General features: G+C 35.2%; 3 protein-coding genes and 1 pseudogene across 3 annotated transcripts; all 4 read left to right on the top strand.

Annotated features, from left to right (window-relative positions):
- Positions 1-22,717: 22,717 nt before the first annotated feature.
- LOC125420253 (uncharacterized) lies at positions 22,718-23,455 on the top strand. Its single transcript, XM_060818679.1, has one exon. It carries the CDS (start codon positions 22,718-22,720, stop codon positions 23,453-23,455), a length of 738 nt encoding a protein of 245 aa, XP_060674662.1.
- A 19,998-nt stretch (positions 23,456-43,453) lies between these two features.
- LOC132804387 (uncharacterized) lies at positions 43,454-44,921 on the top strand. Its single transcript, XM_060818677.1, has 2 exons — positions 43,454-43,686; positions 43,892-44,921. The coding sequence occupies exons 1-2, from the start codon at positions 43,454-43,456 to the stop codon at positions 44,919-44,921; spliced, it is 1,263 nt and encodes a 420-aa protein (XP_060674660.1).
- A 12,746-nt stretch (positions 44,922-57,667) lies between these two features.
- Positions 57,668-58,459, top strand: LOC132804386 (uncharacterized). Its single transcript, XM_060818676.1, has 2 exons — positions 57,668-57,941; positions 58,023-58,459. The coding sequence occupies exons 1-2, from the start codon at positions 57,668-57,670 to the stop codon at positions 58,457-58,459; spliced, it is 711 nt and encodes a 236-aa protein (XP_060674659.1).
- Positions 58,460-58,982: 523 nt separating this feature from the next.
- LOC132804385 (UPF0481 protein At3g47200-like) lies at positions 58,983-62,001 on the top strand (annotated as a pseudogene).
- Positions 62,002-72,089: the final 10,088 nt, after the last annotated feature.

Genomic DNA, 72,089 nt, shown 5'->3' with positions numbered 1-72,089 from the left:
GGAGTTTGTGCTCCATGTCCTGTTGCTCGATCATTTCCAAAAATATTAGCAAGTCTCTCATATATCGGAAATGGTTTACCTCTCCATGCCTTTGCACTTGGATTACTATAAAATAAAAACACAAGCTTTTAATTGTAAACAATAGAAAAACATAACTTCATATATCAAGTTAAAAAATTCAATGAAAGAAGATGTCCAAAGTTTCAAAACCTACACATATGTTTTCCAAACTTCGTCACTATCAACTTCCACATATTTCAAAGAGTCATTCCATCCGAAGCCACTTTTGTTTAGCATATTGTATATTATACCGTATTGTTTCTTCCACTTTTTCAGCTTTGACTCAATGTGTGGATTTCCTCGCAACCTCGAATTAGGACATATCTCAGCCAATCGCCTCTCAATCATAGTAGTTGTGCTAGGCTTGAATGATCCTATGTCACACCGCTGCCCACTAGCTACAACCTCATCTAAAAGAAGTAGTAAAGCATCTTCCTCCCCTTTACTCCATGTACATCTAGATTCAACCCCTGGATATCGTGATTGCTACCTCCAACTTCCATTTCTATCGAAATACAAATTTTTATGATTGCAACAATATAATAATAGCAAGCAAATAAGAAAAAATCAATCATGGATGACAGCAATGGGACTTAATATAAATTGGTTTTCATACAAATGATCTAAGATGTTTAACAAACAGTATAAAATAAAACAATTATAGGAGCATTAAGGACAACAATCAACTACTAATGTCCACGACGACATCTCCACTCATCAAACATTTGCTTAGCTAAATCATCTCTCCAGTTAGTCCATTGGTCCGAGGAAGAAATCAATCCTATAATGTCATCCTCGGTACTAGCATCAACATCTTCACTCCTATCAAACTCAACTTCCCCAGGATCAATTATCATTTCTCTTCTAATAAGATTATGTATAAGGCAATATGCGGTAATGATCTTGATTTATGCTGCAATAGGATAGAAATATGGATTTCTTAAAATTGCCCACCGCTTTTTAGGAACCTTAAAGCATCTTTCTATGACATTCCTAGTAGATGCATGCTTCATGTTGAAATATTCTTTGTGATTTATGGGTGCACAACTATCTCTCCACTCAGAAAGGTGATATCTTATTCCTCTATATGGTGAAAGAAATCCTTCACCATTTGTGTAACTAGCATCCACTAAGTAATAACAACCTAAAAAAGCAAATACATATCTCTTATTAGTGTATGCAATGTTGGCTACTACAATGTAAATTTTGAGAATTAGTCTTATCGGTTAGTACTCTTAACCCATTTGGCCTACTTAATGCATCTCGGAATACTCTTGAATCCGAAGCGAAACCTTCCCAACCAGGTAATACAAATATAAATTCCATACTCGAATTACATACACCTAAAATATTTATGGCTATCTCATCCTTTCTTGTTCGATATCTTAGCTTATCGATTTCTAGTATATTCACCTTAATATAAGTTCCATCTAAAACTCCCAAACAATTCTACGTCATTAACAAAGTTAATAACATCAGATAATGTTCCAAATAATTGAACTATAATATTAATAACCAAGTTATTCCTCAAACGTACCTTAAATACTTTCCATTTGTCATCCAAACAATTATCTGATACAGGTTCTGGATGGCTCAACAAAATCTTATGTAAGCGTAGTACTCCATGCAATATAGAATTGAAATATCGACTTATCGTCTCTCCTGATCTAAAAAATCTAGTGATAATTGTACGGTTCTTTGTATGATGAGCAATTATGTGCAGAAATATACAAATTTGCTCTTGCAATGTAACAATGCCATCACTTTTAACATATCCATCCTCGTCTAATAACTGACACAAAGTATCAAATATTCTCCAATCCATCCTAAGCTGACTAATACAATTAACATCATTGTCTAATAGACTATTTAGAAAAGACATACGCAATTATGCATTCCTAGGTAATTGATTCTTGTAACCTCTAACAGTTCACCTTATATATGCCCAACACATATACATAAGCAAAAGCAACATAGAAGTTGTACAAAAAGACTCTAATTGTGAATCATTTGGAAGCAAAAAGAATGCAGTGACTTTTCTTCGATCCATATGTACTACAAAAAAAAAAAAAAAAAAACAAAAAAACAAAAAAAATAAATAAATAAAACAAATAAATAGAAAGCATATTAAATTTGAGATACATAAATTACTTTGGATGAAATAGAAAAAATCATCTCTGTGAATAAAAGATAAAGAAGCATTATTGAAATACTTTTTTGTTTAATTGATTATGGCAATGAATTAGAATTAAAGATTAACAATTTAATATTTCATGTTTAATATTTATTTATATTTATGTGGTTAAAATCCAAGAATGAAAATGCATGAATATCAATAGATTGTCCAAGATACATCTATTTGTATGAAACAACACAAACCAATTCCTTCCATTTGCCATAGAATGAGTATGACTAATCAAAATTTAATTCCGCTTGTCATATATCAACTATGAAGCAAACTAGGATTTTCATTTACCATTTTTCAAGTATGAGCAAGCATATTCTTAATAGCATGTGTCATTTAACAAGCTGACTAATCCAATAATTCATGTTCGTGTCAAGCATTTGTCAACTTCGAAAGCAATTCTCATTCCATTTGTCATCAACCAAAGCACATACCGTGTTTAAGGAATTATAACTTAATAAATTTTATGTATAAAACACTAAAATAAATGTAGGGTTAAAACACATAGGTTAAACTAGGATATCACATGTAATAATGCTCCAAAACTAGTCCGATATTTATGGTTGAAAGACCAAAATGCCTGTAATTTTTTTAAAACCCAAATCATCTATCAGAGAACAACCTGGTTGCCCTTAAAACCTGTGTTTTAAATTTTTCCATCTCACAAGGTTAAAACCAAAAAAAAAAAAAAAAAAAAGAAATATTAAAAGAACAACGAATTATCTATTTTTTATTTAGTTTAGAGGCCATGTAAATTCAGTTGATTAGGCAAGTTGCAATAATTGGTAATGACATTTACAAATAATCTTTATAAATTAAATCTTTTAATTTTTCAATCTTAAGCAAAAAATTATATTCAATAATGTAATTTAAAAGCCTTTATTGTTAAAAAAAACAAAATTAGCTGAATAAATCTCAAAATAAAGTTTGAAAGCCTATTCACGTTTTTAAGTGCGTACTTAATATAAAGTTGATTTTCTTTTTGGTTTTGGAACAGATATTTATTGGCATGCCAATGGAAAACACCAAATGAGCAAACATGAGAGATTTTCCAAACATCATTCCCAAACTTAAACTGTTGCCAAACATCATCAATAAAAAGCTTCAAGATGGATTTTAAGAACATGAGATAGATTTTCTTCAAAGAAATACAACGAAAAAAGACTTAGCAAGAAAACCAACAAAGAAAATCTAAAACATTTGATCAACACCACTATTAAGAAGCACTGTTCGTCTAACCAAGCTTTTTTGGCTGTCAGGGACCGAAGTTTCTCAATCACAGATAATCTCTGAACTACATAAAAAAAAGGCATTATGCATAAAAGATAAGCTCTAAACTACACAAAAAAGAAAGGTATTATGCATAAAAGATAAGCATATGCAGAATAACTGGATTATAATTATCTTTTCCTTCCATCTTACTTTCCACCCCTCTTATCTAACCAATCATCCGTTTAATATTTTCTTCCTAAATATGTAGGTATTAACTAAAAATCAGGGCATCTAACTTAAAGCTGCACATGCAGAACAACTGCACGGGGATAAACAAAAAAATCAAATGCCAAACTAATAGCATTCATAGCTAGAGTTTTGCACAATGCAATGGAAACACAATAATATAGTCATAAACTAGTTAGCACCCACAATTCAGTTCACCAACTCACTATTTTGAAAACCAAGTCCTAACTTCAATAAATAGTATCATTCATAGCCGATACAATTTTATGCTAAAAAGAGTGACATTGTAAAAATTATATTTAGAGATATTGCAAAGGAAATAGAAATTTAAGTTTAAACTATGTCATTGAGTTACAGTAGAAGGATTTCACATACGTGTCCTGTCATCCTTTCAAGCACCACCAACTGTACTAAATATTTGAAAAAATTTGCAAAACTCACTATAAAAGAACTAAATAATGAAACTAACAGCTAACTTAAAAGCCAAAACCATCTTCAAACTAGAAAACAAAGCCAGCATGTCATAAGAACAAACTAATGAAAGCAACAACTATAAAACCCAAAACTATCTTCACACTATAAAACAAAGCCCATGTCAGGACCTATCCAAGATCCCTTATCAGAACCCTAAATAAGCCCTAATCCCAAGGAAATCCTACCGGACCCTCCAATGGAAAATCCAACAGAATCTTCCCTAAGGGTTAGACTTATCACAAATTCCCTTCATTGAAAACACACTTCTATATACACCACCTTATTCCTCCTACCTTACTACAATTTAATTCCACAATAATCAGCACTTCCATAAATTAAACAAGGAACTAATCCAGTATTTAATAAAATAGATCCAATATAGTATACAGAGCATCATAAGGTACAATTAAGTATGACAGTTATACAACATAGGATGGAAAAAAATACTACAAATAGCGATAAATGAAAAGAAAGAGAACTCCTCGAAATACGACAGCAACGAACGTCAAGCTCACTCCGGACGAACGTCTACCAATCCTTACACCTAGAGGAACAGATTTAAAAATACAAGATGCTAATCATCTCAGTGAGTGATCCTATCTATTATACAACTATAATAGTAACGATAGTCATAGTACACTTGAATAATTAAGAATAAATAAGTAAATAAGTAATAATTAATTGAAAATAATATTTTCTCTCAAAACCCTCACCATTCACTCCGTTGGAAAAGTTCCCATTTTAAAACATTTTTGCAAAACCCAATCTTTTATGCCCCAAAAATCAAGGAATAATTAATTTAATAAATAATTAAATAATCCAAATACAAAGAAAACACAATAAAATAATTTAAAATACTTGCTTTAAATAAATATAACATAAAAGTGAAATTCAATATATAATTCATAAAATTTGATTTAATAAATTAAAATAAACAGTGTCAAAAATATAATTTAAATAATTACATTTTAGAAAATACTAATTAGAAATAGGTGATAAAACAAATTAAATACATTTACTTTAAATACAACTTTAAAACTTTGGGATTTGAAATTTATATCTGAAAAATAATACTTGATGCACCACACTATATACCAGTGATGCCCTATGATACCCAGCGTCCCGAGCACAGTCCGGCGGGAGGTTAAAGAGAGAAATTTGCATACGGTCGCTTCAGCATCCCGACAGCGCCGCTGCTTAAACCGTCATCCAGTTGGCTCGGATAGACATGAGTTAGTTTGGATAGACATAAGTTAGCTCCGACATCAGGAAGACATAAGTTAGCTCGGTTGAAGATATAACTCAGCCTAGATGTCAAAGTCAACTCGTTACCTAATTTGCGATTGACTTTTATTTCTTTTTGGGTTTTTATTTATTTATTTTCTGGACAAATAACTTTAGGAAGGTTTTTATTTTATTGTAAATTAATTAATTCCTCATTTAATATAAAGGAATTAATTAATCAAACTTAGATTAGGAAAGGAAGTATAGTTGAGGCCAACTAGGTTTCTTTATGTGTGTGGCCGGTTTTTCCTAGGTTTTTTTTTTTTTTTTTTGGGTTTATTTTGTTTCTTTCAAAGCCTATTTAAAGGCTTATTTTTCAACAAGAATACAACTTTGATTTGATTAAGAAAATACTTGTGAGATTAATTATCTCTTTGTTCTTTGAGAACACCTAAAACACCATTAGAGAATTGGTTGTTTTAGCTTGACTTATCAATAGGTTTTCCATCCCCTATTGTGGTGCCTACATTATACCAAGGTTTCTATCCACAGGTTGGTTAGGGGTTGAGGTCCATTCCATTAGAACTTGAACTTAATTGAGATCCGGGCTAATATAATACGGGTTTAGGAGCAGGTCGTCCTAGGTTCGTATCATTTGGTATCAGAGCTAAATTTTGTTCAGGTTTGATCTATCTTTATTTGCTTTATTTGTTTTTGTGTTATTCTACAATTTTAGCATTAGGTTAAGGTTGCTTCTATCACCATACACGTTCTGCATCTTAAAATATATATATATATATATATATATATATATATATATTCATTCCTAGTTGAATTAGGATTTCCTAGTTTTATCGTATTTTTTTTGTTTCCTAGTTTGTTGGTTGTTTTTCATCATTGTTCTTGTTAATTTTGGGTTATTTTGATTTTCTTTTGCTTTTTTAGTCTTAAATATTTGCATTCATATATTCAAAAAAAAAAAAAAAAAAACAGATTGCGGCAACAGTTAAAAAAAAAAAAAAACTGTACATTTGTGTTTATTTGGAGGTCACGGGTTTGGTGAATTTTTGGAGTTGGAATTGCAAATTTGTTGTTTATTCTTGCTCCTGCAGTTGTGCCTGATATTCAGTGAGTGAAAAAAAAAAAAAAAGAGAAAAAAAAAAGGAAGCCGAATATAAAAAAAAAAAAAAGAAAGTTATATATATCGGTTTGTTGAAAATTGGTGTTGAAGTTTGTTGCTGGAAATGTTTTTGTAACTGCTGCTTGGCTAATTATTTATTCAATATTTGAGTTACTGGGAAATTATTTTTGCTACTGGATATTTCGATTTTGGGTGCTTAAATTATTTGGATTAAAATCAGTTATAGGATTTAATACAAAACTTGAATTACAAGAACAACAACCAACACTTTTCTATATTTTTGTTCTCTTTGATTCTTGTTCGTATTTGAATTTCTTTTCCTGGAATTTTAATTCTTGAACTCATAATCTACTACCATCTGGTGCAGTTTTCAAAAATTCCAACGTTTTTCCATTATTTTATGTGTCTTCTTGTCTAGAAAGCGAAAAAAATTAGGCTTTGTTGGATTCTTTCGGTATTGCCTACCTTTGCTTGCTGTTTGTTGATAAGTTTAATTAAAGCATACTAGTGATCTAATTGCTATTTGTGGGTGTTTTAATTAGAACTTTGAGATAATTCATTGAGTGGAAAAAGGCAAGAGTGTGTGAGCTTAAAAAAGGGTAAAAAGCCGAAACAAGTGTGCAAACACGAGTGTCGAGTCCTCATTTGAGTGAAACACGTAAGGGAGTGAAATTGTAAGGTCCTATTTTATTTCTATTGCATTATTATACTAACATGACAGAATCAAGAGTGAGGAGAGGAGATCCACCCTTCAGGATCAATGAGGAGGAGTCCGTAGCATTCCATGGCGATGCCCGAGCTACCGGGAGTGGAGAGCAAATGGACATGAGAGCTGTTTTGGAGTCAATACAGCGGGTTAGTGCTCAAGTTGAGCATATGAATCAAAGAATGGGAAGGCTAGAAGCCTCACAAGGAATGCCGAATACAAGAAATAGGCAAGAATTCCATGGAGGGCAAGGCCTAGGACGAGGAGGTCGCGAGAGACCGAGAGAGCAATTTGATGAGGAGCCATTCGATGGAGACTTTGAAGAAGGTATGGATGAAACTTTTGCTGTTCAAGATAGAGCTTGCCATGGAAGATATAGGAGGGAAGATACAGATGATGATTTGGGAAATATCAAGGTTAATATCCCACCTTTTATGGGTAAAAGTGATCTCGAAGCTTATTTGGAGTGGGAAGAAAAAATGGAGATGATTTTTGACTGCCACAACTATTCGGAAGGTAAGAAGGTGAAGTTGGCAGCAATGGAGTTTGGCAATTATGCACTCCAATGGTGGACAAATGAGCAAAGTACCCGAAGGAGAGTTGGTGATGACTTGATTACAACATGGCGACAAATGAAAGGAGCCATGAGAAAGTGGTTTGTGCCATCCCATTACCATAGATTGCTACATCAAAGGCTTCAATCTTTGACTCAAGGAAGTAGGTCCATGGAGGATTATTACAAAGAGATGGAGATGTTAATGATGAGGCTGAATATGAATGAGGATAGGGAGGCAACAATGGCAAGATTTCTTGGTGGTTTGAACCATGACATTGCCAACCAACTTGAATTACAACAATACTTGGAATTGGAGGAGATGTTGCATGTAGCAATTAAGCTTGAGAACCAATTCAAGAGGAGGGGTGTTAGAACACGGTTTGGAGGAGTTTCTAGCAGTGGAATGACAAGTTCAAGTGGCTGGAAAAACAATTCTACTTATGAAAGCAAGCTGAAGCCGAAGCTTGGTGAAGAAGCTACTAACCGGCCAAGAAGGGAACTTAAAGCCAAATCTGTCCAAGCCATTAAATGTGAGGTAAAATCTGAACCTAAACCTCAAAAGTTAAGAGAAATTATTTGTTTCAAGTGCCAAGGAAGAGGACATATAGCCAGCCAATGCCCGAATAGAAGAATAATGGTAATTAAAGGTAATGGAGAAGTGGAATCCGAGAGGGAGGCTAGTAGGGCTGAAACCGGGCAAGAGGAGGATTGTAATGAAGATGAAGCCGAACCTATAGATACATCTAATGTTGAGTTGAGCTTGGTTTCAAGGAGAGTACTTGCTGTTTACAAAGATGAAGAGCAGATACAAAGAGAAAACATCTTCCACACTCGCTGCGAAATACAAGGTAAAATTTGTAGCTTGATTATAGATAGTGGGAGTTGTACCAATGTGATAAGTAACCTTGTAGTTGATAAATTAGGCTTGAAAACAATTAAACATCCAGAACCCTATAGGTTACAATGGTTAAATGATAGTGGTGAGATAAGGGTAAATAAACAAGCCAAAGTATAATTTAGTATAGGTAGATATGAGGATGTAGTTTTATGTGATATTGTTCCCATGATAGCTGGACATATACTACTAGATAGACCATGGCAATTTGATAAAGATGCTACTCATTTTGGTCAAGAAAATAGTATTACAAATGCAACAACGAAGAGAAGCTGAAAAGCTCAAGGAAAAAGCAAGTATGGCACCAACGGCTTCACCATCCTTTCAAGAAGGTAAGATTGAGGTTGCTGACCAAGGTGATGTGATTCCGCCCGAGCCCGCTCCATCGATAACCCGCTGTGGTGCTGACTCGACACGGATGAAGACCAGGCCAATCATAAGAGCTCAAATTAAGCAATTTAAGGAAAAATTAGGAGTATTTATACAGGGGGTAATCAATCTCAATAGAGCTTGCCCATACTTGAAGATACAAAGCCTATTCTAAGTATCCAAGTAGTGGAAGCCGATACGGACCCGAGTGACGATTTTGGTACATTTTTGGAGTCCGAGAAGCATGAAATGGTTCCAATGATTTATGGGTTCAATACATATGCCTAAGAGGTCATGGAATCAAGTTAAAGCAGCCTCAAATGCAATCAAAAAGGGCTTGTACGGACAGCATCAACAATTTGGCCGAATTTGCTGAATTGCTTGCTGGCTTTACTGTATTTTACTGTATTAGCCTTTTCTTATTTTTCGAAGCATGGGCAACGTGTGGGACTCCAGATTCAGCTTATTTGGCATCCTAAAAAGCATCTAGAAGTTGATTTGGAGCTCAAAGAGGTCAAAGATTGATCAAAGTCAACTTGATCAAAAGGCTAGCATTTTTAGTTGCCTAATTTGTTTTTACTTTTTGTTTTAGGAAACTACCATTACTTTTTGGCTTTTATTTATTTATTTTGGACAAATAACTTTAGGAAGGTTTTTATTTTATTATTTCTATTGTAAATTAATTAATTCCTAATTTAATATAAAGGAATTAATTAATCAAACTTAGATTAGGAAAGGAAGTATAGTTTCGACCAACTAGGATTCTTTATGTGTGGTGGTCGGTTTTCTTTATTTTTAGGGTTTTATTTCATGGCTTTGTAGCTTATTTAAAGGCTTATTTTTCAATATGAATATAACTTTGATTTGATTAAGAAAATACTTGTGAGATTAATTATCTCTTTGTTCTTTGAGAACACCTAAAACACCATTAGAGAATTGGTTGTTTTAGCTTGACTTCTCAATAGGTTTTCCATCCCCTATTGTGGCGTCTACATTATACCAAGGTTTCTAACCACAGGTTGGTTAGGGGTTGAGGTCCATTCCATTAGAACTTGAACTTAATTGAGATCCGGGCTAATATAATACAGGTTTAGGAGCAGGTTGTCCTAGGTTCGTATCATTTGGTATCAGAGCTAAATTTTGTTCAGGTTTGATCTATCTTTATTTGCATTATTTGTTTTTGTGTTATTCTGTAATTTTAGCATTAGGTTAAGGTTGCATCCATCCCATACACATTCTGCATCATAAAAAAAAAAAAAAAAAATTTCATTCCTAGTTGAATTAGGATTTCCTAGTTTAACCGTATTTTTTGTTTCCTAGTTTGTTGGTTGTTTTTCATTATTGTTCTTTTAATTTGGTTATTGTTGATTTTTCTTTGCTGTTTTAGTCTTAAATATTTGCATTCATCTATTCAAAAAAAAAAAAAAAAAAAAGAGTTTGCGGCAACATTTAAAAATAAAAAAATTAAAAAAAAAAACTGCACATTTGTGTTTATTTGGAGGTCACGGGTTTGGTGTTTGTTTTGGAGTTGGAATTGCAATTTTGGTAATTACTCTTGCTACTGCAATTTTTTATGTTCTGTGAGTGAAAAAAGAAAAAAAAGAAAAAAAGAGAAGAGGTAAAACTGAATATAAAAAAAAAAAAAGGAAAATATTTCGGTTTGTTGGAGTTTGATTTGTATGCTGGAAATTTGTTGGAGCTGCTGGGTTTTTTTTTTTGATTATTTATTTGAGTTGCTGGGAAATTATTTTTTGCTGCTGGATATTTGGATTTTGGATGCTTAAATTATTTGGATTAAAATCAGTTAAAAGATTTGATACAAGAATTGAATTACAAAGAACAACAACCAACAACTATTCTATATTTTTGTTCAATTTGATTCTTGTTCGTATTTGAATTTCTTCTTCTAGAATTTTATTCTTGAACTCATAATCTACTACTATCTGGTGCAGTTTTAAAAAATTCCAACGTTTTCCCATTATTTTGTGTTTTCTTGTCTAGAAAGCCGAAAAATTAGGATTTGTTGGATTCTTTCGGTATTGCCTACTTTTTGCTTCTGTTTTGTTGATAAGTTTAATTAAAACATACTAGTGATCTAATTTCTGTTTGTGGGTGTTTTAATTAGAACTTTGAGATAATTCATTGAGTGGAAAAAGGCAAGAGTGTGTGAGCTTAAAAGAGGGTAAAAAGCCGAAACAAGTGTGCAAACACGAGTGACGGGTCCTCATTTGAGTGAAACACGTAAGGGAGTGAAATTGTAAGGTCCTATTTTATTTCTATTGCATTACTATACTAACATGACAGAATCAAGAATGAGCAGAGGAGATCCACCCTTCAGGATCAATGAGGAGGAGTCCGTAGCATTCCATGGCGATGCCCGAGCTACCGGGAGCGGAGACCAAGTGGACATGAGAGCTGTTTTGGAGTCAATACAGCGGGTTAGTACTCAAGTTGAGCATGTGAATAAAAGAGTGGGAAGACTAGAAGCCTCACAAGGAATGCCAAATACAAGAAATAGGCAAGAATTCCATGGAGGGCGAGGCCGAGGACGAGGAGGTCGTGAGAGACCGAGAGAGGAATTTAATGAGGATCCATTCGGTGGAGACTTTGAGGAAGGTATGGACAAACGTTTGCTGTCCAAGATAGAGCTGGCCGTGCAAGATATAGGAGGGAAGATACAGATGATGATTTGGGAAATATCAAGGTTAACATCCCACCTTTTATGGGTAAAAGTGATCCCGAAGCTTATTTGGAGTGGGAAGAAAAAATAGAGATGATTTTTTACTGCCACAACTATTCGGAAGGTAAGAAGGTGAAGTTGGCAGCAATGGAGTTTGGACATTATGCACTCCAATGGTGGACCAATGACCAAAATACCCGAAGGAGAGTTGGTGATGATTTAATCTCAACATGGCATCAAATGAAATGAGCCATGAGGAAACGATTTGTGCCATCCCATTACCATAGGTTGCTACGTCAAAGACTTCAATCTTTATCTCAAGGACATGGATCCGTGGAGGATTATTACAAGGAGATGGAGATGCTTATGATGAGATTGAACTTGAATGAAGATAGGGAAGCAACCATGGCAAGGTTTCTTGGTGGTTTGAATTGTGAAATAGCCAATAAACTAGAATTGTAACAATATGTGGAATTGGAGGAGATGTTGCATGTGGCTATTAAATTAGAGCATCAATTCAAGAGGAGGCGTGTAAAATCATGGTTTGGAGGTGTTTCCAATAGTGGAAGGTCCAATTCAAGTGGCTGGAGGAACAATCCCATCTATGAAAGCAAGCCAAAGCCGAAAGTCAAAGAAGAAAGTTCAAACTGGCCAAGGAAGGAGACTAGAATCAAATCTGTCCAAGCACCAAAGAATGAGGTAAAATTAGATCCTAAACCTTCTAGAACTCATGATGTTATGTGTTTTAAGTGCCAGGGAGGAGGACACATTGCTAGCCAATGCCCGAATAGAAGAATCATGGTGTTAATGGGCAATGACGAACTAGAATCGGAAAGTGAAGAAAGTGAGGATGAAGCCAAGCAAGAGCAGGAGGACTTGGAGAATGAACCCAAAACCTTGCAAGCATCCAATGCTGAATTAAACTTGCTTTCTAGGAGAGTACTTGCTGCATACAAAGATGAGGATGAAATTCAAAGAGAGAACATCTTCCACACCCGATGTGAAATTCAAGGTAAGATTTGTAGTATGATTATTGATTGTGGAAGTTGTACAAATGTAATTAGTAACATTGTAGTTGATAAATTAGGCTTACTAACTATTAAACATCCAGAACCTTATAGATTACAATGGCTTAATGATAGTAGTGAAATAAAAGTGAATAAACAAGCCAAAGTAAAATTTAATATAGGTAGATATGAGGATGTAGTTTTATGTGATATTGTACCCATGATTGCTGGACATATACTATTAGGTAGACCATGGCAATTTGATAAAGATGCTACTCATTTTGGTTGAGAAAATATTATTGTTTTTAGGTTTAAAGGGAAGAAGGTCAAGCTGGAACCATTATTTCCTAAAGAGGTTTACAAAGACCAATTACAAATGCAACAAAGGAGAGAAGCCGAAAAGCTCAAGGAAAAAGCAAGTATGGCACCAACGGCTTCACCATCCTTTCAAGAAGGTAAGAATGAGGTTGCTGATCAAGGTAAGGTTTCTAAGACTCATATTGAGTGGAAAGATCAAAGAAAAATCAAATGAGAGGGGAAAGAAAGTGGCAAACCCGAGAGCTTGGAGAAGGAAGGGAAATCCGAAGGTTTGCGCCAATCCGAGAGAGAAAAAGAAAAAGAAAGAAAACAAAGGCCAAATAGCAACTTTTATTTGAGTTTAGGGGATATTAATAAGGTTATTGAGGGTAAAAAACCTTTGCTAGTCATGATTTATAAAGAAAATTATTTTAATGATCAAACTAACTTTGAAGAACTTGAATTGCCAAGTTCAATGATTTCTCTTTTGAAGGAATTTGGAGATGTCTTCCCAAATGAAATTCCAAGTGGACTACCATCCAATCAAGAGGGAAAAGGTGAGCTTGCTGTCCAAGGTATGTCTTCTAATACTCAGGTTGTGTGAAAAAATTTTAATAAAACCAAAAGTGAAAAATTTGGTGCAAAAGCCGAGAGTGAGGAAGGTGAGATGGCCATGAGTGAGAAAGGAAAAGGAAGACAAGAAAGGAAAAATATAAATTTTATCTTAGCTTTGGTGATGTTAATAAAGTAATTATGAATAAGAAATCATTGCTGACCATGAATTTTAAAGATACTTATTTAAAGATGTCTTTATTGCATGGAACTTTATCTGCATTGCTGAGAGCTTTACTTAGCGGCAATTTGAAAATTTGGGAAATATTGTTTGCTAACTTTAAAAAGTGTAATTTTTACCATAATGAGCATGTATTTCTAGATTTTGTTGTAATAGTGTTTGACCCAGGAGAATTGGTTTGGTTGCACTTACGAAAGGAAAGATTTCCCAAACAAAAAAAGTCAAAGCTTATGCCGCCTATGGATGGACTTTTTCAAGTTTTAAAGCCGAATAACAAGAATGTCTACAAGCTTGATTTACTGGGTGAGTATAACATGAGTGCTGCATTTAATGTTGCTGATTTAACTCCTTTTGCTACAGGTGATGATCTAGACTTGAGGACAAATCCTTTTCAAGAGGAGGGGAATGATGTGATTCCGCCCGAGCCCGCTCCATCGATAACCCACTGTGGTGCTGACTCGACACTGATGAAGACTAGGCCAATCACAAGAGCTCAAATTAAGAGATTTGAGGACAAATTAGGAGTATTTATACAGGGGGTAATCAATCTCAACAGCACTTGTCCATACTTGAAGATACAAAGCCTATTCTAAGCATCCAAGTAGTGGAAGCCGATATGGACCCGAGTGACGGTTTTGGTACATTTTTGGAGTCCGGGAAGCATGAAATGGTTCCAATGATTTATGGGTTCAATACATATGCCTAAGAGGTCATGGAATCAAGTTAAAGCAGCCTCAAATGCAATCAAAAAGGGCTTGTACGGACAGCATCAACAATTTGGCCGAATTTGCTGTATTGCTTGCTGGCTTTACTGTATTTTACTGTATTAGCCTTTTCTTATTTTTCCAAGCATGGGCAACGTGTGGGACTTCATATTCAGCTTATTTGGCATCCTACAAAGCATCTAGAAGTTGATTTGGAGCTCAAAGAGGTCAAAGATTGATCAAAGTCAACTTGATCAAAAGGCTAGCATTTTTAGTTTCCTAATTTGTTTTTACTTTTTGTTTTAGGAAACTACCATTACTTTTTGGCTTTTATTTATTTATTTTTTGGAAAAATAACTTTAGGAAGGTTTTTATTTTACTCTTTCTATTGTAAATTAATTAATTCCTAATTTAATATAAAGGTAATCAAACTTAGATTATTCTTTCTTTCTTTATTTTTAGGGTTTTATTTCATGGCTTTGTACCCTATTTAAAGGCTTATTTTTCAATATGAATATAACTTTGATTTAATTAAGAAAATACTTGTGAGATTAATTATCTCTTTGTTCTTTGAGAACACCTAAAACACCATTAGAGAATTGGTTGTTTTAGCTTGACTTATCAATAGGTTTTTCATCCCTTATTGTGGCGTCTACATTATACCAAGGGTTCTAACCATAGGTTGGTTAGGGGTTGAGGTCCATTCCATTAGAACTTGAACTTAATTGAGATCTGGGCTAATATAATACAGGTTTAGGAGCAGGTCGTCCTAGGTTCGTATCACAAGGTAAGGTTTCTAAGGTTCATATTGAGTGGAAAGATCAAGGGAAAACCGAAAGAGAGGGAAAAGGAAGTGGCAAACCCGAGAGCATGGAGAAGGAAGAAAAATCCGAAGGTGTGCACCAATCCAAGGGAAAAAAAGAAAAAGAAAGAAAAGAAAGGTTAAGTAGTAACTTTTATTTAAGTTTAGGGGATATTAATAAGGTTATTAAGTGTAAGAAACCTTTGCTGGTCATGATTTATAAAGAAAATTATTTTAATGATCAAACTGACTTTGAAGAACTTGAATTGCCAAGTTCAATGATTTCTCTTTTGAAGGAATTTGGAGATGTCTTCCCAAATGAAATTCCAAGTGGACTACCACCTATTCGAAGGATAGAACATCAAATTGACTTTGTTCCAGGAGCTGCCATACCAAATAGACCAGCTTATAGGAGCAATCCTGAGGAAATGAAGGAGCTGCAAAAACAGGTAAGTGATTTGCTTGATAAAGGGTACATTCGTGAGAGTTTAAGTCCATGTGCTGTTCCTGTTTTGTAGGTACCTAAAAACGATGGTTCTTGGAGAATGTGTGTTGATTGTAGGGCTATAAATAACATTACCATCAAATATAGGCATCCCATTCCTAGATTAGATGATATGCTTGATGAGTTGCATGGTGCTTGCATGTTTACAAAAATTGATTTTAGGAGTGGTTATCATCAAATTAGGATGAAAGAAGGTGATGAATGGAAAACCGCATTCAAAACTAAATATGGGCTGTATGAATGGTTAGTTATGCCTTTTGGATTATCCAATGCACCTAGTACTTTCATGAGGCTTATGAATCATGTAATGCGTCCATTTATTGGTAAATTTGTGGTTGTTTATTTTGATGACATTCTAATATATAGCCGAAATTTGGATGACCATGTGGATCAACTTAGGCAAGTTTTGCAAGTTCTTAGGAAAGAAAGATGTTTACTAACATTAAAAAATGTGAATTTTGCAAAGATGAGCTTGTGTTTCTAGGGTTTGTAGTAAGTGCTGCAGGAATCAAAGTTGACCAAGCTATAGTGAAGGCAATTCAAGAGTGGCCGGTTCCTACTTCTATCACCCAAGTGAGGAGCTTTCATGGCTTGGCAAGCTTTTATAGAAGATTTGTCAAGGATTTTAGTACCATAGCAGCACCATTGAATGAAGTTGTCAAGAAGAATGTCAGCTTTAAATGGGGGGAAGTACAAGAAAAATCTTTTAATTTGTTGAAAGAAAAATTGTGTAATGCACCTTTGTTAGTTTTGCCAAATTTTTCTAAGACTTTTGAAATTGAGTGTGATGCTTCGGGTGCAGGTATTGGAGCTGTCTTAATGCAAGAAGGGAGACCCATAGCCTACTTTAGTGGAAATTAAATGGAGCTGCCCTAAACTACCCAACTTATGATAAGAAGATGTATGCTTTGGTGAGGGCTTTGGAGACGTGGCAGTATTATCTCATGCCAAAGGAGTTTGTGATTCATACGGATCATGAGTCTTTGAAGCATATCAAGGGTCAAGGAAAGCTTAACCGAAGGCATGCCAAGTGGATTGAATTTATTGAAACCTTTCCCTATGTGATCCGCTACAAAAAAGGTAAAGAAAATGTGGTTGCCGTTGGATTATTCCGAAGGTATGTACTCTTTTCTACCTTAGATGCTAGATTGCTTGGATTTGAACAATTGAAAGAACTTTATGAGCATGATAGTGACTTTGGAGAAATTTTTAAAACCTGTTTGAAACATGGATTTAATAAATTTTTCATATTTGAGGGATATTTGTTTAAGGAGAACAAACTTTGTGTGCCTAATTGTAGTATTAGGGAATTATTGATTCGGGAAGGACATGGGGGTGGTTTAATGGGTCATTTTGGTGTTTTAAAAACTTTATCCTTGCTGCAAGAACATTTTTATTGGCCTAACATGAGGAGAGATGTTGAGAGAATTTGTGAATGATGTTTAAAGTGCCGAAAAACAAAATCAACATTGAAGCCGCATGGATTGTATAAGCCTTTGCCGATTCCTACCTATCCTTGGGTAGATTTGTTTATGGATATTATTCTTGGGTTGCCTAGGTCATGGACAGGTAAGGATTCAATTTTTGTTGTAGTAGATAGGTTTTCTAAGATGGCACATTTTATTGCATGTAACAAAACTGATGATGCATCCAATATTGCTAATTTATTTTTCAAGGAAATTGTGAGATTGCATGGAATGCCAAGAACTATTGTTTCGGATAGGGATGCTAATTTCTTAAGCTATTTTTGGAAAACTTTGTGGGCTAAATTAGGTACTAAGCTATTATTTTCAACTACTTGTCATCCACAAACTGATGGACAAACTGAAGTAGTAAATAGAACCTTATCTGCATTGTTAAGAGCATTAATTAGTAGAAATTTAAGAACTTGGGAAGAATGTTTGCCACATGTTGAATTTACATATAATAGGTCTTTACATTCAGCAACTAAATTTACTCCATTTGAAATTGTTTATGGTTTTAATCCTTTGACTCCATTAGATTTAGCACCTTTACCTTTAAGTGTGCATGCTAATCTAGATGGAAAACAAAAAACTGAATTTGTAAAGCAGATTCATGAGAAAACACGAGCAAATATTGAGAGGAGGACCGAGCAATATGCAAAGGTGGCTAATTAAGGCCGAAAATCAATGGTGTTTGAACCTGGAGATTGGGTGTGGCTGCATTTAAGGAAAGAAAGGTTTCCTGAACAAAGGAAATTCAAACTAGTGCCGAGGGGCGATGGACCTTTTCAAGTTTTGGAGAGGATAAACGACAATGACACCTTTAATGTTGCTGATTTATCTCCTTTTGCTGCAGGTGATGACTTCGATTTGAGGACAAATCCTTTTCAAGAGGAGGGGAATGATGCAAACCTGTCCGAGCTAGCACCACCGACAACTCGCTGGGGTACTGATCCGATACAGATGAAGACTGGACCGATCACTAGGGCTTAAGCTAAGGGGTTTAAGGACAACCTTGCTGCCTTTATCCAGAAAGTAATTCATTCTCAAAAGGGCTTGTCCATACCTGAAGATAAAAGACCTGTTTTAAGTATTCAAGTGGTGGAGGCTGATACATCGGACATCCATACATCGGATATTTTGTATCGGACACCCATGTCTCGGACATCTGATCTCGGACGAGTCTTGCCTCGGACATTTGATCGCGGACTTCGGGCATCGGATGTAACTTAGCTCGGCCAGACACAACTTAGCTCGGACAGACATCCGTTAGCTCGGCCAGACACAACTTAGTTTGGACAGACATCAGTTAGCTCGGCCAGACACAACTTAGCTCGGATAGATATCAGTTAGCTCGGTCAGACACAAGTTGGCTCGGACAGACGTGAGTTAGTTCAGATAGACATAAGTTAGCTCGGACATCAGGAAGACATAAGTTAGCTCGGTTGAAGACATAACTCAGCCTAGATGTCAAAGTCAACTCGTTACCTAATTTGCGATTGACTTTTATTTCTTTTTGGATTTTTATTTATTTATTTTCTGGACAAATAACTTTAGAAAGGTTTTTATTTTATTGTAAATTAATTAATTCCTAATTTAATATAAAGGAATTAATTAATCAAACTTAGATTAGGAAAGGAAGTATAGTTGCGGCCAACTAGGTTTCTTTATGTGTGTTGCCGGTTTTTCCTAGGGTTTTTTTTTTAGGGTTTATTTTGTTTCTTTCAAAGCCTATTTAAAGGCTTATTTTTCAATAAGAATACAACTTTGATTTGATTAAGAAAATACTTGTGAGATTAATTATCTCTTTGTTCTTTGAGAACACCTAAAACACCATTAGAGAATTGGTTGTTTTAGCTTGACTTATCAATCGGTTTTCCATCCCCTATTGTGGCGTCTACATTATACCAAGGTTTCTAACCATAGGTTGGTTAGGGGTTGAGGTCCATTCCATTAGAACTTGAACTTAATTGAGATCCGGGCTAATATAATACGGGTTTAGGAGCAGGTCGTCCTAGGTTCGTATCACCGGGGGCTCTCTAAAACCCTGCAGTTTTCTCTCTGAGTCGCCTCTTCATCATTTCCTTCAAAACGCAGAGTCTCCAAGCTTACAATCTGGACGATGTGAAAGGAAACAGAGGGCTCCTAATGGGCTGGATATTGATTATAAGGAGAAGAGAAAAGTCGGGTGAAGAATAGAAAGAAAAAATAGAAAAAAAAAAGTAAAAATATTTAAGTTGGATATAAGGATATTTTGGAATTATTAAAAATTGAAATGGTAGAAAAACAAAATACCAAAGGAAGGGTAAAAACCATTAAACTCATCCTATGAGAGTATTGAACCAAATTCCCCAAAAAATTAAAAAAAAAAATTCGGTGTTGATTTTATAGTGTTAACACTTTTTTTTTTCTTTTTTTTTGGGATAATAATAAAGTGTTAATACTTATTATAAGCTTTTTTTCTAAAACCATGAAAATTGAAAACAACAGACTCAACTTTTCTCAATCTCTTTTACGTTACAAATTGGGCGGAAGGCGCGATTGTAGGGGTTTAGTTTCATCACCACCATTGAACCCAGAACTAATCCCCAAGTAATCATTACCAAATAAAAAAAAGTGTTATTTTGAAGTTCCATTTGGAGTCAGCTCATCTATTTATAAAATACTTACTAATTCATCAGCCTTACCGGATAAAGCCAATATTGGAAAAGAACATATTTTTACATAATTTTATGTATATGTGGCCAATATTAAGTTGAATCTTAGATCATAATTTTACCTAAACCACTAGCTAATTGCGTCCTTACAATTAACCATATATTAAGAAAATGCAACCTTCTTAAATGACCTCTATTATTTGTAGCTCGGTTTGTTTCTTTGTTGAGTACCCCATCAAAGGAGATTTGCAGCATCAAGGAGTAGCCAATTTTTATCCATCGGTTTGTCTGTTAACTTTCTGCCATAATTAAATTTTTTTTTTTTTTAATTCAAGAACTTTGTTGCTTCCATCCATAGGTTGATATGCTAATTTGATTTTCTTCCCTTTGTAATTAGTTTTAATGTTTCAATATGGTTTAATGAAAACGGTTTCAAAAGACCGTTTATATTCCAAGCATTTAAGGTTCTTGTACACTTTCTTTGTTTCTTTCCCTTTTTTTTTTTTTTTAAAATTTCACAAGAAACTTATATCTGTATATATATGGTTCATTATTTAAGCTTCAATAATTAAGCTGGTCGTGTTTGGAATATTAGTTTATAGGGAGTGGACGGTTAATATATGATTGGATCCTTAGAATTGGTGATTAAACTTCATAGGAATAGCCTTAAGCTATGAAGGAAGGCACAATATATCAAAAATTTTCTTACGAATTGATTACACTATACATGTTTCAATTTTTCTTACTAATTGATTTGTTGTTTGTTCTTCTGTAGTTCTAAAGAGGAAAAAGACATTTGACAATTTGAAATATATGGGAATAAAGGAGGCCTGCACTGATGAAAATCAGCATATCATAATTGACATTCCGGAGGGTTTGGAACCCGACCTCAATTCTTCATGTTGGATCCACTGAGTTCCAAGGAAGATCCGGGAGCTACAGGAAGAAGCCTATACTCCACAGTTAATATCTATAGGGCCTTTTCACTACGGCAACCCAAAACTGAAATCCATGGAACACCACAAAACCAAGTATCACGACCAATTCTGGAAATGGGATTTCTATAAACACATTGAGGTGGATGATATCAAAGATTTCATGGAAGATGGGGATCGCCGGGAACCCATCTGGCATAGAGCTGTAACATCCACGTACGGCTCCGTGAGAAGGGCGGTGGACAGAAATGGCCTTGTCGTACCTCACTCTCGTCTTCAATGAGGTCTGCTCTTTTTTTTGGGAGAGTATGCCAATATGATCTTAATGAGGTGCAGAGCTTTGCATCTGACATTCGTTGGGCTTCCCTATTCGGGAGCCTGCGTCCCAACATTTTTGTTCAGGGACACTTGGGTTTGGGAATGATTCGGACCAGTTGGTCCATTTGATTCTAAAAGATGCTTGCTTCATCTTTGAGCTCTTCTTGGGAAACTATGAAATCTCAAAGTATGATAAAGATTATATATTGAAGACTCCATGGCTAAGGAAAGCTATAGAGCTAGACTTGATAATGCTGGAAAATCAGCTCCCTTTTTTTTGTTTTCATGTAACTTTTCGACTTCATCCTCCTAAAAAGGCCACAAAATAGTAAAGAAGTGGACATGAATAATAGCCCTCGTTATCCAACCCAACTCTGCGAGGAAAGTGAAAGGCACAATTTCTTTCTAAAGATAACCTGTGCTTTGTTCGTTGATTATTATAGCTATGGAAAGCTTCTGGATGAGGAATGCAACACATCAAGAGAATCAAACATTTCACCAATTTGGTCAGACAATTCCTGTGTCCAAACAGAAGGTATCCCATTCATGCTGGCAACATGAGCTGTCTCTACACTGCAAAGCAACTAGATGGTTCAGGGGTGAACTTCGTGCCACATAAGGATCAATGCTTAGCCGACATAAAGATAGAATAGAGTACACATAAGTGTATGCCTTGGAAAACTTTGAAACTGGAAGTCCCCGAATTCAAGGTAGAAAACGATACAACAATGCAATAAGAGATTTGATTAACAAGCTTTGTGACCAGATTATGGAAACAAGTTTCTGCTATGGTGGTATATGCCAAGAGCTTAATGAGCATTATTACAATTTTTGGAATGTTACCAAGGCAACTTTTAAGAGCGTTTACTTCAAGGATCTTCGGACAAGTAGTTCCAGTATTGTTGCACTTCTTGTTTTTGTTCTCATTTGTTTCAGTCATTGCAAGCATCAAGGATATGTCTTCTAATAAACTAACAATTGCCAATTTAAGATCTTGAAATTTATTCACTACATTTTCTTTTTCTCATGAACCAAACGGAGTAGGATAATTGAAGTAACATATTTTTTTATTTTTTTATTTTTTTAGGTCCTATCAATAAAGAATAACATTGACGTGCTTGACAAAAATTTCTTCTACTCTCCGAGTATCAATAAGTGCCATATGGTGCCAAAATGGTATTAATAATTCAAGGTCACAATTCATATGCTATTAATTCATGGCTGGTGGAATAACTGTCAATAGTATGAATTATTGGTCTAACCCTTATCCTTTTGGAGTTCCGATATAAGGCTTTATCCACCACTTCCCTCATCTCACAGCGGTTGCAAGGACTTACCAGATTTATCCAACAATATCGGTCAGTCGAATCCCTTTTCTTTCTTGATTTGATTTCCTTTCTATTTTTGGTCCTATTTAATTGGAATTATGTTCATGGCTTTCAAGTACTTTGATTTTGATTTCATGTTATTATTTAATTTTAACACTTAATGAAAGACATCATGCATTTCACTGATTTGGTTAGAAAGTTTATGTGTGACAAAAAGGACTTTCCCAATAGTTCTGAGTATTTTACCCTCTGTCTCCATTCTACAAAGCAGCTAGATAATGTGGGGGTGAAGTTTGGGCATTCTAAAGTTGCTACATATTTAGCTGGCATAACGATTTGTCCTGATGTTAAGGACAATGATAAGCGCTGCTGGTGGAAGTGCCGCGATCGCTGTTGGTGGAATGGCCGCAGTTGCTGTTGGAGAAATGGTTGCTGTGGGATTAATTGTTTGGAATTGAAAATCCCTCAATTGAAGGTAGATAACAACACCGAGTGCATTTTCAGAAACGTCATGGCATTGGAGCAGTTTGTTTATCCAAAGGCTCCTCGTATCTGCAATTATATTTTTCTGCTGGATCAACTCATCGGCACCGTTGAAGATGTGGCTTTTCTGGTTGACAAGGGAATCATTGAGAACTGGCTTGGCAGTAACAAGGCCGTGGCTGCCTTGGTTAAAACACTCTGCGACCAAATTGTGACACCGCATTTCTTCTATGCTGATATCTGCGACGAACTTAACGAGTATCACAGCAAAAAATTGAATGTTGCCAGGTCAACCCTCAATAGGGTTTACTTCAAGGATATTTGGACTGGTAGTTCCACTGTTGTTGGGCTTGTTATCATTGTGTTCTCCTTCTTCTCTACCTATTCTACCATCAAGAATCTCTTCTTTGTATGAGGGAAAATATGTCAATTAGCTAGCTAGATAAAATATCAAGTGTGGTTCCTTACTACGTCCACTCTTTTTTTTTTTTTTTTTGATTTTATCAAGATGTATGTGTCTAGTTTTGTTGATCTTGTAATTATCACTATTTGTGGGCTTGAACTCAAAATAAATATATAAATAAATAAAACAGTTGAGCATGAGTATATTTTTGCTAATAGTTGTTTTTTATTTTCAATTTGCATCAGATAAATGGCTTGGAAAAAAAAGGGTTGATTGAATATTAACTTGGACCAAAAAAAAAAAAAAAGGGAGTAATTTTTTTAATTTATTTTTAATTCAAGTTAAAGAAATGAGCCCCATTCGTGAAATTGAAAATAATTTTAGAAAACTTAATGAGAGTAGTAAGGGATCTGAAATCTACATGTTAAAAATTAAAATATTAACATTTTTCCCTAAAAACTTACAGAAAGTGGCTGATAATAAGTTTATATGATTTAAGGAAAAAAAAATTTCCATCCTGACATTTTACCACTCAAGAGTCTAGAATCCAGAGGCAATCAAACGTGATTACTGGATTGTTTGTTACCTATACTCTCGTTAGGTAATTTATGGCAATTGCAACGAAATTTAAAAATTGCCATTATTGATTCTTGTGGGCACAATAAAAGCTACTATTTTCACATGGTAATGATTTGATTTGGAATCCACTCACCCTCAATATCCAAAAAGAAAAAAAAAAAAAAAGAAATCCCATTATAAGTGTATACCATACAAGGAGAACAAAGTAGCAAAACCTTAAAAGAGTATTTCCAGTATTATGGCATTTTTTATTGTTTTATTTATTTTTTGGTACCATTGTTGTGAGATCCCACATCGGTTGGAAAAGGGAACGAATTATGCCTTAAAAGAGGGTGTGGATACATTTCCTTTACGACGCGTTCCCATGAGGAAAAGTAAAACCATGAGGGGTAGGATTGGGCTCACCACCTAGCTTCCAAAGTGGACAATATCGTAATTGGGCCTGGAATGCCTGTGCTAGTGGGACTGGTAGGTAGGGGTTGTAAGAGAATTCCCCCTAACCATTACGACCTGTTTTGACAAAACCGTGTGGGCTGGACCCAAAGTGGACAATATCGCATGCGGGTGGACTGGGCTGTTACAGATGGTATCAGAGCCAGTACCCGGATCGGTGTGCCAGGGAAGATGCTGGGCCCCAAGCGGGGAGGATTGTGAGATCCCACATCGGTTGGAAAGGGTAACGAAGCATTTCGTAAAAGAGGGTGTGGATACCTTTCCCTTATGATGCATTCCTATGAGGGAAAGTAATACCGTGAGGGGTAAGATTGGGCTTACCACCTATCTTCCAAAGCGGAAAATATTGTGATTGGGCCTGGAATGCTCGTGCCAGTGGGACTGGTAGGTAGGGATTGTAAGAGGATTCCCCCTAACCATTACGACGTGTTTTGACCAAGCCGTGCAGGTTGGGCCTAAAGCAGACAATATCGCATACGGGTGGACCGAGATGTTACAATTGTCTTCAATTGTTTCAATCATTGTAAGCCACAAGGATATATCTTCTAATTAACTAATATTTGCCAATTTAATATCTTGAAATTATCCAATTCATTCCTTTTTTTTTCCCCTCTCCAATCGATCAGAGTAGGATAAATGACGAAGTGCAATTTTTTCCCCCTCTTTTGGGTCCTATCAATAAAGAATAGCATCGACACACTTTAAAAAAAAATTTCTACAACTCTCTGAGTATCAATTAAAGTGTTTTATAGTGCCAAAATGGTATTAAAAATTATGGATCATTATTCATTTATTTTTTAATTCCTGGTTGTTGGAAGAGCTGGCAATATTATGAATGATTGGTTTGGCCCTTGGGCCTCATACTTTGGGTTTAGATATACATGAGCATATATATGTGCACCTTAGCCTTTACGGGTTAGACAAATCGTAAATTCAGTCACGATTGTTTCATTTGAATATTTGGTCAAATTTCATGAAATGGTGTGCATATATATGGCTTGGCTTGAAAAAACATAGGATGGAGCCTATTTATAAACTCGCAAATTTGGTGCATGTCCTCTATTTTCAACCTCTTCTGACAGTTGCCCACAGTTGCAGCAACAAGTTGTGAAGTCCAGCCGCACCTCCACCGACAGTGATACAAACCCGCCTGAGCTCGCACAATCGACAACTCACTGGGGTACTGATCCGATACGGATGAAGACTGGACCGATCACTAAGGCTCAAGCTAAGAGGTTTAAGGACAACCTTTCTACCTTTATCCTGAAAGTAATTCATTCTCAAAAGGGCTTATCCATACCTGAAGATAAAAGACCTGTTTTAAGTATCCAAATGGTGGAGGCTGATACATCGGACACCCATGCATCGGACATTTTATATCGGATACCCATGCCTCGGACATTAGTTAGCTCGGATAGACATCAGTTAGCTTGGAGAGACATAAGTTAGCTCAGACAGACATCAGGACATCAGGCAGGCATCAGTTAGCTCGGACATCAGACATAAGTCGGCTTACTTGTCAAACTAGTCAACTCGTTTTCTAATTTGCGTTTGACTTTTCTTTTTTGGTTTTTTTATTTATTTGCTGGACAAATAAGTTTAGGAAAGTTTTTATTTTATTATTTTGTTTGTAAATTAATTAATTCCTAATTGAAAATAAGGGAATTAATTAATTAGATTAGGAAAAGGAAAGATTCGGTCAAGCTAGAACTCTTCATTGTGTGGCCGGTTTAGGGTTTATTTTGTTTCTTTCAAAGCCTATTTAAAGGCTTATTTTTCAATAAGAATACAACTTTTATTTGATTAAGAAAATACTTGTGAGATGAATTATCTCTTTGTTCTTTGAGAACACCTAAAACACCATTAGAGAATTGGTTGTTTTAGCTTGACTTATCAATAGGTTTTCCATCCCCTATTGTGGCATCTACATTATACCAAGGTTTCTAACCACAGGTTGGTTAGGGCTTGACGTCCATTCCATTAGAACTTGAACTTAATTGAGATCCGGGCTAATATAATACGGGTTTAGAAACAGGTCGTCCTAGGTTCGTATCATTTGGTATTAGAGCTAAATTTTGTTCAGGTTTGATCTATCTTTATTTGCTTTATTTGTTTTTGTGTTATTCTGCAATTTTAGCATTAGGTTAAGGTTGCTTCTATCACCATACACGTTCTGCATCTTAAAAAAAAATAAAAAATTTCATTCCTAGTTGAATTAAGATTTCCTAGTTTTATCGTATTTTTTGTTTCCTAGTTTGTTGGTTGTTTTTCATCATTGTTCTTGTTAATTTTGGGTTTCGTTGATTTTATTTTGCTGTTTTAGTATTAAATATTTGCATTCATATATTCAAAAGAAAAGAAAAGAAGGGTTTGCAGCAACATATAAAAAATAAATTAATTAAAAAATAAAAAAAACTCCACATTTATGTTTATTTGGTGATCACGGGTTTGGTGAATTTCTGGAGTTGGAATTGCAACTTTGGTAATTATTCTTGCTACTGCAGTTGTTTATGTTCTGTGAGTGAAAAAAAAAAAACAAAGGTAAAGCCGAATAAAAAAATAATAATAATAATAATAATTCGGTTTGTTGGAGTTTGACCTGTTTGCTGGAAATTTGTTGGAGCTGCTGTTTTTTTTTTAATTATTTATTCAATATTTGAGTTGCTGGGGAATTATCTTTGCTGCTGGATAATTGGATTTTGGGTGCTTTATTTATTTGGATTAAAATTAGTTAAAGGAATTGATACAAAACTTGAATTACAAGAACAACAACCAACACTTTTTTATATTTTTGTTCAATTTGATTCTTGTTTGTATTTGAATTTCTTTTTCAAGAATTTTGTTTTTGAACTCATAATCTATTACCATCTGGTGCAGCTTTCAAAAATTCCAACGTTTTCCTATTATTTTATGTTTTCTTGTCTAGAAAGCCGAAAAATTAGGATTTGTTGGATTCTTTCGGTATTGCCTACTTTTTGCTACTGTTTTATTGATAAGTTTAATTAAAACATACTACTGATCTAATTTCTATTTCATGGGTGTTTTAATTGGAACCTTGAGATAATTCATTGAGTGGAAAAAGGCAAGAGTGTGTGAACTTAAAAGAGGGTAAAAGCCGAAACAAGTGTGCAAACACGAATGTCGAGTCCTCATTTGAGTGAAACACGTAAGGGAGTGAAATTGTAAGGTCCTATTTTATTTCTATTGCATTATTATACTAACATGACAGAATCAAGAATGAGGAGAGGAGAGCCACCCTTGAGGATCAATGAGGAGGAGTCGGTAGCATTCCATGGCAATGTCCGAGATACTGGGAATGGAGACCAAGTCGACATGAGAGCTGTTTTGGAGTCAATACAGTGGGTTAGTGCTCAAGTTAAGCATATGAATCAAAGGATGGGAAGGCTAGAAGTTTTACAAGGAATTCTGAACACAAGAAATAGGCAAGAATTCCATGGAGGACGAAGCCAAGGACAAGGAGGTCGCGAGAGACCGAGAGAGGAATTTGATGAGGAGTCATTTGGTGGAGACTTTGAGGAAGGTATGGACGAACCTTTTGCTGTCCAAGATAGAGCTGGCCATGGAAGATATAGGAGGGAAGATACAGATGATGATTTGGGAAATATCAAGATTAACATCCCACCTTTTATGGGTAAAAGTGATCCCGAAGCTTATTTGGAGTGGGAAGAAAAAATGGAGATGATTTTTGATTGCCACAACTATTCGGAAGGTAAGAAGGTGAAGTTGGCAGCAATGGAGTTTGGCAATTATGCACTCCAATGGTGGACCAATGAGCAAAATACCAGAAGGAGAGTTGGAGATGATTTAATCTCGACATGGCATTAAATGAAAGGAGCTATGAGGAAACGGTTTATGCCATCCCATTACCATAGGTTGCTGCATCAAAGGCTTCAATCTTTGTCTCAAGGAAGTAGGTCCGTGGAGGATTATTACAAAGAGATGGAGATGTTAATGATGAGGCTGAATATGAATAAGGATAGGGAGGCAACAATGGCAAGATTCTTTGGAGGGTTAAACCGTGACATTGCCAACCAGCTTGAGTTACAACAATACTTGGAATTGGAGGAGATGTTGTATGTAGCAATTAAGCTTGAGAACCAATTCAAGAGGAGGGGTGTTAGTACACGGTTTGGAGGAGTTTCTAGTAGTGGAAGGACATGTTCAAGTGGCTGGAAAAACAATTCCACTTATGAAAGCAAGCTGAAGCCGAAACTTGGTGAAGAAACTACCAACCGGCCAAGAAAAGAATTTAAAGCTGAATCTGCCCAAGTCATTAAAGGTGAGGTAAAATCTGAACCTAAACCTTAAAAGTTATTTGTTTCAAGTGCCAACAAAGAGAACATATAGCCAGCCAACGCCTGAATAGAAGGATAATGGTAATTAAGGGTAATGGAGAGGTGGAATCCGAGAGTGAGGTTAGTGAGGCTGAAATTGAGCAAGAGGATGAAGGACTTGATGATGAGGCCGAGCCAGTGAACACATCAAATGTTGAGCTAAATTTGGTCTCAAGGAGGGTACTTGCTATTTACAAGGATGAAGAACAAATTCAGCGTGAGAACATCTTCCAATCTCGTTGTGAAATACAAGGTAAAATTTGTAACATGATTATAGATAGTGGTAGTTGTAGTAATATAATAAGTAACCTTGTAGTTGATAAATTGGGCTTAAAAACAATAAAACATCCTGAACCATATAGATTACAATGGCTTAATGATAGTGGTAAGATGAAAGTAAACAAACAAGCCAAAGTAAAATTTAATATAGGTAGATATGAGGATGTAGTTTTATGTGATATTGTACCCATGATTGCTGGACATATACTATTAGGTAGGCCATGGCAATTTGATAAAGATGCTACTCATTTTGGTTGAGAAAATAGAATTGTTTTCACGTTTAAAGGGAAGAAGGTCAAGCTGGAACCATTATCTCCTAAAGAGGTTTACAAAGACCAATTACAAATGCAACAAAGGAGAGAAGTCGAAAAGCTCAAGGAAAAAGCAAGTATGGCACCAACGGCTTCACCATCCTTTCAAGAAGGTAAGAATGAGGTTGCTGATCAAGGTAAGGTTTCTAAGACTCATATTGAGTGGAAAGATCAAGGAAAAACCGAAAGAGAGGGGAAAGAAAGTGGCAAACCCGAGAGCTTGGAGAAGGAAGAAAAATCCAAAGGTTTGCACCAATCCAAGGGAAAAAAAGAAAAATAAAGAAAAGAAAGGTTAAGTAGCAACTTTTATTAGAGTTTAGGGGATATTAATAAGGTTATTGAGTGTAAGAAACCTTTGCTGGTCATGATTTATAAAGAAAATTATTTTAATAATCAAACTAACTTTAAAGAACTTGAATTTCCAAGTTCAATGATTTCTCTTTTAAAGGAATTTGGAGATGTCTTCCCAAATGAGATTCCAAGTGGACTACCACCTATTCGAGGGATAGAATATCAAATTGACTTTGTCCCAGGGGCTGCCATACCACATAGACCAGCTTGTAAGAGCAATCCTAAAGAAACAAAGGAGCTGCAAAAACAGGTAAGTGATTTACTTGACAAAGGTTATATTCGTGAGAGTTTAAGTCCATGTGCTGTACCTATTTTGTTGGTACCTAAAAAGGATGGTTCTTGGAGAATGTACGTTGATTGTAGGGCTATAAATAACATTACCATCAAATATAGCCATCCCATTCCTAGATTAGATGATATGCTTGATGAGTTGCTTGGTGCTTGCATGTTTACAAAAATTGATCTTAGGAGTGGTTATCACCAAATTAGGATGAAAGAAGGTGATGAATGGAAACCGCATTCAAAACTAAATATGGGCTATATGAATGGTTAGTTATGCCTTTTGGATTATCCAATGCACCTAGTACTTTCATAAGGCTTATGAATCATGTAATGCGTCCATTTATTGGTAAATTTGTGGTTGTTTATTTTGATGACATTCTAACATATAGCCGAAATTTGGATGACCATGTGGATCAACTTAGGCAAGTTTTGCAAGTTCCTAGAAAGGAAAGATTGTTTACTAACATTAAAAAATATGAATTTTGCAAAGATGAGCTTGTGTTTCTAGGATTTGTAGTAAGTGCTGCAGGAATCAAAGTTGACCAAGCTAAGGTGAAAGCAATTCAAGAGTGGCCGGGTCCTCCTTCTATCACCCAAGTGAGGAGCTTTCATGGCTTGGCAAGCTTTTATAGAAGATTTGTCAAGGATTTTAGTACCATAGCAGCACCGTTGAATGAAGTTGTCAAGAAGAATGTCGGCTTTAAATGGGGGGAAGTACAAGAAAAATCTTTTAATTTGTTGAAAGAAAAATTATGTAATGCACCTTTATTAGTTTTGTCAAATTTTTCTAAGACTTTTGAAATTGAGTGTGATGCTTCGGGTGTAGGTATTGGAGCTGTCTTAATGCAAGAAGGAAGACCCATAGCCTACTTTAGTGAAAAATTAAATGGAGCTACCCTAAACTACCCGACTTATGACGAGGAGATGTATGCTTTGGTGAGGGCTTTGGAGACGTGGCGGCATTATCTCATGCCAATGGAGTTTGTGATTCATACGGATCATGAGTCTTTGAAGCATATCAAGGGTCAAGGAAAGCTCAACCGAAGGCATGCCAAGTGGACTGAATTTATTGAAACCTTTCCATATGTGATCAGCTACAAAAAAGTAAGGAAAATATGGTTGCCGATACATTATCCCGAAGGTATGTACTCTTTTCTACCTTAGATGCTCGATTGCTTGGATTTGAACAATTGAAAGAACTTTATGAGCATGATAGTGACTTTGGAGAAATTTTTAGAACCTGTTTGAAACATGGATTTAATAAATTTTACATATTTGAGGGATACTTGTTTAAGGAAAACAAACTTTGTATGCCTAATTGTAGTATTAGGGAATTATTGGTTCGGGAAGGAGATGGGGGTGGTTCAATGGGTCATTTTGGTGCTTTAAAAACTTTATCTCTGCTGCAAGAACATTTTTATTGGCCTAACATGAGGAGAGATGTTGAGAGAATTTGTGAAAGATGTTTGAAGTGTCGAAAAACAAAATCAACATTGAAGCCGCATGGATTGTATAAGCCTTTACCGATCCCTACCTATCCTTGGGTAGATTTGTCTATGGATTTTATTCTTAGGTTGCCTAGGTCAAGGACAGGTAAGGATTCAATATTTGTTGTAGTAGATAGGTTTTCTAAGATGGCACATTTTATTGCATGTAACAAAACTGATGATGCATCCAATATTGATAATTTATTTTTCAAGAAAATTGTGAGATTGCATGGAATGCCAAGAACTATTGTTTCGGATAAGGATGCTAAGTTCTTAAGCTATTTTTTGAAAACTTTGTGGGCTAAATTAGGTACTAAGCTATTATTTTTAACTACTTGTCATCCACAAACTGATGGATAAACTGAAGTAGTAAATAGAACCTTGTCTGCATTGTTGAGAGCATTAATTAGTAGAAATTTAAGAACTTGGGAAGAATGTTTGCCACATGTTGAATTTGCATATAATAGGTCTTTACATTTAGCAACTAAATTTACTCCATTTGAAATTGTTTATGGTTTTAATCCTTTGACTCCATTAGATTTAACACCTTTACCTTTAATTGAGAATGCTAATCTAGATGGAAAACAAAAAGTTGATTTTGTAAAGCAGATTCATGAGAAGACACGAGCAAATATTGAGAGGAGGACTGAGCAATATGCAAAGGTGGCTAATCAAGGTCGAAAATCAATGGTGTTTGAACCTGGAGATTGGATGTGGCTGCATTTAAGGAAATAAAGGTTTCCTGAACAAAGAAAATCCAAACTCATGCCGAGGGGCGATGGACCTTTTCATGTTTTGGAGAGGATAAACGACAATGCCTACAAACTTGATTTACCGGGTGAGTATAGTGTTAGTGCCACCTTTAATGTTGCTGATTTATCTCCCTTTGCTGCAGATGATGCCTTCGATTTGAGGACAAATCCTTTTCAAGAGGAGGGGAATGATGCGAACCCGTCTGAGCTCGTACAACCGACAACTCACTGGGGTACTGATCCGATACGGATGAAGATTGGACCGATCACTAGGGCTAAAGGTAAGAGGTTTAAGGACAACCTTGCTGCCTTTATCCAGAAAGTAATTCATTCTCAAAAGGGCTTGTCCATACCTGAATATAAAAGACCTGTTTTAAGTATCCAAGTGGTGGAGGCTGATACATCGGACACCCATACATCGGACATTTTATATCGGATACCCATGCCTCGGACATCAGTTAGCTCGGACAGACATCAGTTAGCTCAGACAGACATCAATTAGCTCGGACAGACATAAGTTAGCTCAGATAGACATCAGTTAGCTCGGACAAGACATCAGTTATCTCGAACAGACATAAGTTAGCTCGGACATTAGGCAGACATAAGTTTGCTCGGACATCAGACATAAGTCAGCTTAGTTGTCAAACTAGTCAACTCGTTTTCTGATTTGCGTTTTACTTTTCTTTTTGGGTTTTTTTATTTATTTACTAGACAAATAAGTTTAGAAAAGTTTTTATTTTATTATTTTGTTTGTAAATTAATTAATTCCTAATTGAAAATAAGGGAATTAATTAATTAGCTTAGGAAAAGGAAAGATTCGGTCAAGCTAGAACTCTTCATTGTGTGGCCGGTTTTTCCTAGGGTTTTTAGGGTTTATTTTGTTTCTTTCAAAGCCTATGTAAAGGCTTATTTTTCAATAAGAATACAACTTTGATTTAATTAAGAAAATACTTGTGGGATTAATTATCTCTTTGTTCTTTAAGAACACCTAAAACACCATTAGAGAATTGGTTGTTTTAGCTTGATTTATCAATAGGTTTTCCATCCCCTATTGTGGCGTCTACATTATACCAAGGTTTCTAACCACAGGTTGGTTAAGGGTTGAGGTCCATTTCATTAGAACTTGAACTTAATTGAGATCCGGGCTAATATAATACGGGTTTAGGAGCAGGTTGTCCTAGGTTCGTATCAGACAGTGTCCCACATTTTCAACTACCACGTCATCTGCCATGTCACCGGCATGTGGCCACATCATCTGCCACGTGTTAACACATCATCATGCTGCCACATCATCATAAGTTTTTTAAATTACAAAACAGCCCCTAAATTTTTAGAAATTACAAATCGACCCCTATGGTTTCTTTTTTTACAATTTGATCCTAAAATTCTGGAAAATTGCATTTTTACCTTAAATTTTCTAGTAATTATATTTTGACCCCATAAGAGTCAAGTCTACCATTTTCGGCTATTCTGGACTCAACGGTTAACTCTGTTTTACCAAATTCAGCTCCATTTTTGGTCAAGCCATTATGTCAATGGAAGAATCATGTTAGGGAGCTATGGTTAAGCTCACTGCCACAAATTATACACTTTGGAGATCTCGGATGGAATATCTCCTTAATTGTAAGGATTTGTTTGATCCTATAGAAACTAAATGAGTAAACTCCGATCCCAGCAAAGAAGCAGAATGGAAGAAATTAAACAAGAAAACGATCGGTCAGATCAGGTAATGGATCGATCACAGTGTCTTCCATCATGTAGTGAAGGAAATGGATGCATATACCCTCTGGACAAAATTGGAGGACATGTACCAGGCCAAGACTGCTTGGAACAAAGCGCTGTTGCTTAAGCGATTGGTAAATCTAAAATTACAGAGTGGAACTTATGTAGCTGAGCATACCAATGAGATCCAGAGCTAGGTAAATCAACTATATGCTATGCATTATGAACTAGGGGATGAGAATCAGGCTCTCCTACTTCTAAGCTCTCTTCTAAACCATTGGGAGACATTGGTAGTCTCTCTCAGCAATTCGGCTCCGAATGGTAAACTTACTATATCTATGGTTAAGGATGCCCTATTTAATGAAAAGGCCAGTAGAAAGGACATTGGCGTAGACCAGTCACATGCCCTCGTCACAGAGAGAGGAAGACAGCAAAGAGGTGGTCGAGATAGGGGGAGAGGTAGGAGCAAGAGCAAAGGCAGATATACAGACGGCAGGAAATCATCATATAAATGCTATCATTATGGCCTATAGGATCACTTGAAAAAGAACTGTAGAAAGTTGTTGAGAGAGCAGAGACTCCAAGGTAATTAACCGAAAAAGGATGGAGAGACACTAGTCATTATTACAGGAGAAGTGGCACTCTGCTCCACTGAAGAAGAGACATGCCTTCACATATCAACCCAAGACATTAAGTGGGTAGTAGATACTGCAGCATCCTACCATGTCACTCCACATAGAGATTTCTTCAAAACGTACAAAGCAGGAGACTTTGGTACGGTAAAGATGGGAAATTCCAGTTTTACAAAGATTATGGGAATATTCAGGTAAAAATAGATGTTGGTTGTAAAATCACCTTGAAGGATGTCTGTCTTGTTCCAGACCTTCGGCTTAATTTACTTTTAGGAGAAACCTTAGACAAGCAAGGCTATGATAACCATTTCAGCAAAGGCACATGGAAAATGATGAAAGGTGCCATAGTTGTCGTCCGAGGACATATTTGTGGAACGTTGTACAAGACTCATATGAAGATATGTGTGGAAAGCCTCAACATTGCAAAAGGTGAGGCGTTTCAAAATCTGTGACACCAGAGACTCGGTCACATGAGTGAGAAAAGATTGTTTCCTTTAGCAAAGAAGAAGCTTATCACTATTTGCAAGGATGTTGCACTAGATCCTTATAGTCACTGCTTGTTCGATAAGCAACATAGAGTCTCTTTTAGTTCCTCTGCATCGAGAAGATCAGAGTTGCTTAGTCTGGTACACTCTGATGTTTGTGGTCCCATGGAGATGAAATCATTATGTGGCAATAGGTATTTTTTGACCTTCACTGATGATGCTTCTTGGAAGGTGTGGGTATATTTCTTGAAGATAAAGGACCAAGTATTGGATTACTTCAAACTGTTTCATACCATGATAGAGCGTGAAACATGAAAGAAGCTGAAATATCTCCGCTCAGATAATGGAGGCGAGTATACTTCCAAGGAGTTCAATGCCTACTGCAGAAAACACTGCATTCGATAAGAGAAGACCCTCGCACCCCACAACAAAACGAAGTAGCCGTGAGAATGAACGGGACAATTATTGAAAAGGTTAGAAGTATGATCAGTATGGCTAAGCTACCAAAGCCATTCTGGGGAGAAGCTGTTCGTGTCGTCTGCTATTTAATCAACAGATCACCGTCAATACCGTTGAATTTTGAAATTCCAAAAAAAAATGTAGTCAGATAAGATTCCCTCCTACTCTCACTTAAGAGTGTTCGGTTGTTTAGCTTATGCACATGTATCCAAGGAACTCAGACAGAAGCTCAATGCAAGATCTACTCCATGCATCTTTATAGGATATGGAGATGAAGAATTCAAATACAGGTTATGGGACCCAAAAACAAAGAAGGTTATTAGAAGCAGTGATGTAGTATTCCATGAAAACCAGACAATGGAAGCATCGAAAAGCCCAGAATGTCTCCTAATCGTAGTTCTAGTGCCAATGATTTTGGTCCTAATCCAGTACCAGCACAAATAGCCATAGAAGATAACAAGGTGCATGAAGATATGCCAGAAGCAGACCAGGAAGAAGAAGGGGATATTGAGCAGAGGGAGACTCGATCCTCTCAAAAGGCTGCATGGCCATCACAATGGTCAGATGATGGTACACCTCCTAAAACCAGTGGTTTACAAGTTCGAAGATCTAAGCGAGTCTGAATTCCATCAAAGAGATTTTTCGAATCTGAGTATATTATGTTTACTGAAGAGGGGGAGCCAGAGAGTTTCTAGGAAGAAATAAAGGAAAAGTGGCTGCAAGCAATGCAAGATGAGATGGAATCCTTGCAGAAAAATCATACTTATGAGTTGGTTGAGCTTTCCAACAGGAAAGAAGGCACTAAAGAATAAATGGGTGTTCAAGCTCAAAAAGGATGGCAGCGGAAAGGTGGTGAAACATAAAGCCCGATTGGTGGTCAAAGGATTTCTTCAGAAGAAAGAAAAAAACTTTGATAAGATTTTTTCACCAGTGGTAAAAATGAATTCAATTCGTGTCATTTTTGGTTTAGTGGCAAGTCTAAATCTAGAGCTTGAACAGATGGATGTGAAAATAGTATTTCTTCATGGTGATTTACATGAGGAAATCTACATGGAGCAGCCAGAAGGATTTGAGGTTTCAAGGAAAGAAAACCTCATATGCAAGCTGAAGAAGAGTTTATATGGGCTCAAACAAGCACCAAGACAATGGTATAAGAAGTTTGACTCGTTTATGGTGAGTCAAGACTATAAAAGGACTATAGCAGACCAGTGTGTTTATATTCAAAAATTTCCAGATGGAAACTTCATTGCACTTTTGCTATATGTGGACGACATGTTGATCGTTGAACAGGATGCAATGAAAATTAGTCAGCTGAAGAAGGAATTGTCTAAGTCCTTTGATATGAAAGACTTAGGACTAGCTCAACAAATTTTGGGAATGCAAATAATCCAAGACAGAAAGAACAGAAGGTTATGGCTATCTCAGGAGAAGTATGTTGAACGAGTGATAAAAAGATTCAACATGGATAAAGCCACACCAGTTAACATTCCACTTGCAAATTATTTCAAGTTGAGCAAGAGATTATGCCCCTCATCCAAAGAAAAGATAGAGGATATGGCTTCAGTACCATATTCTTCAGCGGTAGGAAGTCTAATGTATGCAATGGTATGTACCAGACCAGACATTACTCATGTAGTAGGTGTCATGAGTAGATTTCTTTCAAATTCTAGAAAGAAACACTAGGAAGGAGTCAAGTGGATTCTCAAGTATTTTAAGGGTACATCAAAGTTATGTTTATGCTACAGGGAAGGTAATCCAATCTTAGAAGGCTATACAGATGTAGATATGGCTGGAGACCCCAATAATAGAAAGTCTACATCAGGTTATCTCTACACTTTTGCCGGGGGAGTTATGTCATGGCAGTCAAGATTGCAGAAGTGTGTTGCTTTATCCACTACTAAAGCAGAGTACATTGCTGCAGAAGAAGTGGATAAGGAAATATTGTTGTTAAAGCGTTTTTTCACATAACTGGGCATCAAGCAAGAAGACTACAAGATACATTATGATAACCAAAGTGCCATGGATTTAAGCAAAAAATCAATGTATCATTCCCGTACAAAGCACATTGACATCCGCTATCATTAGATACACAAAGTAATAGATCAACAGTTGCTGAAACTAGTAAATATCCACACAAAGGAGAATTTAGCAGACATATTAACAAAAGTCGTTACTCAAGTAAAGCTGAAGCTATGCAGAGACATAGCTGGAATGGATGGCAAATGACCATCATTTTTAATGCGGCTGGAGGGGGAGAATTGTGAAGTCTAGCCGTACCTCCACCGACAGTGTGAAACCAGCTGCCACAAGCTCACCATGTTTTACAATGGTTGCTGCATTTAACACCGAAAAACCAACTTGTTGCTGCAATTGTGGGCAACTGTCAGAAGAGGTTGAAAATGGAGGACATGCACCGAATTTATAAGTCTATAAATAGGCTTCATCCCATGGTTTGTCATGCCAAGCCAAGCAATCTCAATCTCAATCCAATCCCAAGAGAGGAGTATTGAAAGCATTGTAAAGGCTCCAGAGAGAGTTTGATAGTAAAACAAGTGAGATTCCACATGAGAATCCAAGAAAGAAGTTTTTATGTTTTTGTAATTTATTTCCATGAGAGTAATAGAATTCTTTTTTATTTTTCTTCACATATTTCTTCTCTATAGTGGTCAGACAACCACAACAGTTAAAATAATATTATAAATGAAGAAAGTACATATTTTGGAGGCTGAATTCTCCTCCAACTCGTACCGTGCTCAACATCAGCTCAAGAACATTATAATTAAGCTTTATTTTTATTTGTTGTACATTTCTGTGTGCATGTCTCTGTGTTATTTTTAGTTTAAGTCTGTATTTTCATTACAGACAACTCGTCACTGCTTAGATTAGACTTGTTCAAAATCCAGTTTCAGCTAGAGCAGAACCCATGGTTGCATTGAATTGGCTCAATTATGATCATTTTATAGCGACCTGCTTTTCTGTTCATAGGTTCCAAGTTATTTATATGCTTGATTCTTCTACTATGGTCACTGATTTATTCCTGGAGATAATTTACTAAAGATCATAAATTAATTAGAGCACTTGATTGCAAGTAACTCATGGCAGTCTTTCATTCGTATCATTTTTTTTTCTCTTTTTTCAACTTTTACTGGCACCAAGTTCAAAGTAAAGTTTTGATGAGAAAAATCTAAACTTGGATAAATGATTTTTTTACACAAAAGTAAGGAAGGTGGAAAAGAGTGTAACCAAGTTCCCCAGTGGGTGTTGCACGAAAGGCACTACTCTCGTTCATTTCGCTTTGTGGCATCTTTAACTCTCTTGTTGAACTTACTGATTGAGCATGCTACTTTTCTAATGTGTTTGCAAATTACTAGGTTTTCAGTCAATCAAGAAATGAGTTTGGCCTACCAAAGCTGGGTCTTAACTCCACAGCCTGCTACCAGAAACAGTGTGTGTTTTTTTTTTTTTTTTTTTTTTTTTGTTTAAATGATGACACTTGTTGTAAAGAGTGTATCGGTAAAGAGAGATGAAATGGTAATTATATAGGCAAGAATTTATGTACAAGGGATTATTTTTTGAATTTATTTATTTTTTAATGCAGCCTAATTATTTGACCAAATATAGGCGTCATGATAAGAAAAATTAGTTTGATTTATTATTATTATTTTTTGATTTTGTTATCTCTTTAGCTACTGTTTTCTCATACCGCATTACCGCTACTGTCATCGAGTTTGGAAGGGATAAATATGTAAAATACAAACCATCACACAATCTTGTGTAAGTTTGTTGTTGGGTTTGGGACTTGGAAGTTCACCAAATATATAACGAGTGCACACAGCTATTGTCGTCATTGTTAGATACTGCTTATTTTATTTCTAGGTCAATTCTAGAAGCCAAACCATTTTACCCAAAATAAAAAATAAAAATAAAAACAAAAAATAAAAAATCAGTAAAAGTCTGTCTTGGAAAGTTGGTTTTATAAATATAACTTATATAATCATTTTAAAATTAATCTGCGTACTTTTAGATATATATATATATATACACTATATATATTTATATAGTGTAGATAATACTTATCTATTGGGATAAATTGACCTAAACAGAACCCACATAATACTTCAACGGTTGTTTAATTGGTTATTTCTATGGATCTACTTTTTATTACTAGGTTTTTAGTTTTAAATTTTTTATTTATTTTTTTTTAAATTAAAAATCAACATGTTTAATCAAGCGGGCTGATTAAAAATTTCTTAAATAAAAAAAAAATTATAGGCTGACTTTTACATTCATATTAGCATGTCTTTAAGGATAAACAAAGATATGTTTCTAAGAAGATCCATTGTAAGCATTTTATAAGGGATTTATAAAGAAGAATTTCTATTTAGCTCGTCAATGCACATCATTCAAACAATGATACATTATTTAAATATTTTTTGATTATTTTAAAAATAAAAAACCAAATAAAAAAAATATGTTATAAAATATTGAAATAATTGCATTTTAATATCTTTAATTTCGGAGTTTTATAATTTAGACTCTCTATTTTTAAAATCCACCATAAATAAATTTCTACTACTCTCCGAGTATGGATTAAGTGTCATGTAGTGCCAAAATGATATTTTACTTCTGGATCATTATTCATGTGCCTTTTAGTACATGAGTGGTGGAATAGTTGGCAATAGCATGAGTGATTGGACTGGCCCTTAGGCCTAATAGTATGAGTGATTGGATTGGCCTTTAGGCCTTATCCTTTTGGAGTTACACATCGATGAGCAAAGTTGTGGCACCTGAAAGGCTCTATCCACAACTTCTCTCATCTCATGATTTGTGGTAGCAAGGAATCGCCCAGCTTTTATCCAACTATATTATTGGTCAGTTGAATGACTTTTTTTGTCATCATTTTGTTTCCTTTGTATTTTTGGTCCAATTTCAAATTGTGTGCATATATGGCTTGCAATGTACTTGATTTATGATATCATATCTGACGTTCTCTGCTTGTAAGTGCATTTTTTTGAGTTTTGATAATCTTTTATATGCTGGTGCACTATCATTCATTATAATTTCAATTAAAAGAAAAATGATATTGTCCTGCCTATATAATTTAGGTTATAATGGATCATCTCTTTAGAGTCTATACAACAAGAACACACGAGATGTTTATTAGGAGTACAAATGAAGAAAGTACGTACTTTGAGGAGGCTAAATTCTCCTCCAAGTACGATGCTCAACATCAACTCAAGACATTATAATTAAGCTTTATTTTATTAGTTATACATTTCTGTGTGCATGTCTCTGTATTTGTAGTTTAAATATGTAAATTCGTTACAAACAGTTTATCACTGCTTACATTAGACTTGTCCGGAATCTGGTTTAAGCTGGACCAGAATTCATGGTTGTACTGAATTGGCTTATAGTCTTTAACGATTCATAGAGACTTACTGTGAAGTCCCACATCGGTTGGAAAAGGGAACGAAGCATGGCTTATAAGCATGTGGATACCTTTCTCTTGTGAGACCTTCCCATGAGGGAACGTAAAACCGTGCAGGCTAGGTCCAAAGTGGACAATATCGTGATTGGGCCTGGAAGCCTGTGCCAGTGGGACTGGTAGGTAGGGGTTGGAAGAGGATTCTCCCTAACCATTGCAAGACCTTTTAAAACCTTGAGGGCTGGGTTGTACGATGATTCCCCATGCCCAAAGAGGATAATATCGCATACGGGTGGTCTGAACTGTTACAGATGGTATAGAGCCGGATCCGGATCGGTGTACCAGCGAGGATGCTAGGCCCCAAGAGGGGAAGATTGTGAAGTCCCACATCGGTTGGAAAATGGAACGAAGCATGGCTTATAAGCGTGTGGATACCTTTCCCTTGCGAGGCCTTCCCATGTAGGTAGGGGTTGGAAGAGGATTCCCCGTAACCATTGCGAGGCCTTTTAAAACCTTAAGGGCTGAGTTATAAGAGGATTCCCCAGGCCCAAAGAGGACAATATCGCATGCGGGTGGTTTGGGCTGTCATACTTGCTTCTGTTCGTAGGTTCAAAGTTGCTAAATTGCTTCATTCTTGTACTGTGGTAACTATTCTATTCTTGGAGATAGTTCATAGATTGACTATTGAGTATAGAACATGGAAGTTATGCGAATAGATAGAGAGAAAAGGGGCCGGGGTTGAAGTTAAATGAAAAGCACTTGAAATTTGAAAAGTGTAAAAAAGTTAAAAAAATAAAATAAAAAAGAGAAAGAAAAAGGGATGCTAAGTACGAGGAGTATAGATATTTTTTGTTGGTGAATCTAAATACGAGCAATATGTGTGTATAAATGAAGTGTATATATATATATATATATTGTTAGAAAAAAATATAAATAAAATAAAAGTTCACCTTCCATCAGTTTAAGCTTTTGGAATAAATAGTATTTCAACATGGTATCAGAGCCATAGATCCAAGAGATCCTGAGTTCAAAACTCAACAACTCCACCCAAAATATAAAAAAACAAATGTAAGAATTCAGAAAGAAGCCCAAAAAGGACAGATCTACATTTGAGGAGAAATATTAGAGAAAAATATAAAAAAAAAATGAAAGTCCTTCTATCAGCTTAAGCTTCTGGAATAAGTGGTATTTCAATATATATACTGCCTCCACTTTTTTCTTTTTTTTGTTTTTGGGTAATTTGCATTGCCTATTGATATGAAGCTGTATTGATATGAAGCTAGAGGTGAAAGTAGAGGCAGTGTAAATTTCCCAAAAAATAAAAAGGGAAAAAAAGTGGTGGCAGTATATATATTGAAATACCATTTATTCCAAAAGCTGGAGGTGAAAGTAGAGGCAATGTAAATTATCCAAAAAAAAAAAAAGGAAAAAAAAATGGAGACAGTGTAGATTCAATGGCGACCTATCTCTTTTTTTTCTTTTTTTTCTTTTTTTTTTTTGTGTTTTCTGTTTGTGATGAGAGCTTAGTTCTCAACCATTTGAGGTATATAAAAAGTAATATTATTTCGAGTAACTGTTATGAGTATTCTTATAGAGAGAAATAAAAGAGGTGGACATGGAGCTTCAATGGCGGCCAGTATCTAAGAGTCTCTGCTGTTTCTTTTTTTCTTTTTCTTTTTTTAATGGAACAAAATAAAAGTAACTTTAATTGCAAATGTGTAGTCCATTAGGAAAAAAAAAATTGCATATTTGTGGGCTTTAGTAGTCATATGAAAGTCATGTGACATTGGTTTTAGTGGTCATATGAAAATCATATGTTATAAAATAATATGTCATTAATTTTGGTCATTAAATTAAACAGATTGGAAATGAATAGCTATGATTAAAAGTTAAGCATAGACAAGGACCAAAAGAAACAAACCGATATCCAAATGTTAATTCCTGTATTGCACAGATATCAATTTTTCTTTTAACATTTAAAAAAAAAGAAAAAAAAGAAAAGATGGCAATTTTCTTTTTTATTTTACATTTTATATGGATTGCAATTATTTCTAGGGTGAGTTGAACCCATAACTAATAAATCTCAAAGATGTGGAGTACTACTTACTTTTCATTTTTTTTTTATGTATTTTAGAAAAAATATATATATACTCCACTATTTGGTCCCAATAATTATGCTAAACCCAAGTGGTTTAAGAATTGGTGAGAGAGCTTGATTAAAAAAAATAAAAAAATTAGGAAGGTAAGCCATTTGTAAAACCATATGTGATCCATCAATACTTTATTAGTTTTTTACTGAAGAGAAATGACCGAAAACATATTGCATTTCAAATTAATAGTTGTTAAATAATCCAGTGCTAGCTAAGTACATGTGCATATAGCCAAATTGTTTACTCTGTTTATTTTCTCATTGATCTGGATGTCATAAGGGAAAGAGAATGGGATCACCATCACACCATTCTGTTTCAAAGGAGGAGTTGCCTGACCAGCCGGTCATCATCGACATGCCAAAGGACTTGGAACCTGACCCGAACAATACATGTTGGATCTTCAGGGTTCCGGAGAAGCTCCGCAATGTAAAGGAAGCAACTTACACTCTTCACCTAGTTTGCATTGGCCCTCTTCACCATGGCAATCCAAAGTTGAATGCAATGGAGCATCAAAAATTCAAGTATGATCAACAATTCTAGAATCGGGACTTATGGAAACATATAGAGGAGGGAAAAAGGATCGAATTCATGGACAAAGTACTACCACGCATCCAGAGTAGCTATGCAATGACCTTTTGACTTCGATCCTGCTGCTCCTAATAATCGACTCGACTTCATCCGCATGTTTCTAAGAGATGCGTGCTTCATCTTTGAGCTCTTCTTTAGAAACTATGAAAACCGTTCAGACGATTACATACTGAGAACACCATGGCAGAAGACAGGTATAAAACTGGACTTGATAATGCTTAATCAGCTCCCATATTTTGTTTTCAATGAACTATTTGACTTCATGTACCCAGAGGATGAAAACGGGACAGAGAGCAAAAATAATCATCAGCTATCAGGGCTAACAGGGGAAAGTAAATGCAGCGATTGCTTTAAGAACATTTCCTGTGAATTCTTCCTTGATTATCACAGGTTTGGCAAACCTCTTGCCGAGAGAACATACATGCAAATGACACAATCCACGAATAAAATCCGCTTTGCTGATCTCGTCAAGAATGAAAAAGATGGTGAAATTAAGATCCCATTCAAGGGAATCAAATATTTCACTGATTTGGTTAGAAAGTTTATGCTTCCGGGTGATCAGTATCCAGAGAAGGATGATGCTATTTTCTGTCTCTGTACTGCAACACAACTGAGTAGGGCAGGGGTTAAGTTTGTGAGATGCAAAGAGAATAGAGTTATAGCTGACACTAATAAAAAAACAGAGCCTTATCCCATGTTTAAGGGTGTATATCGGAATTATTTGAAATTGGAAATTCCTGAACTGAAGATAAAAGGCAACACCGAATGCATCATGAGAAATGTCATGGCTTTGGAACAGTTTGCTTATCCGGATGAGCCTTTTATCTGCAATTATGTTTTCCTGCTGGGTCAACTCATCAGCACCGCCGAAGATGTGGAATTTATGATCGACAAGAAAATTGCTCACAACTGGCTTGGCAGCAACGAGGAAGTGGTTCGCATGGTTAACAAACTGCGTGACCAAATTGTGGTATCACGTTACTTCTACGCTGGTCTTTGCCAAATACCTAACCAGTATTATGACAATCCCTGGAACTTTTTCAAGGCAACCCTCATGAGGGTTTACTTCAAGGATCTTTTCACCATTTGTTCCACAATTATTGGAATTGTTTTCCTTGTATTCTCCTTCTTCTCTACCTATTCAACCATCAAGAGTCTCTTCTTTTAAGTTTCATATCAAGGATTGACGTAAGTACGGACATTAAATAATCCCCCATGGATGAAAATGTAAATGTAAATTAAATTAATTAGCTAGGTAAAAGATAGACTGTGGTTCCTTAATTAGTTTACTGTTCTAGTTATGACTGTTTCTGCTTCAACCCAAAATAAATAGATAACTAAAGCTCTTTATCAAAAAAATAGATAACTAAAGCTGCAATAATAATGATAATAATAATTACAACACTAGAGTTTTCTAATTTCTCAAGTTGATATAAGATGTTGTTCAAAAAAAAAAAAAAAAAAAAAGAAGTTAATATAGTATATGAACCTTAACACACCTTATATTAACTTTTGTTTTTTTTTCCCCCCTCCATTTGACGGGGCCACGTATTAAGTATACATATAAACATGCAGTAGCACATTTTTTTTTTTTTTTCAAGATGAAGAGAGGAGACTCGCATGTGAAATTGAAAATAATTAAATCAAAAAAAAAATTCATTGTTACTATCAAAGAGAGGAGACTCAATGAATTTTTTTTTTTTTTTTTTTTGGGGACACATGGTAATATAGATCTGAAACCATATGTTAAAATAAGCTTTTACTAAAAAAAAAAAAGGAAATAATTAAAAAGAAAAGAAAAACTTACAGGAAGTGGCCAAAAATAAATTTATATAATTTGATAAAAATAAAAATTAAGTTTCTTTTCAACATGAAGTTTCCAATCTTAAGGTCATGAAAGTGATTATCCGATGGTAATGAGATTGGAAAAATCCCATATTTAGATAAATGAAACATCTTCTTTCATATCGAATTGGCATTTTAAAGAACCTAATTTTTTGATGAAAGAAAAGAAATCTAATTTCAAGCAACATAGTTTGATTAATAGCAAATATTGTCAATACTCCTCATGCGTGGTGTAGTTAGCCATGTTTACATACTAATGAAGCAGATTAGATTCGTCTTCAGGGAAGCCAATACCTTACCCAAAGAGGCCTGATCTCAAAGTGCCCTAATAAAACTGAGCTTGGACTTCTACAAAAACAAAACTGGGCTTGTACCTTTCAAAACCTGGGCTTGGACTTCTACAAAACAAAATGGGCTTGGACTGTCATTTTATATAGGATTTTTTCGAAAAATAACCACTTTACAACTTCATTTTAGAAAAATAGCAAAAAAAATTTTTTTTTTTAAAAATAACCACCTTTTAATACATCAAGACCAAAATACCCTTTTGTACTTTTTTATTGGGTCTATTTTCTCTACCGAAATTGTTTTAGTTTGTTGTTTTTGGTTTTTTTTTTTCCTCCATTCCTTTTTCCTTTCGAAACAGAACTAGGGCATAAAAACAAAGCTTTCCCTTTCCCTTTAGAAACACACCAGCAGCGCCATTTTCACTTCAAGCAAAAAACACACCAGCAGCGCCATTGTCCTCCCATTCGCCGGTGTCATAGAAGAACCAGTTTATTGAGACAGTGAGCTCACTCTTTGATTTTTTTAATTTTTTTTTTAATTTGTTCCGACAGTTCTCCTTCTGTTTGGTGGCTCAGAAAGCTCAGGAAACTTATGCAAGTGAGAAAATAAACCGAAACATTATGATATCTTTTTTCTTTTGTTTAGTAAAATTATAATCTCAGTTCTACCAAAGCCAAATTAGTGAATTCTTTGCACCTTCAGGATGTTTTTCTCATCATCCAAACAGAGTATTAGGTTTGTCTTTGTTCAATTTTGTTTTAATTTTTAGCTTTCAAATTTGGTGACTAGCTTGCTTAAAATTTGAAAGGTGATTCGTAAGATTTTTTATTCATATATTACGAGAAAAAAACTTATTTATTATTTTTTTTGGAAATTTCTTCAAAAATCAATGCTCCAGATGAATGTGACAGTGAGTCAGTGACACTGTTATGGATAACCTTAACCTGAGATATTATGAAATTTTGGTTATTGGCTGGATTTGGGCTTTTAGAAATGTTTTTCAACTTTTCAATCTACAAATTAAGAAGTCAGTCTCTGTATAAGTGCTAGTGGTGATATATTCTCGGATGTCTGATTTATGTTAATCTTAATACCAATTCCCATCCAGCTTGGTTTCGAATGACATACATTGCAAAAAGCGTTAGGTAGGTTGAACTTTTAGATTCCATATTCAAATCAATCTCTCTTTTATTTGTGTGCAGTGGAATACATGCAAGCATTCTTGAGATGCACATTTGTTTTGCAAACAAAAGCAGAAAGTTAAAAGAGTTATCTTTCATTTTTTGCCTGTTTGGTCTTGTTTGAATAATCCTGGGTTATTACTGAATGAAGATCGTGGTAGTTGATAATTGGTAGTTATATATAGTTTGGCAAACCGACGAAGAAACATAGAAAGAAGAATAATATAACGAAAAAGCAGTATCTTTATTTTGTGTACTTGAGATTGACATCTGCAATAGTATATTGATATTTCTAAGTTTGTCAGATAAAAGAGTTAATTTAGAAAGTTTATACATCTAGTTTCAATATTTATTTGCTTAAACAATTGCTAAAATAACCTGAACTTCTAATAAAATAGGGGCTGTGAAAAGAATCCGGAAGCCAAAACCTTGGAAGCATCCTCAGCCAATAACAAAAAGCCAGCTATTGCAGATGCGTGATGAGTTCTGGGACACTGCTCCTCACTATGGTGGCAGTAAAGGTAGTATTCCTCAGATTCTAAGATCCGTAATGTGTGAAAAGTCTTTGCAGTTCATTGAAGATTAGCTTACATGTTAAATGTTATTGACCTAGTATGCTACTTATAATACAAGAGTGTTTTCATGTTTGTGAAGATCATATAACTAAACAAATCGAGTTGAAGAAATAGTCTTGAGTGTTGGTCAATTAGATAGCATGCCTAACCATTCAAAAGGATGAGTAGACATAGAAGGATGTTTCCCAAGACGAATAGCTGTCCACTATACTTTTAGTCTGCATATGCTGATCTGAAATGGTAATAGCCACAGGATATAATATCTTATTTTCCAACCATAAAGACTAGATTTTATATGGACAGTGGCTTTAAGCTTGGATATCCTCATACAAGGTTTCACTTTCCTGGTCAGGAAGGGAACTAGAGGGAAAGGTGGAGTAATTTTGGTTCAAGTTGAATAGGTGCATTGGAGAATGCTAAAAAACATGGGGTTGAGGTGCGGAGAAATTGGAGAATGGCTTATGGCTTTTGTAGTTTGCTACAGGAAGTTGACATTTTGAGGTCATGACACAGTAATAATCTGCCATCTGTTTTAAGTCTTAATTTGTTACTACCATGAAAAGAGGTAATCAGATTGCTTGGCATCTTGCAGGGTATAAAAACTGATAGAAATTCTTAGGCTATGTACTCAGTTCTTTATTGTGAAGCCCTAATTATAACAATATTTGTTTTCATGGACATTGTGATGCCATGAGAGGGAGCCTTCAGTCTCAACCACCCCAAATCAGTTTATCAAGTAATTTTTTATTCCAATGGTTAACTATGGAAGTCTGCGTTTCTATTTGGTTACAGGACATTGCCCGCTAAAATTATAGTGAATGCATTATAAATCAACTGCTCTAGCAGTAACCATACTTTTACAGCCAAACTTATTGAGCATTTCAGAAGTTTTAGCTGACATGAGAATGTAGTTCTAAAGGATAGAACCAAGTGTCACTAAATGGTTAATTTGAATCATAGGATTTATCACAAATTGAAATCGCATACCACATCTCATGTAATGATGGGCTAATATCTTTGCTGATATGGAGTGTTTTGACTTGAGTGAATTGATTAGGCAACCAGAACAGAGATTTTAAATGGAGTGTTAGTTGTTTTTCTTGGTTTTCATGTTGAGATCTGGCTTATGACTGGTTTAGACATACCTAATTGTATGGATTATATTTGTTTAAAAGGGTTTATGCTTCTTGTGGTTTTTTTCTGTTGGTGGAAAATTTCCAAATTTCTCATATGCTCTTGTTCATATGCACATCTTACACATATAATATACTAAATTTGATTGCTGCATGGTTACTAGTATTGATTTTCTATTTCTTTCAGCATTGGAGGAGCAACTGATGGACTGAGCAAAAAATTGAAGCACAAAATTTGCAATCGTGGAGTTACAAGTGCAAGCTGATAAAATTACACATACACTCACAGAGACAGATAAAGAGAGAGAGAGAGATATAAATAGATAGAGAAGCATTGGTGGTGGTTTGTCCCCCATTAATGTAAGTTGCTTCTCTGTACAACATAGAAAATATTTTGCAAACTAATTTCGCTTTAATGTAACGAACTTATCTGAAAACCTTTAGTTATGCTGTATTGAATGAGTTTTACAATTTTGAAGGCCAACCCAAATAAAGAAGTTTGAGGATAGCTGTTTTGGCCACTTTTTGAAGGCCAATGAGATACAATTTAGTGGCCACATCGTCAATAGCATGCTGTATAGGCAGTGTGTTTGCGACGACAAGGACTCTATGGTATTCAATTTTGGAAGGCGTGGTGCTAGATTTACACAGAGAGACTTCACCATAATTACAGGTCTACGGTTTGGTTACGAACCCAATAGGCAAGTTAACGTCTCTACTCGTATTAGTGACACGTATTTTGGCGGAAAGCGAAAGGTCACTAACTCGGAGATAACCGAAGCTTTCATGACTGCACAGTGTCAAGATAATGATGAAGCCGACGATGATAGATTGAAGTTGGCTTTATTATATTTCCTAGAGACGGTTCTTCTAAGCAAAGAAAGCATGGCCACCGCACCTCATAATCACTTGGAGATGGTGGACGATTTAGAGTACTTCAATAACTATCCATGGGGTACTTTATCGTATACTACCACCATTAGATCGTTGAAGAGTGCTTTTGAGCATAGAGAGTCCATGGCTTTAAACAAGTCAAAGAGTTATAGTCTTTGTGGATTTCCTTTGGCTTTCATGGTAAGTTTGTTACACTATTATTTAAAATTTGTTACACTTGTATTTATGGTGTGTATTTCTTTACTTATTCATTACTAATTAATTGTTTGACAGATTTGGGGTTTTGAGACAATTCATTCGTTGGGTCAAGCATTCAGAAAGAAGTTGCCGGACATGGCATTCCCTCGAATTCTTAATTGGCATTTTTCACAAGTGCCAAGATTTGAGAAGGCCACTGAACTCTTCAATCATCGTGATGTAAGTATATGAGTTCTTCCACTTATATGTACAAATATATATATATATATATACATTCCAACATAGTAATATTATTTATACACTTTTGTAGTATTTGTATGAATATTAGTATTACTTACTAATCACTTGATCATAATCCCTTTTGTCTTTTGCAGTATCCCGTTCATGGCTTAATGAATGTGACTGAAGTTGAGCATGCATATATCGGCAACTTGGCATGGGATGTACGTCATGACAGTACTCCATACAATGTTGCACCTGCTGTTCGAGACAAACCACCACAGGCAAGTCATGATGAAAAAGATGAAGGTATTCCACTTACAAGAAGTGGAATAAGTAAGAAACGGAAAGAGGCGTCTGTGGAAATTATGGGAAAAGGAGGGAGGCGGCGAATGGGACATAAGCTGACAGACCAGCCTTCTTCATCGACTGCAGGAGTTGCTACTCATGTTCATGTTGAACCATCGACTCCATCCCAACCTCCAACGACTCCATCCCATGATGAGGTTTGAATAAATTGTATGAATGTTTATCTTTTTTCATTATTGCAAGTATTAATAATTATTATTTCTTTTAGGTACCTTTGAGAGAGAGATTAACAATCCTTGAAGGCGAAGTGGCTAGTGTACAGCAAGACATTAAGGATTTACGAATCGCCATGCTTAGAGAGTTTGCAAGTTTGGACACCAAGCTTGATAAGTTAACGAAGCACCAAGGAGTGGGAGTTAGTGCTGACGGGTTGGGAGATGGGATGGACGTTGAAGGGGATGAAAATAAAGAAGAGTATGGTCCCGATGCGACCCCCGTTGATAGACAGTCACAGCCATATGTTGTAGACGATACAGGACCAAGTGTTACGATTATCGAGAAAGTGTCTCCATCAAAGTTTCCTGCCGGGAGACATGCAAGAAAGGTAGCAGCTGCTAAGCAAAACATAGATATTGGGAGGAGGGATAGGAAGGTGGCAGCAGCTATTACAACTCCTTATAGTGTCGGAGGCTTGCGAAAAAAACTACAGTGCACTTTACCCGGTGCATCTTCTACTTTGAAGTTCGACCCATACAAACCAGTACCCACACGACTTGTAAAACATCTTGACAAATTTATGAAGTCTGGTTGGGTAGCAAAGGTTGATATGGACATTTTGACTGCGGGTAAAGACTTTTTCCAGTTGCTTATAAACAGTGAGAAGTGGCTGAATCACGATGTAAGTATTTTTCGATCAAGATTTTTATTTTATAATTTGATAAATTCCATAAATAGTTGTTCAACTGCATGGATGTAATTTAAAATTAACTCGTCTTTCAATGTAGCATATGGAAGTCCTGCCTTACCTATTTCGTGTACGTGCCAATCAATTTCCTGATATTTTTTATCCTAGTTTTGAAGTGCTAGATGGAGGATTTTGGGTAAGTAACGGCCAGGTGTCCTATATGTGGCTATTGTGATTTTGGATAACTAATAAATTATTTTGTTGTAGGTATACATTGAGCAATGTCATGGAAAGTTCATCGACAATCCATCTAAGTTCCAATTCTCATACGCAATGCAAGAATATGTGCTGGGGATTCGAATGAAGGAGTCCAAGCCATGGAAATACGTAAATCATGTCAAATATACATGTCCAAATTGTGTAATGTTAACTATTCATTTATTCATGTGCCTTCCTTTATTTATTGTGCTAACTGAAATTCTATAATGTATTGACAGTTGTTGATTCCACTAAACAAGCGCAACATACATTGGGTGGTAGGGCACGTGGACTTGAAAGAGCGTCGCATGACTGTATATGATTCAGATAAGGCTGGTAACCAATACAAGGGACAAATTTATTTCCAGAAATTATGCATAATGTTACCATATTTACTGCGGTCTACATCCTTTTATGAGCAGCGGCCGGATCTTGTAGACTCTGTTGACGAGTTTACATGTGAATTGGCACAAAATACCCCTCAGCAAAGTAACGGGTAAAACCCCTTAATACTTACATGTTTGTTGAATAAATATTAACTATTGAATATGGTTCTAATAATACTAATATATGTTATAATAATTGTTTGTTTTTGTAGTGGTGATTGTGGCATATTTACACTCAAGACCATCGAATTTTTACATGCTAGATTACCATTGACATTCACACAAGATGACATGGAGTTCTTTAGGAAGAAGTATGCATATGAGGCTTACAACAAAGAACTTAGCATATGAGCTGCGTGGTGATGCTTTTTTCTTTCCTTTTGTCATGTTTATAGATGCATATTGTTTATTATATTTGACTTTTAATTGTAAATATGATGGTGGCTTATAATGTTCATTTAACAAAGATAACAATGTGGTATTGAAGTAAGGATAAGTAATTGACCTGATAGGAAATGTGCCATGTTTATCTATTAGAATTCCGTTATGCACAAACGCCTTAAGAGCTCAATTGCAAATTTTAAAAAATTTTCCGCTTGTCGGAAATATTTCCTATAGGCGGAAAAATTTTCCTATTGGAGGAAAAATGGAGGAAAAACATTCCTCCAGTCGGAAATCCCATATGAAGAAAAATTGAAGCCTCTGGATAAATTTCCGCCAGGTGGAAAAATTTTCCTCCAAGCGGAAATTGTTGAATAATTTTTACTCCTATTAGAAACTAATTTCCTCCACTTGGAAAATCAATTTCTAATAGATTATATAAGTTAATATTAGGGTAAAAAAAATTGGGAGTGGAGACAAATATTATATAAGATGAAGATGGAATTAACAAAAAATGTAGTGACATTTAAAATCAATAACCATTTTAAATAAAAGAAAAATTGATATATGTTTGTTTTTATTTTCAAAATCATTTGGACATTTCATAAAATGATATGTAAACTAAAGATTGAAAATCAATTCCAGAAAGCCTCTTTTCATTTAGGATTAAATTCAAAAAAAAAAAAAAAAGATTGCTAATAAATCTTCCACCGTGGAGTAGAAAATATTATATCCAATATATGAAATAATTATCAAAACATATTAAACCATAACACTAAATTAAAACTTTCTAATTCGAAGCATAAGACAATGGATTCGTACATCTCTGCCTATAATGTCCAACACCACCGCATCGGCTACATCTACGTCCAATAACATCTTCACCTTCGGATGGTATGCGTTGCATCCTCGGTCTACCAGCTCGCCTACGTGTCCATCTTGGTGGAAGAACAATGCGACTTGCCACATCATCCGGGACATGCCACTGTTTTTCATCTAATAAAAGATAAATGGACTCAGCATAAACTGCACGATATGCATCCGCGGTGTATTAATGAGAACACATGCCATAAGGAGCAATTTTTTGGTCTCTGCAAGCGGCAATACAATGATCACAAGGATATTGATCAAGATCGAAGACTTTGCATGAGCATGTTTTTGATTGGAGATTAACTGTACCCCTCAAACTCCCACCTTCCACAAGAAATTCATGCATATTAATGGCTTTCACACGTAGTCCGATGGACTCCAAATTTCGTAGTTTGAGTTGCTCTTCCATATGGTCAGTCACAGGCTTTATCAATTTTGCACCTGCAGTACGTCGCTCATAAAACCACCTTTGCAGTAAATCCCGTATGTGCTCTATTAATGCTACTATTGGCATCTCTCTAGCATCTAGCAGAATGCCATTCAAGCTTTCTGCAATATTGGTGGTCATTATAGTGTACCTTCTACATGGACAAAGAGAACGTGCCCACCTTGTAGGGTCACATGATCGAATGTACTGGGCAGCCCTACTGTTTTTTGCCTCAATTTGCCCCATATAAAACTCAAAATCTACAACCAAATATGCACTAGCTGCGAGCATGAAACATTGTATTATTGATTCATCTTTCGCATGTCCATTTGCTTTAATATTTCTGCTTATATGGTACGTGCACAACGCATGGTATGCATTGGGAAAAACTTTGCGTAATGCCCTTTCAATAGCGGGGTGTCTATCACTCACAAACACCAAATCTGGAAAATCTCCGATGGCATCCTTCAGGTTTTAGAAAAACCATGTATATGCTTGCTCGTTCTCTCCATCTCCAATGCCGAAAGCCAAAGGATATATTTGCTTATTACCATCCATGCCCGATGCAATATACATGTACCCTTTGTATTTCCCTTTCAATGTAGTTGCATCAACAGCCAACACGGGTCTTATGTGGGATTTAAATCCCCTAATGCTTGCTCCAATCGCCATAAAGAAATATACAAAATTGTTATTATCGTCTGTTTTGATACGTGTAACAGTCCCAGGGTTCTTCGACACTAACTCATAACAGTAGGCAGGTAACTTAGCAAAATTCTCCTCTGGAGATCCCCTAACACTGTTAAGTGCATACTCTTTACCTCTCCATGCTTTGTTGTAGCTTATATTCACCCCATATTTCTGCAAAAAATCATGTTGAATTTCTTTGGGTTTGTAAACACGTGCAATACCTTCATATTTAGATTTGATACATTGCCCGATAACCCGGCTACTGGCTTGCTTGTGTTCTCGATGCACGATATCTAACGAGTAACTGTGTACATTATCAAAAATTATCACAACAAATATTTCTCCATTTTTAAATGTGGTTGCATGTAGTCGCCATTTACAAGTATTTTCCAAGCATACAACCTCATACCGTTGTGTAGTTGACCGTGTCACCTTGAACTCCTTATTTTCTCGCATGCAATAGATACTCAGTTTATTCTGTAGGTCACGTTTGTTGCGAAATAATTGTCCAACTACTATGCTCTCACAGCCAGTGAACTTTGACGAAAATATGGCCATAGAACCACTTCTGTTGCTCGATGATATGTGGTCACTTGTAGCACGATGAACCCTAACATCATCAACTCCTTCATTGTTCATTTCAGGATGCATATCATTATCATTGTCCGGCAACTCATGATCAAAATCTACATCATTATGATCAACATCATCCCCTGCTGCATTGTGATACTCATCATGATCAATATGATGCAACTACTCATACTCCTCGTCGTTAGGAAACCGTACAGCATAGTCACCTCCAACATCAACTCCTTCTTGGATGTTCAATGATGTCCAGGCCCCACGAACATCAACTTGATCTCTAAACTGAGTTTCTTGAACCATAATTTCCTGAGATGTAGCCTGAATAGGTTCAGTACCGAAAGCTTGTGGTAGACGAGCGCCAATTGGAGGACAAGAAAAAGAATGAAGATTACTCCCACTATCCAAAGCAAATGCTGTTTGATGAACATTTCTACATACATGTTCAACTTTCGAAATCACCTCAACATACAATGGAGGCCGCATCATTGTCATCCCTCCATTCCTCACTTCTTGAAGAAAGCATTTCACATCCCTATCACATCGTATTTCTGTAGGATCCAACTTTTCTGCACATCGTCCATATATCCATTTTAGCTTTAGCAAATATTCATTTCGATCTATCTCAATAGAATTGAAAATCTCATCCTCTAACTCTGATTTTGTGCATCTCTTGCCGACGGAAACCATTACAATTTTACCATTTCGATATTCCCAATCACCACTATCATTTTGTACCAATGTTCCATTGTATAAAACCGCAATTACAATGTCATCATCTTCCATTTTACTACAAAATTAAATGAATAACGTTAAACTAAATCAATAAATATATAAAATTTTGAATAATACTAAACAAACATATTAACTGTATTAAAAAAGTTGATTCTGTTTTTTTTTTTGGGCCAAATATAGCTTTTTCCTACTGGTGGAAAATTGACGGAAAACTGGCAGAAAAATGGCGTAAAATTGGCGGAAAACTAGCGAAAAATTGGCAAAAAATTGGCGGAAAACTGGCGGAAAACTGGCGGAAAATTGGCGGAAATTTTGCGAAAACTGACAAACTGGAGGAAATTGGCAGAAGTTCATCTTTTTCGCCAAATTTCCTCCGTTTTTACTCTTTTTCGCGAATTTTCAATTTTACACAAAATTTCTCCCATTTTCAAACCATATGCCACCTAAGTATCTTTAAAATCACATATAACATCTCATAAATTAATTTCTTGCATACCCATATCAAATAAAAAGCTTAAAAAACCCTAAACTAATAAAACTTACAAGAAAAAAGAGAAAGAGAAAAAACAAAAAAAAACACATATTTCCTTACTTTCATCTAATAAGAAAAAAGATAAAATTTTTACCTGATTTTAGTTTGAGATATGAGAAAATACAAAAAAATGAGAGTGAGAGGCGATGAGATGCAAAGAGTGACCTTAGAGAAACCCCACGAACGGCTGTGTAGAAACCCCACGAACGGCTGTGTAGAAACCCCACGAACGGCTGTGTAGAGGAAGAAAGGAGAGGGTAAAAAAAAAACCTTTTGCGTAATTTTCAATTTTATCAAGGGTATTTTTGTCTCAAGGTGGCTAGCTTTTAAAAAAAAATTTTTTTTTTCTATTTTTCTAAAATGGAGTTGTAAGGTGGCTATTTATCGAAAAAAACCCTTTTTATAATATACATATATATATATATATATATATATAATAGTTTGACCAAATAGTTTAGCCTGATTGATAGACGACAATGGGATAAGCACTGCCTTAAATTTTTTTTTGGATAATAATAAAGTGTTAAAACTTATTATCAGCTTTCTTTCTAAAACCATGAAATTGAAAACAATAGACTCATTTTTTTTCAGAAAGTGTTCATTTTTTTATCACCACCATTGAACCCAGAACTAATTCCAAATAATCATTACCCCAAAAAAAAAATTATTTTAAAATATGAGGGATTTTAAAATTCCATATTTATAAAATACTTACTAATTCATCAGCCTTACCGGATGAAGACAAATTGGAAAAGAACATATTTTTACATAAAATTAATTTTATGTATATGTGGCCAATATTAAGTTGAAACTTAGATCATAATTTTACCTAAACCACTAGCTAATTGCGTCCTTACAATCAACCATATATTAAGAAAATGCAACCTTCTTAAATGACCTCTATTCTTTGTAGCTCGGTTTGTTTCTCTGTTGACTACCCCATCACAGTCGATTTGCAGCATCAAAGAGTAGCCAATTTTTATTCATCGGTTTGTCTGTTAACTTTCTGCCATAATTAAATTTTCTTTTCTTTTCCAATTCAAGAATTTTGTTGCTTTCATCCATAGGTTGATATGCTAATTTGATTTCCTTCCCTTTGTTACTAGTTTTAATGTTTCAATATGGTTGAATGAAAAACGGTTTCAAAAGACCATTTATATTCCAAGCATTTAAGCTTCTTGGACACTTTCTTTGTTTCTTTCCCTTTTTTTTTTGATTTTTTTATTTCACAAGAAACTTATATCTGTATATATATGGTTCATTATTTAAGCTTCAATAATTAAGATCTATGTGATTCTAAGAGATGCTTGCTTCATCTTTGAGCTCTTCTTGAGAAACTATGAAATCTCAAAGTACGATAAAGATTATATATTGAAAACTCCATGGCTAAGGAAAGCTGTAGAGCTGGACTTGATAATGCTGGAAAATCAGCTCCCTTTTTTTGTTTTCACTGAACTTTTTCGACTTCATCCTCCTAAAAAAGCCACAAAATAGTAAAGAATTGGACATGAATAATAGCCCTCCTTATCCATCCCAACTCCGCGAGGAAAGTGAAAGGCACAATTTATTTCTAAAGATAACTTGTGCTTTCTTCATTGATTATTATAGCCATGGAAAGCTTCTGGATGAGGAAATGCAACACTTCAAGAGAATCAAACATTTCACCGATTTGGTCAGACAATTCCTGTGTCCAAACAGAGGGTATCCCATTCATGCTGGCAATATGAGCTGTCTCTACACTGCAAAGCAACTGGATGGTTCAGGGGTGAACTTCGTGCCGCGTAAGGATCAACGCTTAGCCGACATAAATATATAACAGAGTACACATAAATGTATGCCTTGGAAATCTTTGAAACTGGAAGTCCCCGAATTCAAGGTAGAAGACGATACTAAATGCGTCATGAGAAACATTATGGCGTTGGAGCAGTGTGTTTATCCATTCGTGACTTATATCTGCAATTATGTTTCTTTTTTGGATCAACTAATCAACACAACTGAAGATGTAGAATTGCTGGTTGAGAAGAAAGTGGTTCATAACTTGCTTGGTAGCAACGTTGCAGTAGCAGATTTGATTAACAAGCTTTGCGACCAGATTGTCGAAACAAGTTTCTGCTATGGTGGTATATGCCAAGTGCTTAATGAGCATTATTATAATTTTTGGAACGTTACCAAGGCAACTCTTAAGAGCGTTTACTTCAAGGATCTTTGGACAAGTAGTTCTAGTATTGTTGCACTTTTTGTACTTTTGTTCTCAGTTGTTTCAGTCATTGCAAGCATCAAGGATATGTCTTCGAATTAACTAACAATTGCCAATTTAAAATTTTGTAATTTATTCACTGCATTTTCTTTTTCTCGTGAACCAAACGGAGTAGGATAAATGAAGTAACCTTTTTTTTTTTTTTGGTCCTATCAATAAATAATAACATTGATACGCTTGGCAAAAATTTCTACTACTCCCCGAGTATCAATAAGGGCCATATAGTGCCAAAATGGTATTAATAATTCTAGGTGATTCATATGCTATTAATTCATGGGTGGTGGAATAGCTGGCAATAGTATGAATTATTGGTCTGACCCTTATCCTTTTGGAGTTCAGATATAAGGCTCTACCAACCACTTCCCTCATCTCACAGTGGTTGCAAGGACTTACCAGATTTATCCAACAATATCTGTCAGTCGAATCACTTGTCTTTCCTGATTTGATTTCCTTTCTATTTTTGGTCCTATTTTATTGGAATTGTGTGCATGACTTTCAAGTACTTTGATTTTGATTTCATGTTATCAATTAATTCTAACACTTTAATGTGGTACTAAAAGAAAAATATGGAGAAAGAGGAGCCTTGCAATATAGAGAGAGATGAGAATAACGCACTACTTTAGCACAAAGAGGAGATTGCAGCATGTAGTATTAAACAAGTAATTATGATTGGATCCTTGCAATTGGTGAGAAAACTAACCGAACAGAAAAAGTTAAGCTAGAGACTCAGAAAGTCATATATTTTGAAAACCAATCTCACATTTTCCTGAACAGATTAATTTGGTGTTTTTTTTTTTTTTTCTCTATGTCCTAATAAGGGAGGGGATCAATATAGTAACATGGGAGAAAAGGAGGCCTACCTTGATGAGTCAGTCATAATCGACTTTCCAGTGGAATTAGAACCTGACCTGAGTACAACACGTTGGATCCACAAGGTTCCCAGGAAGCTACGCCAGGTGAATGAAGCAGCTTACACTCCCCAGCTGGTTTCCACTGGGCCTTTTCACCATGCTAAACCAAACTTGAAGGCCATGGAACATCATAAAACCAAGTATCAGCAGGAATTCTGGAAAAGGGATTTCTCCAAACACATTGGAGAGAATGATATTGAAGATTTCATGAGACAAGAAGATCGCCGACAACGCATCTGGGATAGTTATGCAGGAACATTTGAGCTGAGGAACAATCCAGACCTGTTCTTCAGCGTGATTCTACGAGATGCCCTGTTCATCTTTGAGCTGTTTTTGAGGGACTTTGAAAATCAGCTTGGAAATAAGAAGCCTGATGAAGTGAAGGATTATATATTGAGAACACCGTGGCTGAGGAATGTTATAGAGTTGGACTTAATATTACTGGAAAATCAGCTTCCCTTTTTTTATTTTCACAGAACTGTTTGACTTCATCCTGCAAACACAGCCAGATAATCAAATGGATATGGATTTTCCTTTTTATCTATCAAAACATGGTCACCCAGGGGCACTGGCAGGATCAGGTTAGAACTCAATAGAATCCAGGGCACTTAATGGCCTCACACTCAATTATTTATTTTATTTGGTTTAAAAATTCAGGTGTTCATTTTTATTTTTTTTTCTTCAGTTAGTATCTAATTAAGATGCCATATATCCTGTTTCTTCCGCATTGATCAGATGGAAAGAAAATCCCACTATTCCTTTCCACATTTTGCCATTGAATTTGTCAATAATTATTACTGCACTGGAAGAGCTTTCTGCGAGGAAACGCTGGAAAAAGTTTATCACTTTCAGCAATGCTTCAATGCAGGTGGTTTGCTAAGCATAGCGGAAACTAGACCACAATTCATCACTGACGATACAATCTGGGCCACCGAAACTAATTTCTTCAAGAATATCAAACATTTTACTGATATGGTCAGAAAGTTTCTGTGTCCAACTGATCTGATGGTTCTGCTGTCTCAACCTGTTCAACCAAATCAACCACCCTGCTCTTCTTGTTATTGTCAAACAAATACATATGCCAATTATAATGGCATGGAAGACCCATCTGTTCGTTATACCACCTGTTTTTACAGTGCTAAGCAACTGGATAAAGCAGGGGTGAGCTTTGTGCCCTGTAAAAATCAATATTTAACTAACATAGTGGTTAAAAAGTTCAAGTACAATTTTTTTCCTTGGAAATCTTTGGAATTGGTTGTCTGTTGGGGGAGAAAATAAATCAATTCTCTTATATTAATAATTTTAAAAAAACAAATACATAAACACACTATAAAATACTCATATATGCAGCAGGACCCACACACATGATAACCTTTTAGACACCAACACATAAACACCTAACATTATTTACTAACTATAACATGAGAGCTCTCTCTCTCTCTCTTTCTCTCTCTAGGAGCCTACTCTACTCAATTGAGTAGCTCTTTCACTCACACCAACCGAGAGCCTCCTTGGAGCTCACTTGTGTAGCTCACCAAGCAGGGAAGCCAAAGCTTCCTTTTATACTTGACAAAGTCGGTTGTTTTGGCCTATTCAAAGCTTCTAGACTTCTCCACTATGTCCTTGCTCTCATCCTCAATTTTAGATTTTTTTTTTCACAAATTCCAATGTTCGACTTCCAACCAGGTATATCAAATATACTAGTTAATTCTAGAATCTTCTAGGTTAATATTGATCCTTCAATTCTCCCCCTCAATATTGACTTCTCATTCTTTCTTTTCTTCTTGAGTGCTGAAAAATTATCACATTCTTCATTTGGTGTCTTGGCATCTCCAGTAGGCTTCGAAATTATCTCCTCGATGGTAATCTTAATTACCAACATGCCTTACTAGCTTTGATCTTCCACTTCATCAAAGCAGCGACATTCACCAGCGACATAATCTTGTCACCTCCAACGATCTCCCAGAAATTCTATCCCTGCAACGGCCACATATATTCTAATCTATGCTATTGAGCTTCCACGTACCTTCTATCTTATGAAGGTCATTCATCGGGGTTTGGTGGTCCGCTCACGCACCAAACAAGCTTGGTCCCAAACAGCAAGCTCCACAATCCCAGATTGTGCACGATCATACGAAGCTCCACAATCCCAAATTCCAATGCTCGACTTCCAACCAAGTATATCAAATATACTAGTTAATTCTAGAATCTTCTAGGTCAATATTGATCCTTCATTGTCCTTGAGTTCAAGATAGAAGATAATACAGAGTGCCTTATGAGAAATGTCATGGCTTTGGAGCAGTGTGTTTATCCATTTCAGTCTTATATCTGTGATCACATTTCGCTGCTGGATCATCTCATTAACACTGCTGAAGATGTGGAATTGCTGGTGGAGAAGAGAATTGTTGACAATTTGCTTGGCAGCAACGATGCAGTGACAGATTTGGTTAACAAACTTTGCGACCAAATTGTGGAATCGGGTTTGTGCTATGGAACAATCTGCAAACAACTTAACAAGCACCATGACAATTTTTGGAACGTCACCAAGAAATCCTTAAGCGGGTTTACTTCAAGGATCTTTGGACTAGCAGTTCTGGTGTAGTTGCGTTTTTTGTGCTTTTATTCTCAGTTGTTTCTGTCATTGTAAGCATCAAAGATATGACCACATGGTAAAAAAATAATAATAATAATAATAAATAAAATAAAATAAAATCTTATTACTGGATGAATGAGAATCAGAATGAGATGTTCCTTTTAGTTATTTGAAAGGTTTACTTGGCGTTTCTGAAGATATTAACCCCAAAAGAGTAACATTACTTTAGATTTCCATCCCCATTAAAATAAATAAATAAAACTGTTTTGTCCACAACCCATCCCAAAGTGGAGCTCGACGCCCACCCAATAGTGTAGAACTGGCCTTGGACTGCTGAATTTTCCGGGAGGCCTCTATATACACACATGATAAAATCAACCACATACACCCCCACAAAATATTAAAATTCCAAAAATGCCCAAATCTTTGAAACTTGAAGTCCCTAAATTCAAGGTAGAAAACGGCATAGAAATGCGTTATGAGAAACATTATGGCGTTGTAAAATGTGTTTGTACATTTGAGACTTATACCTGAAATTACATTTCATTTTTGGATCAACTAATCTACACAGCTGAAGTTGCTGGTTGAGAAATATGTGCTTCATAATGCTTGGAAGCAACGATGCAGTGGCCGATTTGATTAATGAGCTTTGCGACAGATTGTGGAAATAAGTTTCTGCTATGGTGGATTTGCCAAGAGCTTAATAAGCACTATGACAATTTTGGGAACGTGACCAAGGCAACCTTAATAGTGTCTACATTAAGGATCTCTGGACAAGTAGTTCTAGTATTGTCTCACATTTTGTACTTTTTTGCAGAGTTAGTTTCAGCCATTGAAAGCATTAAGTAGATATCTTCTAATTAACTAACAATTGTCAATTTAAAATCTTGAAATTTATCCAACTGCATTTTCAATCATTAATAACTATGCAAGCACAACCAAGTTGTACTCAGTTTCATAATTATAAAATCTTACAATAAAATATATTTATCAGAAAAAAAAAATGTCTACTGATTCATTTAAAGAAAGAAGATTTTTAGGGATTTTTTTTTTTTGGCTAATTAGGATTACACAGTAGAAGATTTTATTTCTTCATTTTCCGGTCCTTGCTTCTGATTTCCACTGGGGGCTTCAAAAAATCTCATTCTCCCTACGCGTACAAAGTTTTGTCCTTTAATAATGACTTAATACGAATACTGCGAAGTGTTACATCATAAACTCTGTACTTCTTTTCTCCTGCATTCTGTACAAAAAGAAATGATTTTTTTTTTTTTTTTGCTGAAATGTACAAGAAGAGATGATACGTATCACATCTATTAGATCAGGCATCATCAATTTAAATTGGAAATTGAATATGTACTCTTTTTTTTTTTTTTTGGAGGAGAAATATATTATATATAAAGAAAACTTAGAAATTGAATGGAATGTGTCAAGTGTCAACCCCGTATTAATTAAACGTCTATTTTCAATAGGCGATTGAGAAACTGACCTTAGCCAGAGTCACAGGAATAACTATCATTCTTCTTCCTCCTAATCTCATGTGTTGAATGGCTTTGTCTAATCCTGCACAAGTTTTGTACTTCTTAAAGTGCTTCTTTTTAACTTTTTATTTGTTTATTTATTTGCTTGGCGTGCCTTTTTTTTTTTTTTTTTTTTTGGGACGACAAATGTTGTTTTTTTTTTTGGGTAAAAGGACAACAAATAATGTTGTTGTTTTTTTTTTTTTTTTTTTTGGGTAAAAGACAACAAATGTTGTTAGTTATACAGAGAATAGGGCTAAAAGATACTAAAAAACTAACCTATAGTGAAAAACATTAAATTAATTAGTAATGATATAAAAATTAAAAGCTATTAGTTATTAATTTTTTTTTTTCACCTGGACCAAATTCCTTCTTTCCCATTTTGATTTGGACTCGATTCCCATATTCTAAACGATTGCCCGACTCATCATAGATGACATATTCTATTCCAGCCTGCAAATGAACTTAAATTAGAGTTGCAGCAATCAAGGAGAATATAACATCTCTAAAACATTCTCAAGAGAAAGAAAAAAAAAATGAAACCACTTTTTACATTGAAATAAAACATTTAATTAGAGTGGTTGTAGGACAAGCACACTGTAACACCCTGTCCCGAACCATGTCGGAATTTTTGCATATTGACCGACGTTGACTTTGACTTTGACTTTGACCGTTGACCAAAGGGGTCAAAAGTTGACTTTTTGATCCGGTTGGAATTCTAGGTTAACTGAGATACCGTTACAAAGTAACGTTGGCACGAGTTCATAAACTAGTAGCACATTGAAAACAGAGCTACTATTTGAAAGTTATGAGCAAAACAAGTTGAGGTCTAAACTGTCCAAGGGGTGCCGAAGTTGACTTTTTATTCATACAAGGTTAAGCTTTGACTCATGCATGGTTATGAAGTGCTCATCGATATGAGTTCGTAGACTAGCGGCACGTCCGATTTGGACATGTGGTTTGAAAGTTATAGACCTGTAGAGTTTTTCAAATACTGTATTATTTTAATATTATTTTTGAACATGTAACAATGTGCCACGTGTGACTTAATGAAGGTGACCATGTGTCACCATGTTGAGAAGCCACATGTCAACCATGTGTAATATCATATTATTTTATTATTATTTTAAATAATAATACTATTATTAATATTATTTAATTAATTTTAATTTATTTCTTTTTATTTTCCTTTTTCTTTTTTCTTTTTCTTTTTCTTTTTCTTTTTTTTCTTTTCCCCACGTGGGAAAAAAGGGCATGGGCCCTTCTTCTTCTTCTTCTTCTTCTTCTTCTCTTCTTCTTCTTCTTTCTTTTCTTCTTCCTTTCCTTTCCTTTCTCCCTCTCGGCCTCACCGTATTTTTCAAATTCTGGCCACCCATAAGCTACACGCGCCGGCCATAAACGTAGACCACACACCGGCGAGCTCACCAGCCAAATTTGGCGATCGGCCGGCCGTCGATGCGCCCAGATCGGGCCGGTAAAGTCGCGGAGGAGGGTTGAAATTTTTCCGGCGATTCTCCCCGTTTCCGGCCAATCCAATCCAAATTGCCACCCCTCTCCCCCTATTTTGGGTCCTCTGAGTCTAAATATGGCCTCCAATTTCCAAAATTCGAAGTGGTTTGTGAGATACGAAGGAATCAAAACCGGCCGAAGCTTTCCGGCCAAATTCCGGCCACCTCCGGCAGAATTGGGGTCGATGGAGACCGGATTTGTAATCCTCGTCGCTCAAGCTTCGATTCGGTATATTATTTGACTATTTTGGATAACGTTTGTGTTTGACCCCCCCAGATACCGGGTATTATTTACCCGATTAAAATATTAATTTATTTGACTGTGTGTGAATTGTGTTCTAGGAGCACGGGTGAGTTATGGAATTGATCTCATAGTGGATCGTGGTTTAATTGCGTGCTCCAGGTGAGTGACCCACCTTCAAATTAATTTCGAGAATTAAATTGGTAAATATTATGTGTGATTTGAATATTTGGAATTTAAATTCTATGTGCCAAATATTTAATTGATTTATTGTGGAATTATTGGTGAATTTATTTTGATTAAAGAAAATATGCATTATATAAATTTATGCAAATGTGAAAATTATTTTATGGTATTGAAGATTGCGAAATTCTTGTGGTTTTAACATTAATTTGGGCATGATTTGATTTTCAAATATTTCAAATATTTGTTGATGTTGGTGACTTCAATTTTTATAAAGTATGCCCATGGAATATTATGTGATTTAATTTATTATATTTCAAGAATTATTTATGCTATTGGGAAAAATTGGAATATTAAATTGGTGGTGTTGGGAGTTAGTGGATTTGAATTTTCATGGAATTTATGGCCTTGATTATAAAGAAATTGTGGAGAATTTCCGGATTTAATTGGATGGAATAAACCCAGTATATTTAAGGAAAATTTGGCATTTTGAGATATAAAATAAATATGTGGAGTTTATGATTTTTAGATGCACCGTGCACGTACTGGTGTTCTGTTTATATGTGATATGGTTAGTGTGCACACGGATGTGATTAGCGCGCAAGTGGGTGTGAGTAGCGCGCAGGTGATTTTATGAGGTTGTCTTGTGGTTGCCATCGGATGAGGGTAGGCCGCCCCTCCATGGCCGGGACACCAGTTAGCAACGGTGCGATGGGACGCCACGCGTCCGTATGCCGGTTTCTTTCTATAACCTCCTGTCTGGCGGTACCTTGGAACACTGGGTACTGTTGGCGCCACTGGTATATAGTGGGTGTATCAAGTGATTTTCAGAACTGGAATTTTAAAATAAATATTTTGATATTGTATTGGAATTAAAAATATAATTTTTACTGTTTCTGGTATTTATTTGATGTCTTGGTTTTCGGGGAATACGAACAAAGGGTTTTGTGAAAAGGTTTTAAAAGGGGAACTTTTCCAACCGAGAGAATTGTAAGGGTTTTGAGAGAAATTATTATTTCCAATTAATTATTATTTATCTACTTTATTACCGTGGTATTATAATTGTATAGTAGATAGGGTCACTCACTGAGATGATTAGCATCTCATATTTTTAAATTCCATTCCTCTAGGTACCAGGTTGTCGGTGTTCATCCAGAGCGGACTTGATCTTCATCGCTGTCTTAGTTCGTGAAGTACCCTGTTCTTCTTTTATTGCAGTTCTAATATTTCTTTCATCCATGTTGCATTCTATACTTAGTAGTACTTCTTGAAGCTCTGTATACTGTATGGGACACTTATGTATTTATTATGCACTGAATTACTGTTATTATTTTGAAGTGCTGAAATTTGTGGAATCAACTTGTAGTATCGTGGGAGGAATAAAGGGATGTTTATAGAAGTGTGTTTTCAATGCAGGAATTTGTGATAAGTCCATCCCTTAGGGGAGGTTCTGCCGGATTTTCCATAGAAGGGTCCGGTAGGGTTTTTCTGGGATCAGGGCTTGTCTAGGGTTCCGGTGAGGAATTTTGGACGGGTCCTGACACACACGATAATTGTTTCTTCTAAAGAGGAAGTGTATGTTTTGTATTTTAGTAAAGATTTAGATACCTAAATATATAAAGATACTTAATTTTATAAGTTTAATCAATCACACTAGTACTCCTCTTTTATAAAGATTGAACTACTAGATAGATGATTCATCTTCTTTCTCTCTTTTTCCTTCTTCATCTCTATATAGTAATAATATAATGCCACTTCATTTGAAGATATTAATAAATAATTAAAATAAACAAAGTGAAAATATGAGATGCTAATCATCTCATATGTGATTTTATTACACATAAATAAACAAGGAAAATAAAGATAGAAATCCTCATCTAGGAAGGAAAAACCCTTACAAAGTAAAACAACATTTTCAAAAAATACTACTATAGCCACAATGACAATGACCATATATGTTTTACTTAATTTTCAATTTCTGTTTGAAAAATTTTATGTATATAATGTATCATGAATAATTAGAAATACTGAAAAGTCTAACAAAATATTTATCATGGGTACATATATTATTGTTTGATTAACTTATATTTAGTTACATTTATCAATTCAATTATTTACTTTTTATTAATAATTAGATTATATTAATATTTTAACTAATAAAACAATGGCACATGTATATTTGGTAAACAATCTGGTAGACTTTTTATTACCTCTAGCATTACTTATTTACCAATATTTGTATAAATTTTCTATTGTAGACATAGTCATCCATTATTAAGTGGGTGTCATCCGCATATAACTAGGTGATGTTTTTAAGTTATATGCGAATATGGTTAGGTGATACCCACTGAATAACAGGGTCGACAGTGCCCATAATAGCAGTTTTGCATATTTGTATATTCCAAGTTATGCAAACGTACTTTTGAATCTAATAAAACATACGAAAGTGTTCCTACATTAACAAAACTGTATAAATCACGAATCAAACTGCTTTCCTGATGAATGATGGAAACATCTACTACTCTTTAGTTTAATTTTTTGAGTTTTTATTTATTTATTTATTTATTTTGTCTTTTTTTAAATCTTTTAAACTCTAGAATATTCTTGTTTTTTTTTTTTTCTTCCCCCCCCCCCCCCCCAAAAACACATAATTATAGAGAAGGAAACAATTAATCATAATCCACCTACATAAAATGAAGTAAAAGCATCCCCTTTATCGTTCTTTGGGTGTGGACCAGTACCCGTACAAATATCCTTGTAGTAAATACCATTATCAAGCTTCTTGTATTTGCCATGTGTAACTACACAAGTTTGAGTACCTGGATATTAATTTCAGAAATCAAATTAAAAAATGAAAATTTACCGAAGGGGCAAGTAATATATGATCTATAACAGTAATTAATTTGTCACTAATTAGTTATCATCAAAGTATACATTTATATATTATGATATCGGGGTGGCAAATTCGAACTCTAAATCATTGATACTAATAATACAACAAGAAAATTGCACCGACCGTGTCTATGAAATGTTGGAAATTCAACTAATATCTTTTTGTCTTTCACGTAGATTGTAATAGTGTGCGTCGAAGTATGTATGTTTTGCACCCTGCCACACCTCATAAAATATTACTTAGTCAACCAGATCATCAAGAACATTTTAGGAAATTAAACTACGCAGAAAAATAAATCTGGTTGCGCCCTCATCAAAATGTTACCTATTATGGTGCTGGAGGGGTTTAAAAGAATAACTGAGTGTTTGCTTTTGCTTCTGATGCCCATAGTTAGTCCCTATCTGCCTGGGAAATGCTGCACCTGGAAAAGCAGCTTTGTTGAGAGCCAGAATACCTATAGAACCGCCAGAAATCTTAGGCTACATTTGGTGTTTGTAAGCTATTTTGTGGGAGAAGAGAAGGGGGGCAAAAAAGGCTTTGGTTTTTATTTTTATGTTGTACGAAGAAATTTAGAAATAAAAATAATAATCTATATTCGGGAAAAACACGAACCACTGTAAAATCACCCCCTCTTTTTTTTTACAAAAAAATAAAATAATAATAATAATTAAACTGTATCATGCATAAATAGACAAAGAAGAGAGGCATACTAGGAATGGAGCGTTTGAGGGCAAGAGAGGAGGCAGAGAAAATCGTCAGCATAGCTCCAAGACCAAAGTTTGGTTTTTGTACAATTAAGAAGATAAAAGTTTTTTTTTTTTTTTTTGGGTAGAAAATTAAGAAGATAAAAGTTAGTAGAGTAAAGGAGAAGAGAGATTAATCGGTGAACTGATGGATTGGTAATTAGAGAGAATAAGTAAGCAAAGCTCCTGGAGATTAAATTTGCTAAATTATCGGAATGAATTCAAATGTCAACTGTCTCTACCTTATATGAATTGAAAATTGGCCGACAAGAGATTGGTCTCAAGTCGTCTATTTATAATAAACTACTCTCAACTAGCCTTTACCGCGTAAAGCTGGAGCCAATCACCAAAATGAATCATCTATGTGCACAAAAATTAATGTAGCCGACAAAAATTAAATGTGACAAATAAACATAAAAAAATTTAAATTTGACAGTATTCGTCTGGAACATTATTTCCACATGTAAACCTTCCAAATTTAATAAAATATATCATGCTTGTCACGCTGTATATAGTTGAACTTCAACCCTTTTGTTTTATATATCTTGAAATCAATTTAGTACTGGATCATCCAAAAAAAAAAAAAAAAGAGTTTTGTAGTAAGAAATGGCATGTAAATGAGCTGAGTATTAATATTTTAAATTTGGTTCATATAATTTAAAAAATGTATAAACTCATAAAATTTTGAAATAATTTGATAAGTTCAACTCTATTGATTTATGAAAAGTTCAATTTAACTCGACTCGACTCACTCATAAAAAACTTAACTTTAATTCAACTCAATTTTGTATAATATAAAAACTAAAAAGCTTGAATATTTATTTTTTAAAATATAAATACATAATAAATAATGAATTCTTTTATTCTATTAATTTTATCATAAAATTAGTTTAATTTTTAAAAATTTATAAATTGAAAATATAAAAAATATTGTTTATGTATTATAAATATTGAATATGTTTAAATTCATCATATAATTTTTATATAAATAATTCAAACTAATCACAAACTTTATTTATTATTTAAGATCGACTCACGGATTTTACTTTTTCTTTAAAATTGATTCGTTTTCTTTGCGAATTAAGTTTAAATAAACTAAAATTGAACTAAGCTGCTCACGAGTTATTTGACCTTTATTTACAGCCCTATTAGCACAATCATTATATATATAATAATGTTTCTAAATTTCAATCCTGTATCCATATTTAATATTATATGTAATGTTATGAATAATAAATATTAAAATATAATTTATTAATATATTATATAATTTAAATATAAATAAATAAATGCATTTATTAAATATTAACATATTATTTAATAAATATTTTAATAACTATTATTGAATCGGTATTTGATTTTGACTATAAAGTTGGTAGTATCTTGTAGATCTCTAAAAAAACGTGGTATGATATGCCGCAGGAGTAATTAATGATTATAAAATGACGACAAAACACCAATCATTAAAAAATTAAAATTAAAAAACGATTACCTTATCCCTAAACCCGTGTTGACCGAACAATCTCTCCTCATATTTTAGCAGTGTTAATCCAAATAATCATTCACGCTACTTTTTAACATCTTTTCATGGAATATACCTGTGAAGATTTAATCCACAAATTCATCTTGCAAAGATCTGGTGTATGCATGAGGTCAACACTTGGAGAAGACTTAAGCTAATTCGATGGATAAGTCTCAGAAGAGCAAAACACATCGTTTCATTTACTTGGAAATAAAGAAGGACAAAGTGGTCATTTCCAGTATACTCTAACAGAATAACGACAAGCTACGTGTCTTAATCTGGGTGAGTCTTCATAATAAGTTGGACGACGTCGTTTTGAAGCTGATGTGTAATATATATGCACAGAACTCTTTCTCTTTGATGGAAGTACCAGATATAACAGTTTTCTTCAAGATTGTGAACGAGAGAGGAGCTCCAAGATTCATGTTTACCTTTTCTTCAATTGTATTCTTTTCTGAGTGAGAAAACATCTCTAAGTGAGATTGAGTGAATGTACAAAGTTGAAAGGGTGTAGAAAGGGCTTCGGGTTTGTGATTGTATTTTCTATGTGAAAACCTGTTTGTATACAAGTGGTGATAGTTTGTGCAACTACTGCAAGATCAATAAGAGACCAGAAGCTCTCACCGGAGCAATGAGGACGTAGGTCATCTTGGCCGAACCTCGATAAGTTGTGTGGTGTTTGTTTTGTTCTGATTTTCTAACAGTGGTATCAGAGCTTAGTTAAGTGTTCTTGATTCTTGGTCTTGTGAATTTTCTGTGAGAATCATCTTTGTGAGGGTTTTCAATCTTTCAAGAAGTCAAGAATGTCTACAAAATTGGAAATTGATATTTTCAATGGCAAAGGAGATTTCTTGCTGTGGCACAAGAAAATGAAGGCAGTACTAGTGCAAATGAAGGTAGCTAAGGCAATCGATGGAATTTATGCTGCTGATGTTACTGATGAAAAGAAGCAAGAGATTGATGAAATTGCAATGAGCACAATCATATTGCATCTCTCGGATAGTGTTCTGAGGCAAGTTGATGATGTAAGTACTACTTCTCAAATGTGGCAAAAACTTGAACAGCTTTATCTGGTAAGATCCTTACCTGATAGAATTCTTTTACTTAAACAATTTTTTGGCTTTAAGATGGATACTACTAAGGATTTGGACACAAATCTTGATGCCTTTAATCGTTTAATCTTAAGTCTTGCAAATTGTAAAGTTACATTTGATGATGAACATCATGCTGTGATCTTATTGAACTCATTGCCTGAGACTTATAGAGAAGTAAAGAATGCCATTAAGTATGGTAGAGATTCCTTGACCTTAGATACTGTTGTAAGTGCCCTTCGATCTAGAGACTTGGAATTGAAGTCTGAATCCAAAGGTGAAGGACTTACTGTGAGGGGTAGGAGTGCTACTCGAAGTTGGGGTCATAGTGACCATAGAAGTAAGTCTAGGGAGACCTTTAGGTCTAAATCAAGAACTAGGGGTAGAAGGTGCTATTACTGAAAGAGAGAGGGACACATTATTAAAAATTGTTTCAAGAAGAAGAAAGATGAGAAAGAAAAGAGTCA

The sequence above is a fragment of the Ziziphus jujuba genome, chromosome 7 (genome assembly GCF_031755915.1).
Source record: "Ziziphus jujuba cultivar Dongzao chromosome 7, ASM3175591v1".
Classification (NCBI taxonomy): Eukaryota; Viridiplantae; Streptophyta; class Magnoliopsida; order Rosales; family Rhamnaceae; genus Ziziphus; species Ziziphus jujuba.
The sequence above is the reverse complement of the archived record's forward strand: the minus strand, read 5'-3'. Positions and strand labels throughout refer to the sequence as shown.

Coding starts and splice junctions, on each gene's coding strand:
- LOC132804386 (XM_060818676.1), top strand. CDS start 57,668: ATGAATAATAGCCCTCCTTATCCATCCCAACTCCGCGAGGAAAGTGAA. Junction 57,942..58,022: donor AGGGGTGAACTTCGTGCCGC/GTAAGGATCAAC, acceptor TGAAACTGGAAG/TCCCCGAATTCAAGGTAGAA.
- LOC132804387 (XM_060818677.1), top strand. CDS start 43,454: ATGGGATCACCATCACACCATTCTGTTTCAAAGGAGGAGTTGCCTGAC. Junction 43,687..43,891: donor ATGGAGCATCAAAAATTCAA/GTATGATCAACA, acceptor GCTCTTCTTTAG/AAACTATGAAAACCGTTCAG.
- LOC125420253 (XM_060818679.1), top strand. CDS start 22,718: ATGAAAGACATCATGCATTTCACTGATTTGGTTAGAAAGTTTATGTGT.